This window comes from Taudactylus pleione, unplaced genomic scaffold, assembly GCF_031769625.1.
Source record: "Taudactylus pleione unplaced genomic scaffold, aTauple2 ptg001029l, whole genome shotgun sequence".
Taxonomy (NCBI): domain Eukaryota; kingdom Metazoa; phylum Chordata; class Amphibia; order Anura; family Myobatrachidae; genus Taudactylus; species Taudactylus pleione.
Genome location: NW_028285430.1, coordinates 585,903 through 657,991, shown reverse-complemented (window position 1 = coordinate 657,991; position 72,089 = coordinate 585,903). Strand labels below are relative to the sequence as shown.

Below are 72,089 nucleotides of genomic sequence, written 5' to 3'. Positions count from 1 at the left end.
CAACATGGTGCATAAATACAGCTTAAATATTGTTTTCATGTTGTAAGTCATGCTACTCTAACCATTATGAAAATTTGAAGTAATCTAACAATGCTTCCTGACCACAATTTGTTAAAACTTTTACTTAAATGTATAATTAAGGGTTATACAGTATAAAACACATATTTTCTTTTCATTTCATGCAATCATGATGACAGAAAAATATTGATACTAAACCTTGTGTAAGCATGCAAACAAAGCTCAGTTGAGGTCTTAGTGACTTTTGCCATACACAGACTTTGCTGAAATAGCTCAGTTGGGAGAGCATTGGACTGAAGCTCTAAAGGACCCGGGTCTCAGCATGTTTGAGTACATTTTTTCTTTTTTCCTTGAGTAGTTATCAGTATTTAACTATTTCAAATGTAAACAACATCATTTCTTAACATAGTTGAGTATTCAGTAGTATCTTCTAAATGATGAGAATGTTTATTTAATAACACGGTGCATAAATACAGCTTAAATATTGTTTTCATGTTGTCCGTCATGCTACTCTATTATGAAAATTTGAAGTAAACTAACTGCTTCCTGACCACAATTTGTTAAAACTTTTACTTAAATGTACGATTAAGGGTTTGTAATTTATATATTTACATTATAAAACACATCTTTTCTCTTCATTTCATGCAATCATGATGACAGAAAAATATTGATACTTAACCTTGTGTAACCATGCAAACATAGCTCAGTTGAGGTCTTAGTGACTTTTGCCATACACTGACCTTGCCAAAATAGCTCAGTTGGGAGAGCATTAGACTGAAGATCTAAAGGTCACTGCTTCGATCCCGGGTTTCGGCATGTCTGAGTTCATTTTTCTTTTTTCCTTGAGTAGTGATTAGAATTTAATTATTTCAAATTTTAAAAAAGTAATTTCTTAACATATTTGAGTATTCAGTAGTAACTTCTAAATTATGAGAATGTTTATTTAACAACATGGTGCATAAATACAGCTTAAATATTGTTTTCATGTTGTAAGTCATGCTACTCTAACCATTATGAAAATTTGAAGTAATCTAACAATGCTTCCTGACCACAATTTGTTAAAACTTTTACTTAAATGTATGATTAATTGTTTGTAATGGATATATTTACAGTATAAAACACATATTTTCTTTTCATTTCATGCAATCATGATGACAGAAAAATATTGATACTAAACCTTGTGTAAGCATGCAAACATAGCTCAGTTGAGGTCTTAGTGACTTTTGCCATACACAGACTTTGCCGAAATAGCGGAGTTGGGAGAGTGTTAGACTGAAGATCTAAAGGTCCCGGGTTTCAGCATGTTTGAGTACCTTTTTTCTTATTTCCTTGAGTAGTTATCAGTATTTAAGTATTTCAAATGTAAACAACATTGTTTCTTAACATAGTTGAGTATTCAGTAGAAACTTCTAAATTATGAGAATGTTTATTTAACAGCACGGTGCATAAATACAGCTTAAATATTGTTTTCATGTTGTCCGTCATGCTACTCTATTATGAAAATTTGAAGTAAACAAACTGCTTCCTGACCACAATTTGTTAAAACTTTTACTTAAATGTACGATAAATGGTTTGTAATTTATATATTTACAGTATAAAACACATCTTTTCTCTTCATTTCATGCAATGATGATGACAGAAAAATATTGATACTTAACCTTGTGTATCCATGCAAACATAGCTCAGTTGAGGTCTTAGTGACTTTTGCCATACACCGACCTTGCCGAAATAGCTCATTTGGGAGAGCGTTAGACTGAAGTTCTAAAGGTCCCTGGTTCGATCCCGAGTTTCGGCATTTTTGATTGCTTTTTTCCGTTTTTCCTTGAGTAATGATCAGAATTTAATTATTTCAAATTTAAACAACATCATTTCTTAACATAGTTGAGTATTCAGTAGTAACTTCTAAATGATGAGAATGTTTATTTAACAACACGGTGCATAAATACTGCTTAAATATTGTTTTCATGTTGTCCGTCATGCTACTCTATTATGAAAATTTGAAGTAATCTAACAATGCTTCCTGACCCCAATTTGATAAAACTTTTACTTAAATGTACGATTAAGGGTTTGTAATTTATATATTTACAGTATAAAACACATCTTTTCTCTTCATTTCATGCAATCATGATGACAGAAAAATATTGATACTTAACCTTGTGTAACCATGCAAACATAGCTCAGTTGAGGTCTTATGGACTTTTGCCATACACAGACCATGCCGAAATAGCTCAGTTGGGAGAGTGTTAGACTGAAGATCTAAAGGTTCTGGGTTTCGGCATGTTTGAGTACGTTTTTTCTTTTTTTCCTTGAGAAGTTATCAGTATTTAATTATTTCAAATTTAAAAAACATAATTTCTGAACAGAGTTGAGTATTCAGTAGTAACTTCTAAATGATGAGAATGTTTATTTAACAACATGGTGCATAAATACAGCTTAAATATTGTTTTCATGTTGTAAGTCATGCTACTCTAACCATTATGAAAATTTGAAGTAATCTAACAATGCTTCCTGACCACAATTTGATAAAACTTTTACTTAAATGTACGATTAAGGGTTTGTAATTTATATATTTACAGTATAAAACACATCTTTTCCCTTCATTTCATGCAATCATGATGACAGAAAAATATTGATACTTAACCTTGTGTAACCATGCAAACATAGCTCAGTTGAGGTCTTAGTGACTTTTGCCATACACAGACCTTGCCGAAATAGCTCAGTTGGGAGAGTGTTAGACTGAAGATCTAAAGGTTCTGGGTTTCGGCATGTTTGAGTACGTTTTTTCTTTTTTCCTTGAGAAGTTATCAGTATTTAATTATTTCAAATTTAAAAAACGTAATTTCTTAACAGAGTTGAGTATTCAGTAGTAACTTCTAAATGATGAGAATGTTTATTTAACAACATGGTGCATAAATACAGCTTAAATATTGTTTTCATGTTGTAAGTCATGCTACTCTAACCATTATGAAAATTTGAAGTAATCTAACAATGCTTCCTGACCACAATTTGTTAAAACTTTTACTTAAATGTATAATTAAGGGTTATACAGTATAAAACACATATTTTCTTTTCATTTCATGCAATCATGATGACAGAAAAATATTGATACTAAACCTTGTGTAAGCATGCAAACAAAGCTCAGTTGAGGTCTTAGTGACTTTTGCCATACACAGACTTTGCTGAAATAGCTCAGTTTTGAGAGCATTGGACTGAAGCTCTAAAGGACCCGGGTCTCAGCATGTTTGAGTACATTTTTTCTTTTTTCCTTGAGTAGTTATCAGTATTTAACTATTTCAAATGTAAACAACATCATTTCTTAACATAGTTGAGTATTCAGTAGTATCTTCTAAATGATGAGAATGTTTATTTAATAACACGGTGCATAAATACAGCTTAAATATTGTTTTCATGTTGTCCGTCATGCTACTCTATTATGAAAATTTGAAGCTTCCTGACCACAATTTGATAAAACTTTTACTTAAATGTACAATTAAGGGTTTGTAATTTATATATTTACAGTATAAAACACATCTTTTCTCTTCATTTCATGGAACCATGATGTCAGAAAAATATTGATACTTAACCTTGTGTAACCATGCAAAAATAGCTCAGTTGAGGTCTTAGTGACTTTTGCCATACACCGACCTTGCCGAAATAGCTCATTTGGGAGAGCGTTAGACTGAAGATCTAAAGGTCCCTGGTTCGATCTCGGGTTTCGGCATGTTAGAGTGCATTTTTTCTTTTTTCCTTGAGTAGTGATCAGAATTTAATTATTTCAAATTTAAACAACATCATTTCTTAACATAGTTGAGTATTCAGTAGTAACTTCTAAATGATGAGAATGTTTAATTAACAACACGGTGCATAAATACAGCTTAAATATTGTTTTCATGTTGTAAGTCATGCTACTCTAACTATTATGAAAGTTTGAAGTAATCTAACAATGCTTCCTGACAACAATTTGCTAAAACTTTTACTTAAATGTATGATTAAGGGTTTGTAATGGATATATTTACAGTATAAAACACATATTTTCTTTTCATTTCATGCAATCAATATGACAGAAAAATATTAATACTAAACCTTGTGTAACCATGCAAACATAGCTCAGTTGAGGTCTTAGTGACTTTTGCCATACACAGACTTTGCTGAAATAGCTCAGTTGGGAGAGTATTAGACTGAAGATCTAAAGGACGCGGGTCTCAGCATGTTTGAGTACATTTTTTCTTTTTTCCTTGAGTACTTATCAGTATTTATTTATTTCAATTGTAAACAACATCATTTCTTAACATAGTTGAGTATTCAGTAGTAACTTCTAAATGATGAGAATGTTTATTTAACAACACGGTGCATAAATACAGCTTAAATATTGTTTTCATGTTGTAAGTCATGCTACTCTAACTATTATGAAAATTTGAAGTAATCTAACAATGCTTCCTGACCTCAGTCTGCTAAAACTTTTACTTAAATGTATGATTAAGGGTTTGTAATGGATATATTTACAGTATAAAACACATATTTTCTTTTCATTTCATGCAATCATGATGACAGAAAAATATTAATACTAAACCTTGTGTAACCATGCAAACATAGCTCAGTTGAGGTCTTAGTGACTTTTGCCATATACAGACTTTGCCAAAATAGCTCAGTTGGCAGAGCGTTAGACTGAAGATCTAAAGGTCACGGGTTTCAACATGTTTGAGTACCTTTTTTCTTATTTACTTGAGTAGTTATCAGTATTTAAGTATTCAAATGTAAACAACATCGTTTCTTAACATTGTTGAGTATTCAGTAGTAACTTCTAAATGATGAGAATGTTTATTTAACAACACGGTGCATAAATACAGCTTAAATATTGTTTTCATGTTGTCCGTCATGCTATTCTATTATAAAAATTTGAAGTAATCTAACAATGCTTCCTGACCACAATTTGTTAAAACTTTTACTTAAATGTATAATTAAGGGTAATACAGTATAAGACACAAATTTTCTTTACATTTCATGCAATCATGATGACAGAAAAATATTGATACTAAACCTTGTGTAACCATGCAAACATAGCTCAGTTGAGGTCTTAGTGACTTTTGCCATACACAGACTTTGCCGAAATAGCTCAGTTGGGAGAGCGTTAGACTGAAGATCTAAAGGTCCCGGGTTTCAGCATGTTTCAGTACCTTTTTTCCTCTTTCCTTGAGCAGTTATCAGCTTTTAAGTATTTCAAATGTAAACAACATAATTTCTTAAAATAGTTGAGTATTCAGTAGTAACTTCTAAATGATGAGAATGTTTATTTAACAACACGGTGCATAAATACAGCTTAAATATTGTTTTCATGTTGTACATCATGCTACTCTATTATGAAAATTTGAAGTAAACTAACTGCTTCCTGACAAAAATTTGTTAAAACTTTTACTTAAATGTACGATTAAGGGTTTGTAATTTATATATTTACATTATAAAACACATCTTTTCTCTTCATTTCATGCAATCATGATGACAGAAAAATATTGATACTTAACCTTGTGTAACCATGCAAACATAGCTCAGTTGAGGTCTTAGTGACTTTTGCCATACACTGACCTTGCCGAAATAGCTCAGTTGGGAGAGCATTAGACTGAAGATCTAAAGGTCACTGGTTCGATCCCGGGTTTCGGCATGTCTGAGTTCATTTTTCTTTTTTCCTTGAGTAGTGATTAGAATTTAATTATTTCAAATTTAAAAAAAGTAATTTCTTAACATATTTGAGTATTCAGTAGTAACTTCTAAATTATGAGAATGTTTATTTAACAACATGGTGCATAAATACAGCTTAAATATTGTTTTCATGTTGTAAGTCATGCTACATTAACCATTATGAAAATTTGAAGTAATCTAACAATGCTTCCTGACCACAATTTGTTAAAACTTTTACTTAAATGTATGATTAATTGTTTGTAATGGATATATTTACAGTATAAAACACAAATTTTCTTTTCATTTCATGCAATCATGATGACAGAAAAATATTGATACTAAACCTTGTGTAAGCATGCAAACATAGCTCAGTTGACGTCTTAGTGACTTTTGCCATACACAGACTTTTCCGAAATAGTTGAGTTGGGAGAGTGTTAGACTGAAGATCTAAAGGTCCCGGGTTTCAGCATGTTTGAGTACCTTTTTTCTTATTTCCTTGAGTAGTTATCAGTATTTAAGTATTTCAAATGTAAACAACATTGTTTCTTAACATAGTTGAGTATTCAGTAGAAACTTCTAAATTATGAGAATGTTTATTTAACAGCACGGTGCATAAATACAGCTTAAATATTGTTTTCATGTTGTCCGTCATGCTACTCTATTATGAAAATTTGAAGTAAACAAACTGCTTCCTGACCACAATTTGTTAAAACTTTTACTTAAATGTACGATAAATGGTTTGTAATTTATATATTTACAGTATAAAACACATCTTTTCTCTTCATTTCATGCAATGATGATGACAGAAAAATATTGATACTTAACCTTGTGTAGCCATGCAAACATAGCTCAGTTGAGGTCTTAGTGACTTTTGCCATACACCGACCTTGCCGAAATAGCTCATTTGGGAGAGCGTTAGACTGAAGTTCTAAAGGTCCCTGGTTCGATCCCGAGTTTCGGCAGTTTTGATTGCTTTTTTCCGTTTTTCCTTGAGTAGTGATCAGAATTTAATTATTTCAAATTTAAAAAAAGTAATTTCTTAACATATTTGAGTATTCAGTAGTAACTTCTAAATTATGAGAATGTTTATTTAACAACATGGTGCATAAATACAGCTTAAATATTGTTTTCATGTTGTAAGTCATGCTACTCTAACCATTATGAAAATTTGAAGTAATCTAACAATGCTTCCTGACACACAATTTGTTAAAACTTTTACTTAAATGTACGATAAATGGTTTGTAATTTATATATTTACAGTATAAAACACATCTTTTCTCTTCATTTCATGCAATGATGATGACAGAAAAATATTGATACTTAACCTTGTGTATCCATGCAAACATAGCTCAGTTGAGGTCTTAGTGACTTTTGCCATACACCGACCTTGCTGAAATAGCTCATTTGGGAGAGCGTTAGACTGAAGTTCTAAAGGTCCCTGGTTCGATCCCGAGTTTCGGCATTTTTGATTGCTTTTTTCCGTTTTTCCTTGAGTAGTAATCAGAATTTAATTATTTCAAATTTAAACAACATCATTTCTTAACATAGTTGAGTATTCAGTAGTAACTTCTAAATGATGAGAATGTTTATTTAACAACACGGTGCATAAATACAGCTTAAATATTGTTTTCATGTTGTCCGTCATGCTACTCTATTATGAAAATTTGAAGTAATCTAACAATGCTTCCTGACCCCAATTTGATAAAACTTTTACTTAAATGTACGATTAAGGGTTTGTAATTTATATATTTACAGTATAAAACACATCTTTTCTCTTCATTTCATGCAATCATGATGACAGAAAAATATTGATACTTAACCTTGTGTAACCATGCAAACATAGCTCAGTTGAGGTCTTAGTGACTTTTGCCATACACAGACCATGCCGAAATAGCTCAGTTGGGAGAGTGTTAGACTGAAGATCTAAAGGTTCTGGGTTTCGGCATGTTTGAGTACGTTTTTTCTTTTTTCCTTGAGAAGTTATCAGTATTTAATTATTTCAAATTTAAAAAACATAATTTCTTAACAGAGTTGAGTATTCAGTAGTAACTTCTAAATGATGAGAATGTTTATTTAACAACATGGTGCATAAATACAGCTTAAATATTGTTTTCATGTTGTAAGTCATGCTACTCTAACCATTATGAAAATTTGAAGTAATCTAACAATGCTTCCTGACCACAATTTGATAAAACTTTTACTTAAATGTACGATTAAGGGTTTGTAATTTATATATTTACAGTATAAAACACATCTTTTCCCTTCATTTCATGCAATCATGATGACAGAAAAATATTGATACTTAACCTTGTGTAACCATGCAAACATAGCTCAGTTGAGGTCTTAGTGACTTTTGCCATACACAGACCTTGCCGAAATAGCTCAGTTGGGAGAGTGTTAGACTGAAGATCTAAAGGTTCTGGGTTTCGGCATGTTTGAGTACGTTTTTTCTTTTTTCCTTGAGAAGTTATCAGTATTTAATTCTTTCAAATTTAAAAAACGTAATTTCTTAACAGAGTTGAGTATTCAGTAGTAACTTCTAAATGATGAGAATGTTTATTTAACAACATGGTGCATAAATACAGCTTAAATATTGTTTTCATGTTGTAAGTCATGCTACTCTAACCATTATGAAAATTTGAAGTAATCTAACAATGCTTCCTGACCACAATTTGTTAAAACTTTTACTTAAATGTATAATTAAGGGTTATACAGTATAAAACACATATTTTCTTTTCATTTCATGCAATCATGATGACAGAAAAATATTGATACTAAACCTTTTGTAAGCATGCAAACAAAGCTCAGTTGAGGTTTTAGTGACTTTTGCCAAACACAGACTTTGCTGAAATAGCTCAGTTGGGAGAGCATTGGACTGAAGCTCTAAAGGACCCGGGTCTCAGCATGTTTGAGTACATTTTTTCTTTTTTCCTTGAGTAGTTATCAGTATTTAACTATTTCAAATGTAAACAACATCATTTCTTAACATAGTTGAGTATTCAGTAGTATCTTCTAAATGATGAGAATGTTTATTTAATAACACAGTGCATAAATACAGCTTAAATATTGTTTTCATGTTGTCCGTCATGCTACTCTATTATGAAAATTTGAAGCTTCCTGACCACAATTTGATAAAACTTTTACTTAAATGTACGATTAAGGGTTTGTAATTTATATATTTACAGTATAAAACACATCTTTTCTCTTCATTTCATGGAACCATGATGTCAGAAAAATATTGATACTTAACCTTGTGTAACTATGCAAAAATAGCTCAGTTGAGGTCTTAGTGACTTTTGCCATACACCGACATTGCCAAAATAGCTCATTTGGGAGAGCGTTAGACTGAAGATCTAAAAGTCCCTGGTTCGATCTCGGGTTTCGGCATGTTAGAGTGCATTTTTTCTTTTTTCCTTGAGTAGTGATCAGAATTTAATTATTTCAAATTTAAACAACATCATTTCTTAACATAGTTGAGTATTCAGTAGTAACTTCTAAATGATGAGAATGTTTAATTAACAACACGGTGCATAAATACAGCTTAAATATTGTTTTCATGTTGTAAGTCATGCTACTCTAACTATTATGAAAGTTTCAAGTAATCTAACAATGCTTCCTGACCACAATTTGCTAAAACTTTTACTTAAATGTATGATTAAGGGTTTGTAATGGATATATTTACAGTATAAAACACATATTTTCTTTTCATTTCATGCAATCAATATGACAGAAAAATATTAATACTAAACCTTGTGTAACCATGCAAACATAGCTCAGTTGAGGTCTTAGTGACTTTTGCCATACACAGACTTTGCCGAAATAGCTCAGTTGGGAGAGCATTAGACTGAAGATCTAAAGGTCCCGGGTCTCAGCATGTTTGAGTACATTTTTTCTTTTTTCCTTGAGTACTTATCAGTATTTATTTATTTCAAATGTAAACAACATCATTTCTTAACATAGTTGAGTATTCAGTAGTAACTTCGAAATGATGAGAATGTTTAATTAACAACACGTTGTATAAATACAGCTTAAATATTGTTTTCATGTTGTAAGTCATGCTACTCTAACTATTATGAAAATTTGAAGTAATCTAACAATGCTTCCTGACCTCAGTTTGCTAAAACTTTTACTTAAATGTATGATTAAGGGTTTGTAATGGATATATTTACAGTATAAAACACATATTTTCTTTTCATTTCATGCAATCATGATGACAGAAAAATATTAATACTAAACCTTGTGTAACCATGCAAACATAGCTCAGTTGAGGTCTTAGTGACTTTTGCCATACACAGACTTTGCCGAAATAGCTCAGTTGGGAGAGCGTTAGACTGAAGATCTAAAGGTCCTGGGTTTCAACATGTTTGAGTACCTTTTTTCTTATTTCCTTGAGTAGTTATCAGTATTTAAGTATTCAAATGTAAACAACATCGTTTCTTAACATTGTTGAGTATTCAGTAGTAACTTCTAAATGATGAGAATGTTTATTTAACAACACAGTGCATAAATACAGCTTAAATATTGTTTTCATGTTGTCCGTCATGCTACTCTATTATGAAAATTTGAAGTAATCTAACAATGCATCCTGACAACAATTTGTTAAAACTTTTACTTAAATGTATAATTAAGGGTTATACAGTATAATACACAAATTTTCTATTCATTTCATGCAATCATGATGACAGAAAAATATTGATACTAAACCTTGTGTAACCATGCAAACATAGCTCAGTTGAGGTCTTAGTGACTTTTGCCATACACAGACTTTGCCGAAATATCTCAGTTGGGAGAGCGTTAGACTGAAGATCTAAAGGTCCCGGGTTTCAGCATGTTTCAGTACCTTTTTTCTTCTTTCCTTGAGCAGTTATCAGCTTTTAAGTATTTCAAATGTAAACAACATAATTTCTTAAAATAGTTGAGTATTCAGTAGTAACTTCTAAATGATGAGAATGTTTATTTAACAACACGGTGCATAAATACAGCTTAAATATTGTTTTCATGTTGTCCATCATGCTACTCTATTATGAAAATTTGAAGTAAACTAACTGCTTCCTGACAACAATTTGTTAAAACTTTTACTTAAATGTACGATTAAGGGTTTGTAATTTATATATTTACATTATAAAACACATCTTTTCTCTTCATTTCATGCAATCATGATGACAGAAAAATATTGATACTTAACCTTGTGTAACCATGCAAACATAGCTCAGTTGAGGTCTTAGTGACTTTTGCCATACACTGACCTTGCCGAAATAGCTCAGTTGGGAGAGCATTAGACTGAAGATCTAAAGGTCACTGGTTTGATCCCGAGTTTCGGCATTTTTGATTGCTTTTTTCCGTTTTTCCTTGAGTAGTGATCAGAATTTAATTATTTCAAATTTAAACAACATCATTTCTTAACATAGTTGAGTATTCAGTAGTAACTTCTAAATGATGAGAATGTTTATTTAACAACACGGTGCATAAATACAGCTTAAATATTGTTTTCATGTTGTAAGTCATGCTACTCTAACCATTATGAAAATTTGAAGTAATCTAACAATGCTTCCTGACCACAATTTGATAAAACTTTTACTTAAATGTACGATTAAGGGTTTGTAATTTATATATTTACAGTATAAAACACATCTTTTCCCTTCATTTCATGCAATCATGATGACAGAAAAATATTGATACTTAACCTTGTGTAACCATGCAAACATAGCTCAGTTGAGGTCTTAGTGACTTTTGCCATACACAGACCTTGCCGAAATAGCTCAGTTGGGAGAGTGTTAGACTGAAGATCTAAAGGTTCTGGGTTTCGGCATGTTTGAGTACGTTTTTTCTTTTTTCCTTGAGAAGTTATCAGTATTTAATTATTTCAAATTTAAAAAACGTAATTTCTTAACAGAGTTGAGTATTCAGTAGTAACTTCTAAATGATGAGAATGTTTATTTAACGACATGGTGCATAAATACAGCTTAAATATTGTTTTCATGTTGTAAGTCATGCTACTCTAACCATTATGAAAATTTGAAGTAATCTAACAATGCTTCCTGACCACAATTTGTTAAAACTTTTACTTAAATGTATAATTAAGGGTTATACAGTATAAAACACATATTTTTTTCATGGAATCATGATGACAGAAAAATATTGATACTAAACCTTGTGTAAGCATGCAAACAAAGCTCAGTTGAGGTCTTAGTGACTTTTGCCATACACAGACTTTGCTGAAATAGCTCAGTTGGGAGAGCATTGGACTGAAGCTCTAAAGGACCCGGGTCTCAGCATGTTTGAGTACATTTTTTCTTTTTTCCTTGAGTAGTTATCAGTATTTAACTATTTCAAATGTAAACAACATCATTTCTTAACATAGTTGAGTATTCAGTAGTATCTTCTAAATGATGAGAATGTTTATTTAATAACACGGTGCATAAATACAGCTTAAATATTGTTTTCATGTTGTCCGTCATGCTACTCTATTATGAAAATTTGAAGTAAACTAACTGCTTCCTGACCACAATTTGTTAAAACTTTTACTTAAATGTACGATTAAGGGTTTGTAATTTATATATTTACATTATAAAACACATCTTTTCTCTTCATTTCATGCAATCATGATGACAGAAAAATATTGATACTTAACCTTGTGTAACCATGCAAACATAGCTCAGTTGAGGTCTTAGTGACTTTTGTCATACACTGATCTTGCCGAAATAGCTCAGTTGGGAGAGCATTAGACTGAAGATCTAAAGGTCACTGGTTCGATCCCGGGTTTCGGCATGTCTGAGTTCATTTTTCTTTTTTCCTTGAGTAGTGATTAGAATTTAATTATTTCAAATTTAAAAAAAGTAATTTCTTAACATATTTGAGTATTCAGTAGTAACTTCTAAATTATGAGAATGTTTATTTAACAACATGGTGCATAAATACAGCTTAAATATTGTTTTCATGTTGTAAGTCATGCTACTCTAACCATTATGAAAATTTGAAGTAATCTAACAATGCTTCCTGACCACAATTTGTTAAAACTTTTACTTAAATGTATGATTAATTGTTTGTAATGGATATATTTACAGTATAAAACACATATTTTCTTTTCATTTCATGCAATCATGATGACAGAAAAATATTGATACTAAACCTTGTGTAAGCATGCAAACATAGCTCAGTTGAGGTCTTAGTGACTTTTGCCATACACAGACTTTGCCGAAATAGCGGAGTTGGGAGAGTGTTAGACTGAAGATCTAAAGGTCCCGGGTTTCAGCATGTTTGAGTACCTTTTTTCTTATTTCCTTGAGTAGTTATCAGTATTTAAGTATTTCAAATGTAAACAACATTGTTTCTTAACATAGTTGAGTATTCAGTAGAAACTTCTAAATTATGAGAATGTTTATTTAACAGCACGGTGCATAAATACAGCTTAAATATTGTTTTCATGTTGTCCGTCATGCTACTCTATTATGAAAATTTGAAGTAAACAAACTGCTTCCTGACCACAATTTGTTAAAACTTTTACTTAAATGTACGATAAATGGTTTGTAATTTATATATTTACAGTATAAAACACATCTTTTCTCTTCATTTCATGCAATGATGATGACAGAAAAATATTGATACTTAACCTTGTGTATCCATGCAAACATAGCTCAGTTGAGGTCTTAGTGACTTTTGCCATAAACCGACCTTGCCGAAATAGCTCATTTGGGAGAGCGTTAGACTGAAGTTCTAAAGGTCCCTGGTTCGATCCCGAGTTTCAGCATTTTTGATTGCTTTTTTCCGTTTTTCCTTGAGTAATGATCAGAATTTAATTATTTCAAATTTAAACAACATCATTTCTTAACATAGTTGAGTATTCAGTAGTAACTTCAAAATGATGAGAATGTTTATTTAACAACACGGTGCATAAATACAGCTTAAATATTGTTTTCATGTTGTCCGTCATGCTACTCTATTATGAAAATTTGAAGTAATCTAACAATGCTTCCTGACCCCAATTTGATAAAACTTTTACTTAAATGTACGATTAAGGGTTTGTAATTTATATATTTACAGTATAAAACACATCTTTTCTCTTCATTTCATGCAATCATGATGACAGAAAAATATTGATACTTAACCTTGTGTAACCATGCAAACATAGCTCAGTTGAGGTCTTATGGACTTTTGCCATACACAGACCATGCCGAAATAGCTCAGTTGGGAGAGTGTTAGACTGAAGATCTAAAGGTTCTGGGTTTCGGCATGTTTGAGTACGTTTTTTCTTTTTTTCCTTGAGAAGTTATCAGTATTTAATTATTTCAAATTAAAAAAACGTAATTTCTTAACAGAGTTGAGTATTCAGTAGTAACTTCTAAATGATGAGAATGTTTATTTAACAACATGGTGCATAAATACAGCTTAAATATTGTTTTCATGTTGTAAGTCATGCTACTCTAACCATTATGAAAATTTGAAGTAATCTAACAATGCTTCCTGACCACAATTTGTTAAAACTTTTACTTAAATGTATAATTAAGGGTTATACAGTATAAAACACATATTTTCTTTTCATTTCATGCAATCATGATGACAGAAAAATATTGATACTAAACCTTGTGTAAGCATGCAAACAAAGCTCAGTTGAGGTCTTAGTGACTTTTGCCATACACAGACTTTGCTGAAATAGCTCAGTTGGGAGAGCATTGGACTGAAGCTCTAAAGGACCCGGGTCTCAGCATGTTTGAGTAAATTTTTTCTTTTTTCCTTGAGTAGTTATCAGTATTTAACTATTTCAAATGTAAACAACATCATTTCTTAACATAGTTGAGTATTCAGTAGTATCTTCTAAATGATGAGAATGTTTATTTAATAACACGGTGCATAAATACAGCTTAAATATTGTTTTCATGTTGTCCGTTATGCTACTCTATTATGAAAATTTGAAGCTTCCTGACCACAATTTGATAAAACTTTTACTTAAATGTACAATTAAGGGTTTGTAATTTATATATTTACAGTATAAAACACATCTTTTCTCTTCATTTCATGGAACCATGATGTCAGAAAAATATTGATACTTAACCTTGTGTAACCATGCAAAAATAGCTCAGTTGAGGTCTTAGTGACTTTTGCCATACACCGACCTTGCCGAAATAGCTCATTTGGGAGAGCGTTAGACTGAAGATCTAAAGGTCCCTGGTTCGATCTCGGGTTTCGGCATGTTAGAGTGCATTTTTTCTTTTTTCCTTGAGTAGTGATCAGAATTTAATTATTTCAAATTTAAACAACATCATTTCTTAACATAGTTGAGTATTCAGTAGTAACTTCTAAATGATGAGAATGTTTAATTAACAACACGGTGCATAAATACAGCTTAAATATTGTTTTCATGTTGTAAGTCATGCTACTCTAACTATTATGAAAGTTTGAAGTAATCTAACAATGCTTCCTGACAACAATTTGCTAAAACTTTTACTTAAATGTATGATTAAGGGTTTGTAATGGATATATTTACAGTATAAAACACATATTTTCTTTTCATTTCATGCAATCAATATGACAGAAAAATATTAATACTAAACCTTGTGTAACCATGCAAACATAGCTCAGTTGAGGTCTTAGTGACTTTTGCCATACACAGACTTTGCTGAAATAGCTCAGTTGGGAGAGTATTAGACTGAAGATCTAAAGGACCCGGGTCTCAGCATGTTTGAGTACATTTTTTCTTTTTTCCTTGAGTACTTATCAGTATTTATTTATTTCAATTGTAAACAACATCATTTCTTAACATAGTTGAGTATTCAGTAGTAACTTCTAAATGATGAGAATGTTTATTTAACAACACGGTGCATAAATACAGCCTAAATATTGTTTTCATGTTGTAAGTCATGCTACTCTAACTATTATGAAAATTTGAAGTAATCTAACAATGCTTCCTGACCTCAGTCTGCTAAAACTTTTACTTAAATGTATGATTAAGGGTTTGTAATGGATATATTTACAGTATAAAACACATATTTTCTTTTCATTTCAAGCAATCATGATGACAGGAAAATATTAATACTAAACCTTGTGTAACCATGCAAACATAGCTCAGTTGAGGTCTTAGTGACTTTTGCCATACACAGACTTTGCCAAAATAGCTCAGTTGGCAGAGCGTTAGACTGAAGATCTAAAGGTCCCGGGTTTCAACATGTTTGAGTACCTTTTTTCTTATTTCCTTGAGTAGTTATCAGTATTTAAGTATTCAAATGTAAACAACATCGTTTCTTAACATTGTTGAGTATTCAGTAGTAACTTCTAAATGATGAGAATGTTTATTTAACAACACGGTGCATAAATACAGCTTAAATATTGTTTTCATGTTGTCCGTCATGCTATTCTATTATAAAAATTTGAAGTAATCTAACAATGCTTCCTGACCACAATTTGTTAAAACTTTTACTTAAATGTATAATTAAGGGTAATACAGTATAAGACACAAATTTTCTTTTCATTTCATGCAATCATGATGACAGAAAAATATTGATACTAAACCTTGTGTAACCATGCAAACATAGCTCAGTTGAGGTCTTAGTGACTTTTGCCATACACAGACTTTGCCGAAATAGCTCAGTTGGGAGAGCGTTAGACTGAAGATCTAAAGGTCCCGGGTTTCAGCATGTTTCAGTACCTTTTTTCCTCTTTCCTTGAGCAGTTATCAGCTTTTAAGTATTTCAAATGTAAACAACATAATTTCTTAAAATAGTTGAGTATTCAGTAGTAACTTCTAAATTATGAGAATGTTTATTTAACAACATGGTGCATAAATACAGCTTAAATATTGTTTTCATGTTGTAAGTCATGCTACATTAACCATTATGAAAATTTGAAGTAATCTAACAATGCTTCCTGACCACAATTTGTTAAAACTTTTACTTAAATGTATGATTAATTGTTTGTAATGGATATATTTACAGCATAAAACACAAATTTTCTTTTCATTTCATGCAATCATGATGACAGAAAAATATTGATACTAAACCTTGTGTAAGCATGCAAACATAGCTCATTTGAGGTCTTAGTGACTTTTGCCATACACAGACTTTGCCGAAATAGTTGAGTTGGGAGAGTGTTAGACTGAAGATCTAAAGGTCCCGGGTTTCAGCATGTTTGAGTACCTTTTTTCTTATTTCCTTGAGTAGTTATCAGTATTTAAGTATTTCAAATGTAAACAACATTGTTTCTTAACATAGTTGAGTATTCAGTAGAAACTTCTAAATTATGAGAATGTTTATTTAACAGCACGGTGCATAAATACAGCTTAAATATTGTTTTCATGTTGTCCGTCATGCTACTCTATTATGAAAATTTGAAGTAAACAAACTGCTTCCTGACCACAATTTGTTAAAACTTTTACTTAAATGTACGATAAATGGTTTGTAATTTATATATTTACAGTATAAAACACATCTTTTCTCTTCATTTCATGCAATGATGATGACAGAAAAATATTGATACTTAACCTTGTGTAGCCATGCAAACATAGCTCAGTTGAGGTCTTAGTGACTTTTGCCATGCACCGACCTTGCCGAAATAGCTCATTTGGGAGAGCGTTAGACTGAAGTTCTAAAGGTCCCTGGTTCGATCCCGAGTTTCGGCATTTTTGATTGCTTTTTTCCGTTTTTCCTTGAGTAGTGATCAGAATTTAATTATTTCAAATTTAAAAAAAGTAATTTCTTAACATATTTGAGTATTCAGTAGTAACTTCTAAATTATGAGAATGTTTATTTAACAACATGGTGCATAAATACAGCTTAAATATTGTTTTCATGTTGTAAGTCATGCTACTCTAACCATTATGAAAATTTGAAGTAATCTAACAATGCTTCCTGACCACAATTTGTTAAAACTTTTACTTAAATGTACGATAAATGGTTTGTAATTTATATATTTACAGTATAAAACACATCTTTTCTCTTCATTTCATGCAATGATGATGACAGAAAAATATTGATACTTAACCTTGTGTATCCATGCAAACATAGCTCAGTTGAGGTCTTAGTGACTTTTGCCATACACCGACCTTGCCGAAATAGCTCATTTGGGAGAGCGCTAGACTGAAGTTCTAAAGGTCCCTGGTTCGATCCCGAGTTCCGGCATTTTTGATTGCTTTTTTCCGTTTTTCCTTGAGTAGTAATCAGAATTTAATTATTTCAAATTTAAACAACATCATTTCTTAACATAGTTGAGTATTCAGTAGTAACTTCTAAATGATGAGAATGTTTATTTAACAACACGGTGCATAAATACAGCTTAAATATTGTTTTCATGTTGTCCGTCATGCTACTCTATTATGAAAATTTGAAGTAATCTAACAATGCTTCCTGACCCCAATTTGATAAAACTTTTACTTAAATGTACGATTAAGGGTTTGTAATTTATATATTTACAGTATAAAACACATCTTTTCTCTTCATTTCATGCAATCATGATGACAGAAAAATATTGATACTTAACCTTGTGTAACCATGCAAACATAGCTCAGTTGAGGTCTTAGTGACTTTTGCCATACACAGACCATGCCGAAATAGCTCAGTTGGGAGAGTGTTAGACTGAAGATCTAAAGGTTCTGGGTTTCGGCATGTTTGAGTACGTTTTTTCTTTTTTCCTTGAGAAGTTATCAGTATTTAATTATTTCAAATTTAAAAAACATAATTTCTTAACAGAGTTGAGTATTCAGTAGTAACTTCTAAATGATGAGAATGTTTATTTAACAACATGGTGCATAAATACAGCTTAAATATTGTTTTCATGTTGTAAGTCATGCTACTCTAACCATTATGAAAATTTGAAGTAATCTAACAATGCTTCCTGACCACAATTTGTTAAAACTTTTACTTAAATGTATAATTAAGGGTTATACAGTATAAAACAAATATTTTCTTTTCATTTCATGCAAACATGATGACAGAAAAATATTGATACTAAACCTTGTGTAAGCATGCAAACAAAGCTCAGTTGAGGTCTTAGTGACTTTTGCCATACACAGACTTTGCTGAAATAGCTCAGTTGGGAGAGCATTGGACTGAAGCTCTAAAGGACCCGGGTCTCAGCATGTTTGAGTACATTTTTTCTTTTTTCCTTGAGTAGTTATCAGTATTTAACTATTTCAAATGTAAACAACATCATTTCTTAACATAGTTGAGTATTCAGTAGTATCTTCTAAATGATGAGAATGTTTATTTAATAACACGGTGCATAAATACAGCTTAAATATTGTTTTCATGTTGTCCGTCATGCTACTCTATTATGAAAATTTGAAGCTTCCTGACCACAATTTGATAAAACTTTTACTTAAATGTACAATTAAGGGTTTGTAATTTATATATTTACAGTATAAAACACATCTTTTCTCTTCATTTCATGGAACCATGATGTCAGAAAAATATTGATACTTAACCTTGTGTAACCATGCAAAAATAGCTTAGTTGAGGTCTTAGTGACTTTTGCCATACACCGACCTTGCCGAAATAGCTCATTTGGGAGAGCGTTAGACTGAAGATCTAAAGGTCCCTGGTTCGATCTCGGGTTTCGGCATGTTAGAGTGCATTTTTTCTTTTTTCCTTGAGTAGTGATCAGAATTTAATTATTTCAAATTTAAACAACATCATTTCTTAACATAGTTGAGTATTCAGTAGTAACTTCTAAATGATGAGAATGTTTAATTAACAACACGGTGCATAAATACAGCTTAAATATTGTTTTCATGTTGTAAGTCATGCTACTCTAACTATTATGAAAGTTTGAAGTAATCTAACAATGCTTCCTGACAACAATTTGCTAAAACTTTTACTTAAATGTATGATTAAGGGTTTGTAATGGATATATTTACAGTATAAAACACATATTTTCTTTTCATTTCATGCAATCAATATGACAGAAAAATATTAATACTAAACCTTGTGTAACCATGCAAACATAGCTCAGTTGAGGTCTTAGTGACTTTTGCCATACACAGACTTTGCTGAAATAGCTCAGTTGGGAGAGTATTAGACTGAAGATCTAAAGGACCCGGGTCTCAGCATGTTTGAGTACATTTTTTCTTTTTTCCTTGAGTACTTATCAGTATTCATTTATTTCAATTGTAAACAACATCATTTCTTAACATAGTTGAGTATTCAGTAGTAACTTCTAAATGATGAGAATGTTTATTTAACAACATGGTGCATAAATACAGCTTAAATATTGTTTTCATGTTGTAAGTCATGCTACTCTAACTATTATGAAAATTTTAAGTAATCTGACAATGCTTCCTGACCTCAGTCTGCTAAAACTTTTACTTAAATGTATGATTAAGGGTTTGTAATGGATATATTTATAGTATAAAACACATATTTTCTTTCATTTCATGCAATCATGATGACAGAAAAATATTAATACTAAACCTTGTGTAAGCATGCAAACATAGCTCAGTTGAGGTCTTAGTGACTTTTGCCATACACAGACTTTGCCGAAATAGCTCAGTTGGCAGAGCGTTAGACTGAAGATCTAAAGGTCCCGGGTTTCAACATGTTTGAGTACCTTTTTTCTTATTTCCTTGAGTAGTTATCAGTATTTAAGTATTCAAATGTAAACAACATCGTTTCTTAACATTGTTGAGTATTCAGTAGTAACTTCTAAATGATGAGAATGTTTATTTAACAACACAGTGCATAAATTCAGCTTAAATATTGTTTTCATGTTGTAAGTCATGCTACTCTATTATGAAAATTTGAAGTAATCTAACAATGCTTCCTGACCACAATTTGTTAAAACTTTTACTTAAATGTATAATTAAGGGTTATACAGTATAATACACAAATTTTCTTTTCATTTCATGCAATCATGATGACAGAAAAATATTGATACTAAACCTTGTGTAACCATGCAAACATAGCTCAGTTGAGGTCTTAGTGACTTTTGCCATACACAGACTTTGCCGAAATAGCTCAGTTGGGAGAGCGTTAGATTGAAGATCTAAAGGTCCCGGGTTTCAGCATGTTTCAGTACCTTTTTTCTTCTTTCCTTGAGCAGTTATCAGCTTTTAAGTATTTCAAATGTAAACAACATAATTTCTTAAAATAGTTGAGTATTCAGTAGTAACTTCTAAATGATGAGAATGTTTATTTAACAACACGGTGCATAAATACAGCTTAAATATTGTTTTCATGTTGTCCATCATGCTACTCTATTATGAAAATTTGAAGTAAACTAACTGCTTCCTGACAAAAATTTGTTAAAACTTTTACTTAAATGTACGATTAAGGGTTTGTAATTTATATATTTACATTATAAAACACATCTTTTCTCTTCATTTCATGCAATCATGATGACAGAAAAATATTGATACTTAACCTTGTGTAACCATGCAAACATAGCTCAGTTGAGGTCTTAGTGACTTTTGCCATACACTTACCTTGCCGAAATAGCTCAGTTGGGAGAGCATTAGACTGAAGATCTAAAGGTCACTGGTTCGATCCTGGGTTTCGGCATGTCTGAGTTCATTTTTCTTTTTTCCTTGAGTAGTGATTAGAATTTAATTATTTCAAATTTAAAAAAAGTAATTTCTTAACATATTTGAGTATTCAGTAGTAACTTCTAAATTATGAGAATGTTTATTTAACAACATGGTGCATAAATACAGCTTAAATATTGTTTTCATGTTGTAAGTCATGCTACTCTAACCATTATGTAAATTTGAAGTAATCTAACAATGCTTCCTGACCACAATTTGTTAAAACTTTTACTTAAATGTATGATTAATTGTTTGTAATGGATATATTTACAGTATAAAACACAAATTTTCTTTTCATTTCATGCAATCATGATGACAGAAAAATATTGATACTAAACCTTGTGTAAGCATGCAAACATAGCTCAGTTGAGGTCTTAGTGACTTTTGCCATACACAGACTTTGCCGAAATAGCGGAGTTGGGAGAGTGTTAGACTGAAGATCTAAAGGTCCCGGGTTTCAGCATGTTTGAGTACCTTTTTTCTTATTTCCTTGAGTAGTTATCAGTATTTAAGTATTTCAAATGTAAACAACATTGTTTCTTAACATAGTTGAGTATTCAGTAGAAACTTCTAAATTATGAGAATGTTTATTTAACAGCACGGTGCATAAATACAGCTTAAATATTGTTTTCATGTTGTCCGTCATGCTACTCTATTATGAAAATTTGAAGTAAACAAACTGCTTCCTGACCACAATTTGTTAAAACTTTTACTTAAATGTACGATAAATGGTTTGTAATTTATATATTTACTGTATAAAACACATCTTTTCTCTTCATTTCATGCAATGATGATGACAGAAAAATATTGATACTTAACCTTGTGTATCCATGCAAACATAGCTCAGTTGAGGTCTTAGTGACTTTTGCCATACACCGACCTTGCCGAAATAGCTCATTTGGGAGAGCGTTAGACTGAAGTTCTAAAGGTCCCTGGTTCGATCCCGAGTTTCGGCATTTTTGATTGCTTTTTTCCGTTTTTCCTTGAGTAGTGATCAGAATTTAATTATTTCAAATTTAAATAACATCATTTCTTAACATAGTTGAGTATTCAGTAGTAACTTCTAAATGATGAGAATGTTTATTTAACAACACGGTGCATAAATACAGCTTAAATATTGTTTTCATGTTGTCCATCATGCTACTCTATTATGAAAATTTGAAGTAATCTAACAATGCTTCCTGACCCCAATTTGATAAAACTTTTACTTAAATGTACGATTAAGGGTTTGTAATTTATATATTTACAGTATAAAACACATCTTTTCTCTTCATTTCATGCAATCATGATGACAGAAAAATATTGATACTTAACCTTGTGTAACCATGCAAACTTAGCTCAGTTGAGGTCTTAGTGACTTTTGCCATACACAGACCATGCCAAAATAGCTCAGTTGGGAGAGTGTTAGACTGAAGATCTAAAGGTTCTGGGTTTCGGCATGTTTGAGTACGTTTTTTCTTTTTTCCTTGAGAAGTTATCAGTATTTAATTATTTCAAATTTAAAAAACATAATTTCTTAACAGAGTTGAGTATTCAGTAGTAACTTCTAAATGATGAGAATGTTTATTTAACAACATGGTGCATAAATACAGCTTAAATATTGTTTTCATGTTGTAAGTCATGCTACTCTAACCATTATGAAAATTTGAAGTAATCTAACAATGCTTCCTGACCACAATTTGATAAAACTTTTACTTAAATGTACGATTAAGGGTTTGTAATTTATATATTTACAGTATAAAACACATCTTTTCCCTTCATTTCATGCAATCATGATGACAGAAAAATATTGATACTTAACCTTGTGTAACCATGCAAACATAGCTCAGTTGAGGTCTTAGTGACTTTTGCCATACACAGACCTTGCCGAAATAGCTCAGTTGGGAGAGTGTTAGACTGAAGATCTAAAGGTTCTGGGTTTCGGCATGTTTGAGTACGTTTTTTCTTTTTTCCTTGAGAAGTTATCAGTATTTAATTATTTCAAATTTAAAAAACATAATTTCTTAACAGAGTTGAGTATTCAGTAGTAACTTCTAAATGATGAGAATGTTTTACTTAACAACATGGTGCATAAATACAGCTTAAATATTGTTTTCATGTTGTAAGTCATGCTACTCTAACCATTATGAAAATTTGAAGTAATCTAACAATGCTTCCTGACCACAATTTGTTAAAACTTTTACTTAAATGTATAATTAAGGGTTATACAGTATAAAACACATATTTTCTTTTCATTTCATGCAATCATGATGACAGAAAAATATTGATACTAAACCTTGTGTAAGCATGCAAACAAAGCTCAGTTGAGGTCTTAGTGACTTTTGCCATACACAGACTTTGCTGAAATAGCTCAGTTGGGAGAGCATTGGAATGAAGCTCTAAAGGACCCGGGTCTCAGCATGTTTGAGTACATTTTTTCTTTTTTCCTTGAGTAGTTATCAGTATTTAACTATTTCAAATGTAAACAACATCATTTCTTAACATAGTTGAGTATTCAGTAGTATCTTCTAAATGATGAAAATGTTTATTTAATAACACGGTGCATAAATACAGCTTAAATATTGTTTTCATGTTGTCCATCATGCTACTCTATTATGAAAATTTGAAGTAAACTAACTGCTTCCTGACCACAATTTGTTAAAACTTTTACTTAAATGTACGATTAAGGGTTTGTAATTTATATATTTACATTATAAAACACATCTTTTCTCTTCATTTCATGCAATCATGATGACAGAAAAATATTGATACTTAACCTTGTGTAACCATGCAAACATAGCTCAGTTGAGGTCTTAGTGACTTTTGTCATACACTGACCTTGCCGAAATAGCTCAGTTGGGAGAGCATTAGACTGAAGATCTAAAGGTCACTGGTTCGATCCTGGGTTTCGGCATGTCTGAGTTCATTTTTCTTTTTTCCTTGAGTAGTTATTAGAATTTAATTATTTCAAATTTTAAAAAAGTAATTTCTTAACATATTTGAGTATTCAGTAGTAACTTCTAAATTATGAGAATGTTTATTTAACAACATGGTGCATAAATACAGCTTAAATATTGTTTTCATGTTGTAAGTCATGCTACTCTAACCATTATGAAAATTTGAAGTAATCTAACAATGCTTCCTGACCACAATTTGTTAAAACTTTTACTTAAATGTACGATAAATGGTTTGTAATTTATATATTTACAGTATAAAACACATCTTTTCTCTTCATTTCATGCAATGATGATGACAGAAAAATATTGATACTTAACCTTGTGTATCCATGCAAACATAGCTCAGTTGAGGTATTAGTGACTTTTCCCATACACCGACCTTGCCGAAATAGCTCATTTGGGAGAGCGTTAGACTGAAGTTCTAAAGGTCACTGGTTCGATCCCGAGTTTCGGCATTTTGGATTGCTTTTTTCCGTTTTTCCTTGAGTAGTAATCAGAATTTAATTATTTCAAATTTAAACAACATCATTTCTTAACATAGTTGAGTATTCAGTAGTAACTTCTAAATGATGAGAATGTTTATTTAACAACACGGTGCATAAATACAGCTTAAATATTGTTTTCATGTTGTCCATCATGCTACTCTATTATGAAAATTTGAAGTAATCTAACAATGCTTCCTGACCCCAATTTGATAAAACTTTTACTTAAATGTATGATTAAGGGTTTGTAATTTATATATTTACAGTATAAAATACATCTTTTCTCTTCATTTCATGCAATCATGATGACAGAAAAATATTGATACTTAACCTTGTGTAACCATGCAAACATAGCTCAGTTGAGGTCTTAGTGACTTTTGCCATACACAGACCATGCCGAAATAGCTCAGTTGGGAGAGTGTTAGACTGAAGATCTAAAGGTTCTGGGTTTCGGCATGTTTGAGTACGTTTTTTCTTTTTTCCTTGAGAAGTTATCAGTATTTAATTATTTCAAATTTAAAAAAAGTAATTTCTTAACAGAGTTGAGTATTCAGTAGTAACTTCTAAATGATGAGAATGTTTATTTAACAACATGGTGCATAAATACAGCTTAAATATTGTTTTCATGTTGTAAGTCATGCTACTCTAACCATTATGAAAATTTGAAGTAATCTAACAATGCTTCCTGACCACAATTTGATAAAACTTTTACTTAAATGTACGATTAAGGGTTTGTAATTTATATATTTACAGTATAAAACACATATTTTCCCTTCATTTCATGCAATCATGATGACAGAAAAATATTGATACTTAACCTTGTGTAACCATGCAAACATAGCTCAGTTGAGGTCTTAGTGACTTTTGCCATACACAGACCTTGCCGAAATTGCTCAGTTGGGAGAGTGTTAGACTGAAGATCTAAAGGTTCTGGTTTTCGGCATGTTTGAGTACGTTTTTTCTTTTTTCCTTATGAAGTTATCAGTATTTAATTATTTCAAATTTAAAAAACGTAATTTCTTAACAGAGTTGAGTATTCAGTAGTAACTTCTAAATGATGAGAATGTTTATTTAACAACATGGTGCATAAATACAGCTTAAATATTGTTTTCATGTTGTAAGTCATGCTACTCTAACCATTATGAAAATTTGAAGTAATCTAACAATGCTTCCTGACCACAATTTGTTAAAACTTTTACTTAAATGTATAATTAAGGGTTATACAGTATAAAACACATATTTTCTTTTCATTTCATGCAATCATGATGACAGAAAAATATTGATACTAAACCTTGTGTAAGCATGCAAACAAATCTCAGTTGAGGTCTTAGTGACTTTTGCCATACACAGACTTTGCTGAAATAGCTCAGTTGGGAGAGCATTGGATTGAAGCTCTAAAGGACCCGGGTCTCAGCATGTTTGAGTACATTTTTTCTTTTTTCCTTGAGTAGTTATCAGTATTTAACTATTTCAAATGTAAACAACATCATTTCTTAACATAGTTGAGTATTCAGTAGTATCTTCTAAATGATGAGAATGTTTATTTAATAACACTGTGCATAAATACAGCTTAAATATTGTTTTCATGTTGTCCGTCATGCTACTCTATTATGAAAATTTGAAGCTTCCTTACCACAATTTGATAAAACTTTTACTTAAATGTACAATTAAGGGTTTGTAATTTATATATTTACAGTATAAAACACATCTTTTCTCTTCATTTCATGGAACCATGATGTCAGAAAAATATTGATACTTAACCTTGTGTAACCATGCAAAAATAGCTCAGTTGAGGTCTTAGTGACTTTTGCCATACACCGACCTTGCCGAAATAGCTCATTTGGGAGAGGGTTAGACTGAAGATCTAAAGGTCCCTTGTTCGATCTCGGGTTTCGGCATGTTAGAGTGCATTTTTTCTTTTTTCCTTGAGTACTTATCAGTATTTATTTATTTCAATTGTAAACAACATCATTTCTTAACATAGTTGAGTATTCAGTAGTAACTTCTAAATGATGAGAATGTTTATTTAACAACACGGTGCATAAATACAGCTTAAATATTGTTTTCATGTTGTAAGTCATGCTACTCTAACTATTATGAAAATTTGAAGTAATCTAACAATGCTTCCTGACCTCAGTCTGCTAAAACTTTTACTTAAATGTATGATTAAGGGTTTGTAATGGATATATTTACAGTATAAAACACATATTTTCTTTTCATTTCATGCAATCATGATGACAGAAAAATATTAATATTAAACCTTGTGTAACCATGCAAACATAGCTCAGTTGAGGTCTTAGTGACTTTTGCCATACACAGACTTTGCCGAAATAGCTCAGTTGGCAGAGCGTTAGACTGAAGATCTAAAGGTCCCGGGTTTCAACATGTTTGAGTACCTTTTTTCTTATTTCCTTGAGTAGTTATCAGTATTTAAGTATTCAAATGTAAACAACATCGTTTCTTAACATTGTTGAGTATTCAGTAGTAACTTCTAAATGATGAGAATGTTTATTTAACAACACAGTGCATAAATACAGCTTAAATATTGTTTTCATGTTGTAAGTCATGCTACTCTATTATGAAAATTTGAAGTAATCTAACAATGCTTCCTGACCACAATTTGTTAAAACTTTTACTTAAATGTATAATTAAGGGTTATACAGTATAATACACAAATTTTCTTTTCATTTCATGCAATCATGATGACAGAAAAATATTGATACTAAACCTTGTGTAACCATGCAAACATAGCTCAGTTGAGGTCTTAGTAACTTTTGCCATACACAGACTTTGCCGAAATAGCTCAGTTGGGAGAGCGTTAGACTGAAGATCTAAAGGTCCCGGGTTTCAGCATGTTTCAGTACCTTTTTTCTTCTTTCCTTGAGCAGTTATCAGCTTTTAAGTATTTCAAATGTAAATAACATAATTTCTTAAAATAGTTGAGTATTCAGTAGTAACTTCTAAATGATGAGAATGTTTATTTAACAACACGGTGCATAAATACAGCTTAAATATTGTTTTCATGTTGTCCATCATGCTACTCTATTATGAAAATTTGAAGTAAACTAACTGCTTCCTGACAAAAATTTGTTAAAACTTTTACTTAAATGTACGATTAAGGGTTTGTAATTTATATATTTACATTATAAAACACATCTTTTCTCTTCATTTCATGCAATCATGATGACAGAAAAATATTGATACTTAACCTTGTGTAACCATGCAAACATAGCTCAGTTGAGGTCTTAGTGACTTTTGCCATACACTGACCTTGCCGAAATAGCTCAGTTGGGAGAGCATTAGACTGAAGATCTAAAGGTCACTGGTTCGATCCTGGGTTTCGGCATGTCTGAGTTCATTTTTCTTTTTTCCTTGAGTAGTGATTAGAATTTAATTATTTCAAATTTAAAAAAAGTAATTTCTTAACATATTTGAGTATTCAGTAGTAACTTCTAAATTATGAGAATGTTTATTTAACAACATGGTGCATAAATACAGCTTAAATATTGTTTTCATGTTGTCCGTCATGCTACTCTATTATGAAAATTTGAAGTAATCTAACAATGCTTCCTGACCACAATTTGTTAAACCTTTTACTTAAATGTATGATTAATTGTTTGTAATGGATATATTTACAGTATAAAACACAAATTTTCTTTTCATTTCATGCAATCATGATGACAGAAAAATATTGATACTAAACCTTGTGTAAGCATGCAAGCATAGCTCAGTTGAGGTCTTAGTGACTTTTGCCATACACAGACTTTGCCGAAATAGCGGAGTTGGGAGAGTGTTAGACTGAAGATCTAAAGGTCCCGGGTTTCAGCATGTTTGAGTACCTTTTTTCTTATTTCCTTGAGTAGTTATCAGTATTTAAGTATTTCAAATGTAAACAACATCGTTTCTTAACATAGTTGAGTATTCAGTAGAAACTTCTAAATTATGAGAATGTTTATTTAACAGCACGGTGCATAAATACAGCTTAAATATTGTTTTCATGTTGTCCGTCATGCTACTCTATTATGAAAATTTGAAGTAATCTAACAATGCTTCCTGACCCCAATTTGATAAAACTTTTACTTAAATGTACGATTAAGGGTTTGTAATTTATATATTTACAGTGTAAAACACATCTTTTCTCTTCATTTCATGCAATGATGATGACAGAAAAATATTGATACTTAACCTTGTGTAACCATGCAAACATAGCTCAGTTGAGGTCTTAGTGACTTTTGCCATACACCGACCTTGCCGAAATAGCTCATTTGGGAGAGCGTTAGACTGAAGTTCTAAAGGTCCCTGGTTCGATCCCGGGTTTCGGCATTTTTCAGTGCTTTTTTCCGTTTTTCCTTGAGTAGTGATCAGAATTTAATTATTTCAAATTTAAACAACATAATTTCTTAACATAGTTGAGTATTCAGTAGTAACTTCTAAATGATGAGAATGTTTATTTAACAACACGGTGCATAAATACAGCTTAAATATTGTTTTCATGTTGTCCGTCATGCTACTCTATTATGAAAATTTGAAGTAATCTAACAATGCTTCCTGACCCCAATTTGATAAAACTTTTACTTAAATGTACGATTAAGGGTTTGTAATTTATATATTTACAGTATAAAACACATCTTTTCTCTTCATTTCATGCAATCATGATGACAGAAAAATATTGATACTTAACCTTGTGTAACCATGCAAACATAGCTCAGTTGAGGTCTTAGTGACTTTTGCCATACACAGACCATGCCGAAATAGCTCAGTTGGGAGAGTGTTAGACTGAAGATCTAAAGGTTCTGGGTTTCGGCATGTTTGAGTACGTTTTTTCTTTTTTCCTTGAGAAGTTATCAGTATTTAATTATTTCAAATTTAAAAAACGTAATTTCTTAACAGAGTTGAGTATTCAGTAGTAACTTCTAAATGATGAGAATGTTTATTTAACAACATGGTGCATAAATACAGCTTAAATATTGTTATCATGTTGTAAGTCATGCTACTCTAACCATTATGAAAATTTGAAGTAATCTAACAATGCTTCCTGACCACAATTTGATAAAACTTTTACTTAAATGTACGATTAAGGGTTTGTAATTTATATATTTACAGTATAAAACACATCTTTTCTCTTCATTTCATGCAATCATGACGACAGAAAAATATTGATACTTAACCTTGTGTAACCATGCAAACATAGCTCAGTTGAGGTCTTAGTGACTTTTGCCATACACAGACCTTGCCGAAATAGCTCAGTTGGGAGAGTGTTAGACTGAAGATCTAAAGGTTCTGGGTTTCGGCATGTTTGAGTACGTTTTTTCTTTTTTCCTTGAGAAGTTATCAGTATTTAATTATTTCAAATTTAAAAAACGTAATTTCTTAACAGAGTTGAGTATTCAGTAGTAACTTCTAAATGATGAGAATGTTTATTTAACAACATGGTGCATAAATACAGCTTAAATATTGTTTTCATGTTGTAAGTCATGCTACTCTAACCATTATGAAAATTTGAAGTAATCTAACAATGCTTCCTGACCACAATTTGTTAAAACTTTTACTTAAATGTATAATTAAGGGTTATACAGTATAAAACACATATTTTCTTTTCATTTCATGCAATCATGATGACAGAAAAATATTGATACTAAACCTTGTGTAAGCATGCAAACAAAGCTCAGTTGAGGTCTTAGTGACTTTTGCCATACACAGACTTTGCTGAAATAGCTCAGTTGGGAGAGCATTGGACTGAAGCTCTAAAGGACCCGGGTCTCAGCATGTTTGAGTACATTTTTTCTTTTTTCCTTGAGTAGTTATCGGTATTTAATTATTTCAAATGTAAACAACATCATTTCTTAACATAGTTGAGTATTCAGTAGTATCTTCTAAATGATGAGAATGTTTATTTAATAACACAGTGCATAAATATAGCTTAAATATTGTTTTCATGTTGTCCGTCATGCTACTCTATTATGAAAATTTGAAGCTTCCTGACCACACTTTGATAAAACTTTTACTTAAATGTACGATTAAGGGTTTGTAATTTATATATTTACAGTATAAAACGCATCTTTTCAATTCATTTCATGCAACCATGATGTCAGAAAAATATTGATACTTAACCTTGTGTAACCATGCAAAAATAGCTCAGTTGAGGTCTTAGTGACTTTTGCCATACACCGACCGTGCCGAAATAGCTCATTTGGGAGAGCGTTAGACTGAAGATCTAAAGGTCCCTGGTTCGATCTCGGGTTTCGGCATGTTAGAGTGCATTTTTTCTTTTTTCCTTGAGTAGTGATCAGAATTTAATTATTTCAAATTTAAAAAACATCATTTCTTAACATAGTTGAGTATTCAGTAGTAACTTCTAAATGATGAGAATGTTTAATTAACAACACGGTGCATAAATACAGCTTAAATATTGTTTTCATGTTGTAAGTCATGCTACTCTAACTATTATGAAAGTTTGAAGTAATCTAACAATGCTTCCTGATCACAATTTGCTAAAACTTTTACTTAAATGTATGATTAAGGGTTTGTAATGGATATATTTACAGTATAAAACACATATTTTCTTTTCATTTCATGCAATCAATATGACAGAAAAATATTAATACAAAACCTTGTGTAACCATGCAAACATAGCTCAGTTGAGGTCTTAGTGACTTTTGCCATACACAGACTTTGCCGAAATAGCTCAGTTGGGAGAGCATTGGACTGAAGATCTAAAGGTCCCAGGTCTCAGCATGTTTGAGTACATTTTTTCTTTTTTCCTTGAGTACTTATCAGTATTTATTTATTTCAAATGTAAACAACATCATTTCTTAACATAGTTGAGTATTCAGTAGTAACTTCTAAATGATGAGAATGTTTAATTAACAACACGGTGCATAAATACAGCTTAAATATTGTTTTCATGTTGTAAGTCATGCTACTCTAACTATTATGAAAATTTGAAGTAATCTAACAATGCTTCCTGACCTCAGTTTGCTAAAACTTTTACTTAAATGTATGATTAAGGGTTTGTAATGGATATATTTACAGTATAAAATACATATTTTCTTTTCATTTCATGCAATCATGATGAAAGAAAAATATTAATACTAAACCTTGTGTAACCATGCAAACATAGCTCAGTTGAGGTCTTAGTGACTTTTGCCATACACAGACTTTGCCGAAATAGCTCAGTTGGGAGAGCGTTAGACTGAAGATCTAAAGGTCCCGGGTTTCAGCATGTTTGAGAACCTTTTTTCTTATTTCCTTGAGTAGTTATCAGTATTTAAGTATTTCAAATGTAAACAACATCGTTTCTTAACATAGTTGAGTATTCAGTAGAAACTTCTAAATTATGAGAATGTTTATTTAACAGCACGGTGCATAAATACAGCTTAAATATTGTTTTCATGTTGTCCGTCATGCTACTCTATTATGAAAATTTGAAGTAAACAAACTGCTTCCTGACCACAATTTGTTAAAACTTTTACTTAAATGTACGATTAAGGGTTTGTAATTTATATATTTACAGTATAAAACACATTTTTTCTCTTCATTTCATGCAATCATGATGACAGAAAAATATTGATACTTAACCTTGTGTAACCATGCAAACATAGTTCAGTTGAGGTCTTAGTGACTTTTGCCATACACCGACCTTGCCGAAATAGCTCATTTGGGAGAACGTTAGACTGAAGATCTAAAGGTCCCAGGTTTCGGCATTTTTGAGTGCTTTTTTCCGTTTTTCCTTGAGTAGTGATCAGAATTTAATTATTTCAAATTTAAGCAACATCATTTCTTAACATAGTTGAGTATTCAGTAGTAACTTCTAAATGAGAATGTTTATTTAACAACACGGTGCATAAATACAGCTTAAATATTGTTTTCATGTTGTCCGTCATGCTACTCTATTATGAAAATTTGAAGTAATCTAACAATGCTTCCTGACCACAATTTGATAAAACTTTTACTTAAATGTACAATTAAGGGTTTGTAATTTATATATTTACAGTATAAAACACATCTTTTCTCTTCATTTCATGCAATCATGATGACAGAAAAATATTGATACTTAACCTTGTGTAACCATGCAAACATAGCTCAGGTGAGGTCTTAGTGACTTTTGCCATACACAGACCTTGCCGAAATAGCTCAGTTGGGAGAGCTTTAGACTGAACATCTAAAGGTTCTGGGTTTCGGCATGTTTGAGTACGTTTTTTCTTTTTTCCTTGAGCAGTTATCAGTATTTAATTATTTCAAATTTAAAAAACTTAATTTCTTAACAGAGTTGAGTATTCAGTAGTAACTTCTAAATGATGAGAATGTTTATTTAACAACATGGTGCATAAATACAGCTTAAATATTGTTTTCATGTTGTAAGTCATGCTACTCTAACCATTATGAAAATTTGAAGTAATCTAACATTGCTTCCTGACCACAATTTGTTAAAACTTTTACTTAAATGTATAATTAAGGGTTATACAGTATAAAACACATATTTTCTTTTCATTTCATGCAATCATGATGACAGAAAAATATTGATACTAAACCTTGTGTAAGCATGCAAACATAGCTCAGTTGAGGTCTTAGTGACTTTTGCCATACACAGACTTTGCTGAAATAGCTCAGTTGGGAGAGCATTAGACTGAAGCTCTAAAGGACCCGGGTCTCAGCATGTTTGAGTACATTTTTTCTTTTTTCCTTGAGTAGTTATCAGTATTTAATTATTTCAAATGTAAACAATATCATTTCTTAACATAGTTGAGTATTCAGTAGCATCTTCTAAATGATGAGAATGTTTATTTAATAACACGGTGCATAAATACAGCTTAAATATTGTTTTCATGTTGTCCGTCTTGCTACTCTATTATGAAAATTTGAGCTTCCTGACCACAATTTGATAAAACTTTTACTTAAATGTACGATTAAGGGTTTGTAATTTATATATTTACAGTATAAAACACATCTTTTCTCTTCATTTCATGGAACCATGATGTCAGAAAAATATTGATTCTTAACCTTGTGTAACCATGCAAAAATAGCTCAGTTGAGGTCTTAGTGACTTTTGCCATACACCGACCTTGCCGAAATAGCTCAGTTGGGAGAGTGTTAGACTGAAGCTTTAAAGGTCCCTGGTTCGATCCCGGGTTTCGGCATGTTAGAGTGCATTTTTTCTTTTTTCCTTGAGTAGTGATCAGAATTTAATTATTTCATATTTAAACAACATCATTTCTTAACATAGTTGAGTATTCAGTAGTAACTTTTAAATGATGCGAATGTTTAATTAACAACACGGTGCATAAATACAGCTTAAATATTGTTTTCATGTTATAAGTCATGCTACTCTAACTATTATGAAAATTTGAAGTAATCTAACAATGATTCCTGACCACAATTTGCTAAAATTTTTACTTAAATGTATGATTAAGGGTTTGTAATGGATATATTTACAGTATAAAACACATATTTTCTTTTCATTTCATGCAATCATGATGACAGAAAAATATTAATACTAAACCTTGTGTAACCATGCAAACATAGCTCAGTTGAGGTCTTAGTGACTTTTGCCATACACAGACTTTGCTGAAATAGCTCAGTTGGGAGAGCATTAGACTGAAGCTCTAAAGGACCCAGGTCTCAGCATGTTTGAGTACATTTTTTCTTTTTTCCTTGAGTAGTTATCAGCTTTTAAGTATTTCAAATGTAAACAACATAATTTCTTAAAATAGTTGAGTATTCAGAAGTAACTTCTAAATGATGAGAATGTTTATTTAACAACACGGTGCATAAATACAGCTTAAATATTGTTTTCATGTAGTCCGTCATGCTACTCTATTATGAAAATTTGAAGTAATCTAACAATGCTTCCTGACCACAATTTGTTAAAACTTTTACTTAAATGTATAATTAAGGGTTATACAGTATAATACACAAATTTTCTTTTCATTTCATGCAATCATGATGACAGAAAAATATTGATACTAAACCTTGTGTAACCATGCAAACATAGCTCAGTTGAGGTCTTAGTGACTTTTGCCATACACAGACTTTGCCGAAATAGCTCAGTTGGGAGAGCGTTAGTCTGAAGATCTAAAGGTCCCGGGTTTCAGCATGTTTCAGTACCTTTTTTCTTCTTTCCTTGAGCAGTTATCAGCTTTTAAGTATTTCAAATGTAAACAACATAATTTCTTAAAATAGTTGAGTATTAAGAAGTAACTTCTAAATGATGAGAATGTTTATTTAACAACACGGTGCATAAATACAGCTTAAATATTGTTTTCATGTTGTCCATCATGCTACTCTATTATGAAAATTTGAAGTAAACTAACTGCTTCCTGACCACAATTTGTTAAAACTTTTACTTAAATGTATGATTAAGGGTTTGTAATTTATATATTTACATTATAAAACACATCTTTTCTCTTCATTTCATGCAATCATGATGACAGAAAAATATTGATACTTAACCTTGTGTAACCATGCAAACATAGCTCAGTTGAGGTCTTAGTGACTTTTGCCATACACTGACCTTGCCGAAATAGCTCAGTTGGGAGAGCATTAGACTGAAGATCTAAAGGTCACTGGTTTGATCCTGGGTTTCGGCATGTCTGAGTTCATTTTTCTTTTTTCCTTGAGTAGTGATTAGAATTTAATTATTTCAAATTTAAAAAAAGTAATTTCTTAACATAGTTGAGTATTCAGTAGTAACTTCTAAATTATGAGAATGTTTATTTAACAACATGGTGCATAAATACAGCTTAAATATTGTTTTCATGTTGTAAGTCATGCTACTCTAACCATTATGAAAATTTGAAGTAATCTAACAATGCTTCCTGACCACAATTTGTTAAAACTTTTACTTAAATGTATAATTAAGGGTTATACAGTATAATACACATATTTTCTTTTCATTTCATGCAATCATGATGACAGAAAAATATTGATACTAAACCTTGTGTAAGCATGCAAACATAGCTCAGATGAGGTCTTAGTGACTTTTGCCATACACAGACTTTGCCGAAATAGCTCAGTTGGGAGAGCGTTAGTCTGAAGATCTAAAGGTCCCGAATTTCAGCATGTTTGAGTACCTTTTTTCTTATTTCCTTGAGTGGTTATCAGTATTTAAGTATTTCAAATGTAAACAACATCGTTTCTGAACATAGTTGAGTATTCAGTAGAAACTTCTAAATTATGAGAATGTTTATTTAACAGCACGGTGCATAAATACAGCTTAAATATTGTTTTCATGTTGTCCGTCATGCTACTCTATTATGAAAATTTGAAGTAAACAAACTGCTTCCTGACCACAATTTGTTAAAACTTTTACTTAAATGTACGATAAATGGTTTGTAATTTATATATTTACAGTATAAAACACATCTTTTCTCTTCATTTCATGCAATGATGATGACAGAAAAATATTGATACTTAACCTTGTGTAACCATGCAAACATAGCTCAGTTGAGGTCTTAGTGACTTTTGCCATACACCGACCTTGCCAAAATAGCTCATTTGGGAGAGCGTTAGACTGAAGTTCTAAAGGTCCCTTGTTCGATCCCGGGTTTTGGCATTTTTGAGTGCTTTTTTCCGTTTTTCCTTGAGTAGTGATCAGAATTTAATTATTTCAAATTTAAACAACATCATTTCTTAACATAGTTGAGTATTCAGTAGTAACTTCTAAATGATGAGAATGTTTATTTAGCAACACGGTGCATAAATACAGCTTAAATATTGTTTTCATGTTGTCCGTCATGCTACTCTATTATGAAAATTTGAAGTAATCTAACAATGCTTCCTGACCCCAATTTGATAAAACTTTTACTTAAATGTACGATTAAGGGTTTGTAATTTATATATTTACAGTATAAAACACATCTTTTCTATTCATTTCATGCAATCATGATGACAGAAAAATATTGATACTTAACCTTGTGTAACCATGCAAACATAGCTCAGTTGAGGTCTTAGTGACTTTTGCCATACACAGACCATGCCTAAATAGCTCAGTTGGGAGAGTGTTAGACTGAAGATCTAAAGGTTCTGGGTTTCGGCAAGTTTGAGTACGTTTTTTCTTTTTTCCCTGAGAAGTTATCAGTATTTAATTATTTCAAATTTAAAAAACGTAATTTCTTAACAGAGTTGAGTATTCAGTAGTAACTTCTAAATGATGAGAATGTTTATTTAACAACATGGTGCATAAATACAGCTTAAATATTGTTTTCATGTTGTAAGTCATGCTACTCTAACCATTATGAAAATTTGAAGTAATCTAACAATGCTTCCTGACCACAATTTGATAAAACTTTTACTTAAATGTACGATTAAGGGTTTGTAATTTATATATTTACAGTATAAAACACATCTTTTCTCTTCATTTCATGCAATCATGATGACAGAAAAATATTGATACTTAACCTTGTTTAACCATGCAAACATAGCTCAGTTGAGGTCTTAGTGACTTTTGCCATACACAGACCTTGCCGAAATAGCTCATTTGGGAGAGTGTTAGACTGAAGATCTAAAGGTTCTGGGTTTCGGCATGTTTGAGTACGTTTTTTCTTTTTTCCTTGAGAAGTTATCAGTATTTAATTATTTCAAATTTAAAAAACGTAATTTCTTAACAGAGTTGAGTATTCAGTAGTAACTTCTAACTGATGAGAATGTTTATTTAACAACATGGTGCATAAATACAGCTTAAATATTGTTTTCATGTTGTAAGTCATGCTACTCTAACCATTATGAAAATTTGAAGTAATCTAACAATGCTTCCTGACCACAATTTGTTAAAACTTTTACTTAAATGTATAATTAAGGGTTATACAGTATAAAACACATATTTTCTTTTCATTTCATGCAATCATGATGACAGAAAAATATTGATACTAAACCTTGTGTAAGCATGCAAACAAAGCTCAGTTGAGGTCTTAGTGACTTTTGCCATACACAGACTTTGCTGAAATAGCTCAGTTGGGAGAGCATTGGACTGAAGCTCTAAAGGACCCGGGTCTCAGCATGTTTGAGTACATTTTTTCTTTTTTCCTTGAGTAGTTATCAGTATTTAATTATTTCAAATGTAAACAACATCATTTCTTAACATAGTTGAGTATTCAGTAGTATCTTCTAAATGATGAGAATGTTTATTTAATAACACGGTGCATAAATACAACTTAAATATTGTTTTCATGTTGTCCGTCATGCTACTCTATTATGAAAATTTGAAGCTTCCTGACCACAATTTGATAAAACTTTTACTTAAATGTACGATTAAGGGTTTGTAATTTATATATTTACAGTATAAAACACATCTTTTCTCTTCATTTCATGGAACCATGATGTCAGAAAAATATTGATTCTTAACCTTGTGTAACCATGCAAAAATAGCTCAGTTGAGGTCTTAGTGACTTTTGCCATTCACCGACCTTGCCGAAATAGCTCAGTTTGGAGAGCGTTAGACTGAAGCTTTAAAGGTCCCTGGTTCGATCCCGGGTTTCGGCATGTTAGAGTGCATTTTTTCTTTTTTCCTTGAGTAGTGATCAGAATTTAATTATTTCATATTTAAACAACATCATTTCTTAACATAGTTGAGTATTCAGTAGTAACTTTTAAATGATGAGAATGTTTAATTAACAACACGGTGCATAAATACAGCTTAAATATTGTTTTCATGTTGTAAGTCATGCTACTCTAACTATTATGAAAATTTGAAGTAATCTAACAATGCTTCCTGACCACAATTTGCTAAAACTTTTACTTAAATGTATGATTAAGGGCTTGTAATGGATATATTTACAGTATAAAACACATATTTTCTTTTCATTTCATGCAATCATGATGACAGAAAAATATTAATACTAAACCTTGTGTAACCATGCAAACATAGCTCAGTTGAGGTCTTAGTGACTTTTGCCATACACAGACTTTGCCGAAATAGCTCAGTTGGGAGAGCGTTAGACTGAAGATCTAAAGGTCCCGGGTTTCAACATGTTTGAGTACCTTTTTTCTTATTTCCTTGAGTAGTTATCAGTATTTAAGTATTTCAAATGTAAACAACATCATTTCTTAACATTGTTGAGTATTCAGTAGTAACTTCTAAATGATGAGAATGTTTATTTAACAACACAGTGCATAAATACAGCTTAAAAATTGTTTTCATGTTGTCCATCATGCTACTCTATCATGAAAATTTGAAGTAATCTAACAATGCTTCCTGACCACAAATTGTTAAAACTTTTACTTAAACGTATAATTAAGGGTTATACAGTATAATACACATATTTTCTTTTCATTTCATGCAATCACGATGACAGAAAAATATTGATACTAAACCTTGTGTAACCATGCAAACATAGCTCAGTTGAGGTCTTAGAGACTTTTGCCATACACAGACTTTGCCGAAATAGCTCAGTTGGGAGAGCGTTAGACTGAAGATCTAAAGGTCCTGGGTTTCAGCATGTTTCAGTACCTGTTTTCTTCTTTCCTTGAGCAGTTATCTGTTTTTAAGTATTTCAAATGTAAACAACATAATTTCTTAAAATAGTTGAGCATTCAGTAGTAACTTCTAAATGATGAGAATGTTTATTTAACAACACGGTGCATAAATACAGCTTAAATATTGTTTTCATGTTGTCCATCATGCAACTCTATTATGAAAATTTGAAGTAAACTAACTGCTTCCTGACCACAATTTGTTAAAACTTTTACTTAAATGTACGATTAAGGGTTTGTAATTTATATATTTACATTATAAAACACATCTTTTCTCTTCATTTCATGCCATCACGATGACAGAAAAATATTGATACTTAACCTTGTGTAACCATGCAAACATAGCTCAGTTGAGGTCTTAGTGACTTTTGCCATACACCAACCTTGCCGAAATAGCTCAGTTGGGAGAGCGTTAGACTGAAGATCTAAAGGTCCCTGGTTCGATCCCGGGTTTCGGCATGTTTGAGTTCATTTTTCTTTTTTCCTTGAGTAGTGATCAGAATTTAATTATTTCAAATTTAAACAACATCATTTCTTAACATAGTTGAGTATTCAGTAGTAACTTCTAAATGATGAGAATGTTTATTTAACAACACGGTGCATAAATACAGCTTAAATATTGTTTTCATGTAGTCCGTCATGCTACTCTATTATGAAAATTTGAAGTAATCTAACAATGCTTCCTGACCACAATTTGTTAAAACTTTTACTTAAATGTATAATTAAGGGTTATACAGTATAATACACAAATTTTCTTTTCATTTCATGCAATCATGATGACAGAAAAATATTGATACTAAACCTTGTGTAACCATGCAAACATAGCTCAGTTGAGGTCTTAGTGACTTTTGCCATACACAGACTTTGCCGAAATAGCTCAGTTGGGAGAGCGTTAGTCTGAAGATCTAAAGGTCCCGGGTTTCAGCATGTTTCAGTACCTTTTTTCTTCTTTCCTTGAGCAGTTATCAGCTTTTAAGTATTTCAAATGTAAACAACATAATTTCTTAAAATAGTTGAGTATTCAGAAGTAACTTCTAAATGATGAGAATGTTTATTTAACAACACGGTGCATAAATACAGCTTAAATATTGTTTTCATGTTGTCCATCATGCTACTCTATTATGAAAATTTGAAGTAAACTAACTGCTTCCTGACCACAATTTGTTAAAACTTTTACTTAAATGTACGATTAAGGGTTTGTAATTTATATATTTACATTATAAAACACATCTTTTCTCTTCATTTCATGCAATCATGACAGAAAAATATTGATACTTAACCTTGTGTAACCATGCAAACATAGCTCAGTTGAGGTCTTAGTGACTTTTGCCATACGCTGACCTTGCCGAAATAGCTCAGTTGGGAGAGCATTAGACTGAAGATCTAAAGGTCACTGGTTTGATCCCGGGTTTCGGCATGTCTGAGTTCATTTTTCTTTTTTCCTTGAGTAGTGATTAGAATTTAATTATTTCAAATTTAAAAAAAGTAATTTCTTAACATAGTTGAGTATTCAGTAGTAACTTCTAAATTATGAGAATGTTTATTTAACAACATGGTGCATAAATACAGCTTAAATATTGTTTTCATGTTGTAAGTCATGCTACTCTAACCATTATGAAAATTTGAAGTAATCTAACAATGCTTCCTGACCACAATTTGTTAAAACTTTTACTTAAATGTATAATTAAGGGTTATACAGTATAATACACATATTTTCTTTTCATTTCATGCAATCATGATGACAGAAAAATATTGATACTAAACCTTGTGTAAGCATGCAAACATAGCTCAGATGAGGTCTTAGTGACTTTTGCCATACACAGACTTTGCCGAAATAGCTGAGTTGGGAGAGTGTTAGACTGAAGATCTAAAGGTCCCGAATTTCAGCATGTTTGAGTACCTTTTTTCTTATTTCCTTGAGTAGTTATCAGTATTTAAGTATTTCAAATGTAAACAACATCGTTTCTTAACATAGTTGAGTATTCAGTAGAAACTTCTAAATTATGAGAATGTTTATTTAACAGCACGGTGCATAACTACAGCTTAAATATTGTTTTCATGTTGTCCGTCATGCTACTCTATTATGAAAATTTGAAGTAAACAAACTGCTTCCTGACCACAATTTGTTAAAACTTTTACTTAAATGTACGATAAATGGTTTGTAATTTATATATTTACAGTATAAAACACATCTTTTCTCTTCATTTCATGCAATGATGATGACAGAAAAATATTGATACTTAACCTTGTGTAACCATGCAAACATAGCTCAGTTGAGGTCTTAGTGACTTTTGCCATACACCAACCTTGCCGAAATAGCTCAGTTGGGAGAGCGTTAGACTGAAGATCTAAAGGTCCCTGGTTCGATCCCGGGTTTCGGCATGTTTGAGTTCATTTTTCTTTTTTCCTTGAGTAGTGATCAGAATTTAATTTTTTCAAATTTAAACAACATCATTTCTTAACATAGTTGAGTATTCAGTAGTAACTTCTAAATGAGAATGTTTATTTAACAACACGGTGCATAAATACAGCTTAAATATTGTTTTCATGTTGTCCGTCATGCTACTCTATTATGAAAATTTGAAGTAATCTAACAATGCTTCCTGACCACAATTTGATAAAACTTTTACTTAAATGTACGATTAAGGGTTTGTAGTGGATATATTTATAGTTTAAAACACATATTTTCTTTTCATTTCATGCAATCATGATGACAGAAAAATATTGATACTGAACCTTGTGTAACCATGCAAATATAGCTCAGTTGAGGTCTTAGTGACTTTTACCATACAGAGACCTTGCTGAAATAGCTCAGTTGGGAGAGCGTTAGACTGAAGATCTAAAGGTCCCTGGTTCGATCCCGGGTTTCGGCATTTTTGAGCACATTTTTTCTTCTTTCCTTGTGTAGTGATCAGAATTTAATTATTTCAAATTTAAACAACATCATTTCTTAACATAGTTGAGTATTCAGTAGTAACTTCTAAATGATGAGAATGTTTAATTAACAACACGGTGCATAAATACAGCTTAAATATTGCTTTCATGTTGTAAGTCATGCTACTCTAACTATTATGAAAGTTTGAAGTAATCTAACAATGCTTCCTTACCACAATTTGCTAAAACTTTTACCTAAATGTATGATTAAGGGTTTGTAATGGATATATTTACAGTATAAAACACATATTTTCTTTTCATTTCATGCAATCAATATGACAGAAAAATATTAATACTAAACCTTGTGTAACCATGCAAACATAGCTCAGTTGAGGTCTTAGTGACTTTTGCCATACACAGACTTTGCCGAAATAGCTCAGTTGGGAGAGCATTAGACTGAAGATCTAAAGGTCCCGGGTCTCAGCATGTTTGAGTACATTTTTTCTTTTTTCCTTGAGTGCTTATCAGTATTTATTTATTTCAAATGTAAACAACATCATTTCTTAACATAGTTGAGTATTCAGTAGTATCTTCTAAATGATGAGAATGTTTATTTAATAACAAGGTGCATAAATACAGCTTAAATATTGTTTTCATGTTGTCCATCATGCTACTCTATTATGAAAATTTGAAGTAATCTAACAATGCTTCCTGACCACAGTTTGATAAAACTTTTACTTAAATGTATAATTAAGTGTTATACAGTATAATACACATATTTTCTTTTCATTTCATGCAATCATGATGACAGAAAAATCTTGATACTAAACCTTGTGTAACCATGCAAACATAGCTCAGTTGAGGTCTTAGAGACTTTTGCCATACACAGACTTTGCCGAAATAGCTCAGTTGGGAGAGCGTTAGACTGAAGATCTAAAGGTCCTGGGTTTCAGCATGTTTCAGTACCTTTTTTCTTCTTTCCTTGAGCAGTTATCAGTTTTTAAGTATTTCAAATGTAAACAACATAATTTCTTAAAATAGTTGAGTATTCAGTAGTAACTTCTAAATGATGAGAATGTTTATTTAACAACACGTTGCATAAATACAGCTTAAATATTGTTTTCATGTTGTCCGTCATGCAACTCTATTATGAAAATTTGAAGTAAACTAACTGCTTCCTGACCACAATTTGATAAAACTTTTACTTAAATGTACGATTAAGGGTTTGTAATTTATATATTTACAGTATAAAACACATCTTTTCTCTTCATTTTATGCCATCATGATGACAGAAAAATATTGATACTTAACCTTGTGTAACCAAGCAAACATAGCTCAGTTGAGGTCTTAGTGACTTTTGCCATACACCGACCTTGCCGAAATAGCTCAGTTGGGAGAGCGTTAGACTGAAGATCTAAAGGTCCCTGGTTCTATCCCGGGGTTCGGCATGTTTGAGTTCATTTTTCTTTTTTCCTTGAGTAGTGATCAGAATTTAATTATTTCAAATTTAAAAAAAGTAATTTCTTAACATAGTTGAGTATTCAGTAGTAACTTCTAAATGATGAGAATGTTTATTTAACAACATGGTGCATAAATACAGCTTAAATATTGTTTTCATGTTGTCCATCATGCTACTCTAACTATTATGAAAATTTGAAGTAATCTAACAATGCTTCCTGACCACAATTTGTTAAAACTTTTACTTAAATGTATGATTAAGGGTTTGTAGTGGATATATTTATAGTTTAAAACACATATTTTCTTTTCATTTCATGCAATCATGATGACAGAAAAATATTGATACTGAACCTTGTGTAACCATGCAAATATAGCTCAGTTGAGGTCTTAGTGACTTTTACCATACAGAGACCTTGCTGAAATAGCTCAGTTGGGAGAGCGTTAGACTGAAGATCTAAAGGTCCCTGGTTCGATCCCGGGTTTCGGCATTTTTGAGCACATTTTTTCTTCTTTCCTTGAGTAGTGATCAGAATTTAATTATTTCAAATTTAAAAAACATAATTTCTTAACATAGTTGAGTATTCAGTAGTAAGTTCTCAATGATGAGAATGTTTATTTAACAACATGGTGCATAAATACAGCTTAAATATTGTTTTCATGTTGTAAGTCATGCTACTCTAACCATTATGAAAATTTGAAGTAATCTAACAATGCTTCCTGACCACAATTTGTTAAAACTTTTACTTAAATGTATGATTAAGGGTTTGTAATGGATATATTTACAGTATAAAACACATATTTTCTTTTCATTTCATGCAATCATGATGACAGAAAAATATTAATACTAAACCTTGTGTAACCATGCAAACATAGCTCAGTTGAGGTCTTAGTGACTTTTGCCATACACAGACTTTGCCGAAATAGCTCAGTTGGGAGAGCAATAGACTGGAGATCTAAAGGTCCCGGGTTTCAACATGTTTGAGAACCTTTTTTCTTATTTCCTTGAGTAGTTATCAGTATTTAAGTATTTCAAATGTAAACAACATCATTTCTTAACATTGTTGAGTATTCAGTTGTAACTTCTAAAAGATGAGAATGTTTATTTAACAACACAGTGCATAAATACAGCTTAAAAATTGTTTTCATGTTGTCCGTCATGCTACTCTATCATGAAAATTTGAAGTAATCTAACAATGCTTCCTGACCACAAATTGTTAAAACTTTTACTTAAATGTATAATTAAGGGTTAAACAGTATAATACACATATTTTCTTTTAATTTCATGCAATCATGATGACAGAAAAATATTGATACTAAACCTTGTGTAACCATGCAAACATAGCTCAGTTGAGGTCTTAGAGACTTTTGCCATACACAGACTTTGCCAAAATAGCTCAGTTGGGAGAGCGTTAGACTGAAGATCTAAAGGTCCTGGGTTTCAGCATGTTTCAGTACCTTTTTTCTTCTTTCCTTGAGCAGTTATCAGTTTTTAAGTATTTCAAATGTAAACAACATAATTTCTTAAAATAGGTGAGTATTCTGTAGTAACTTCTAAATGATGAGAATGTTTATTTAACAACACGGTGCATAAATACAGCTTAAATATTGTTTTCATGTTGTCCGTCATGCAACTCTATTATGAAAATTTGAAGTAAACTAACTGCTTCCTGACCACAATTTGTTAAAACTTTTACTTAAATGTACGATTAAGGGTTTGTAATTTATATATTTACATTATAAAACACATCTTTTCTCTTCATTTCATGCCATCATGATGACAGAAAAATATTGATACTTAACCTTGTGTAACCATGCAAACATAGCTCAGTTGAGGTCTTAGTGACTTTTGCCATACACCGACCTTGCCAAAATAGCTCAGTTGGGAGAGCGTTAGACTGAAGATCTAAAGATCCCTGGTTCGATCCCGGGTTTCGGCATGTTTGAGTTCATTTTTCTTTTTTCCTTGAGTAGTGATCAGAATTTAATTATTTCAAATTTAAACAACATCATTTCTTAACATAGTTGAGTATTCAGTAGTAACTTCTAAATGAGAATGTTTATTTAACAACACGGTGCATAAATGCAGCTTAAATATTGTTTTCATGTTGTCCGTCATGCTACTCTATTATGAAAATTTGAAGTAATCTAACAATGCTTCCTGACCACAATTTGATAAAACTTTTACTTAAATGTACGATTAAGGGTTTGTAATTTATATATTTACAGTATAAAACACACCATTTCTCTTCATTTCATGCAATCATGATGACTGAAAAATATTGATACTTAACCTTGTGTAACCATGCAAACATAGCTCAGTTGAGGTCTTAGTGACTTTTGCCATACACAGACCTTGCCGAAATAGCTCAGTTGGGAGAGCGTTAGACTGAACATCTAAAGGTTCTGGGTTTCGGCATGTTTGAGTACGTTTTTTCTTTTTTCCTTGAGCAGTTATCAGTATTTAATTATTTCAAATATAAAAAAACTTAATTTCTTAACAGAGTTGAGTATTCAGTAGTAACTTCTAAATGATGAGAATGTTTATTTAACAACATGGTGCATAAATACAGCTGAAATATTGTTTTCATGTTGTAAGTCATGCTACTCTAACCATTATGAAAATTTGAAGTAATCTAACAATGCTTCCTGACCACAATTTGTTAAAACTTTTACTTAAATGTATAATTAAGGGTTATACAGTATAAAACACATATTTTCTTTTCATTTCATGCAATCATGATGACAGAAAAATATTGATACTAAACCTTGTGTAAGCAGGCAAACATAGCTCAGTTGAGGTCTTAGTGACTTTTGTCATACACAGACTTTGCTGAAATAGCTCAGTTGGGAGAGCATTAGACTGAAGCTCTAAAGGACCCGGGTCTCAGCATATTTGAGTACATTTTTTCTTTTTTCCTTGAGTAGTTATCAGTATTTAATTATTTCAAATGTAAACAACATCATTTCTTAACATAGTTGAGTATTCAGTAGTATCTTCTAAATGATGAGAATGTTTATTTAATAACACGGTGCATAAATACAGCTTAAATATTGTTTTCATGTTGTCCGTCTTGCTACTCTATTATGAAAATTTGAAGCTTCCTGACCACAATTTGATAAAACTTTTACTTAAATGTACGATTAAGGGTTTGTAATTTATATATTTACAGTATAAAACACATCTTTTCTCTTCATTTCATGGAACCATGATGTCAGAAAAATATTGATACTTAACCTTGTGTAACCATGCAAAAATAGCTCAGTTGAGGTCTTAGTGACTTTTGCCATACACCGATCTTGCCGAAATAGCTCATTTGGAAGAGCGTTAGACTGAAGATCTAAAGGTCCCTGGTTCGATCTCGGGTTTCGGCATGTTAGAGTGCATTTTTTCTTTTTTCCTTGTGTAGTGATCAGAATTTAATTATTTCAAATTTAAACAACATCATTTCTTAACATAGTTGAGTATTCAGTAGTAACTTCTAAATGATGAGAATGTTTAATTAACAACACGGTGCATAAATACAGCTTAAATATTGCTTTCATGTTGTAAGTCATGCTACTCTAACTATTATGAAAGTTTGAAGTAATCTAACAATGCTTCCTTACCACAATTTGCTAAAACTTTTACCTAAATGTATGATTAAGGGTTTGTAATGGATATATTTACAGTATAAAACACATATTTTCTTTTCATTTCATGCAATCAATATGACAGAAAAATATTAATACTAAACCTTGTGTAACCATGCAAACATAGCTCAGTTGAGGTCTTAGTGACTTTTGCCATACACAGACTTTGCCGAAATAGCTCAGTTGGGAGAGCATTAGACTGAAGATCTAAAGGTCCCGGGTCTCAGCATGTTTGAGTACATTTTTTCTTTTTTCCTTGAGTGCTTATCAGTATTTATTTATTTCAAATGTAAACAACATCATTTCTTAACATAGTTGAGTATTCAGTAGTATCTTCTAAATGATGAGAATGTTTATTTAATAACAAGGTGCATAAATACAGCTTAAATATTGTTTTCATGTTGTCCGTCATGCTACTCTATTATGAAAATTTGAAGTAATCTAACAATGCTTCCTGACCACAGTTTGATAAAACTTTTACTTAAATGTATAATTAAGTGTTATACAGTATAATACACATATTTTCTTTTCATTTCATGCAATCATGATGACAGAAAAATATTGATACTAAACCTTGTGTAACCATGCAAACATAGCTCAGTTGAGGTCTTAGAGACTTTTGCCATACACAGACTTTGCCGAAATAGCTCAGTTGGGAGAGCGTTAGACTGAAGATCTAAAGGTCCTGGGTTTCAGCATGTTTCAGTACCTTTTTTCTTCTTTCCTTGAGCAGTTATCAGTTTTTAAGTATTTCAAATGTAAACAACATAATTTCTTAAAATAGTTGAGTATTCAGTAGTAACTTCTAAATGATGATAATGTTTACTTAACAACACGTTGCATAAATACAGCTTAAATATTGTTTTCATGTTGTCCGTCATGCAACTCTATTATGAAAATTTGAAGTAAGCTAACTGCTTCCTGACCACAATTTGTTAAAACTTTTACTTAAATGTATGATTAAGGGTTTGTAATTTATATATTTACAGTATAAAACACATCTTTTCTCTTCATTTTATGCCATCATGATGACAGAAAAATATTGATACTTAACCTTGTGTAACCTAGCAAACATAGCTCAGTTGAGGTCTTAGTGACTTTTGCCATACACCGACCTTGCCGAAATAGCTCAGTTGGGAGAGCGTTAGACTGAAGATCTAAAGGTCCCTGGTTCTATCCCGGGGTTCGGCATGTTTGAGTTCATTTTTCTTTTTTCCTTGAGTAGTGATCAGAATTTAATTATTTCAAATTTAAAAAAAGTAATTTCTTAACATAGTTGAGTATTCAGTAGTAACTTCTAAATGATGAGAATGTTTATTTAACAACATGGTGCATAAATACAGCTTAAATATTGTTTTCATGTTGTCCATCATGCTACTCTAACTATTATGAAAATTTGAAGTAATCTAACAATGCTTCCTGACCACAATTTGTTAAAACTTTTACTTAAATGTATGATTAAGGGTTTGTAGTGGATATATTTATAGTTTAAAACACATATTTTCTTTTCATTTCATGCAATCATGATGACAGAAAAATATTGATACTGAACCTTGTGTAACCATGCAAATATAGCTCAGTTGAGGTCTTAGTGACTTTTTCCATACAGAGACCTTGCCGAAATAGCTCAGTTGGGAGAGCGTTAGACTGAAGATCTAAAGGTCCCTGGTTCGATCCCGGGTTTCGGCATTTTTGAGCACATTTTTTCTTCTTTCCTTGAGTAGTGATCAGAATTTAATTATTTCAAATTTAAAAAACATAATTTCTTAACATAGTTGAGTATTCAGTAGTAAGTTCTCAATGATGAGAATGTTTATTTAACAACATGGTGCATAAATACAGCTTAAATATTGTTTTCATGTTGTAAGTCATGCTACTCTAACCATTATGAAAATTTGAAGTAATCTAACAATGCTTCCTGACCACAATTTGTTAAAACTTTTACTTAAATGTATGATTAATTGTTTGCAATGGATATATTTACAGTATAAAACACAAATTTTCTTTTCATTTCATACAATCATGATGACAGAAAAATATTGATACTAAACCTTGTGTAAGCATGCAAACATAGCTCAGTTGAGGTCTTAGTGACTTTTGCCATACACAGACTTTGCCGAAATAGCTGACTTGGGAGAGTGTTAGACTGAAGATCTAAAGGTCTTGGGTTTCAGCATGTTTGAGAACCTTTTTTCTTATTTCCTTGAGTAGTTATCAGTATTTAAGTATTTCAAATGTAAACAACATCGTTTCTTAACATAGTTGAGTATTCAGTAGAAACTTCTAAATTATGAGAATGTTTATTTAACAGCACAGTGCATAAATACAGCTTAAATATTGTCTTCATGTTGTCCGTCATGCTACTCTATTATGAAAATTTGAAGTAATCTAACAATGCTTCCTGACCACAATTTGATAAATCTTTTACTTAAATGTACGATTAAGGGTTTGTAATTTATATATTTACAGTATAAAACACATCTTTTCTCTTCATTTCATGGAACCATGATGACAGAAAAATATTGATACTTAACCTTGTGTAACCATGCAAACATAGCTCAGTTGAGGTCTTAGTGACTTTTGCCATACACAGACCTTGCCGAAATAGCTCAGTTGGGAGAGCGTTAGACTGAAGATCTAAAGGTCCCTGGCTCGATCTCGGGTTTCGGCATGTTTGAGTGCATTTTTCTTTTTTCCTTGAGTAGTGATCAGAATTTAATTATTTCAAATTTAAACAACATCATTTCTTAACATAGTTGAGTATTCAGTAGTAACTTCTAAATGATGAGAATGTTTATTTAACAACATGGTGCATAAATACAGCTTAAATATTGTTTTCATGTTGTAAGTCATGCTACTCTAACCATTATGAAAATTTGAAGTAATCTAACAATGCTTCCTGACCACAATTTGTTAAAACTTTTACTTAAATGTATAATTAAGGGTTATACAGTATAAAACACATATTTTCTTTTCATTTCATGCAATCATGATGACAGAAAAATATTGATACTAAACATTGTGTAAGCATGAAAACAAAGCTCAGTTGAGATCTTTGTGACTTTTGCCAAACACAGACTTTGCTGAAATAGCTCAGTTGGGAGAGCATTGGACTGAAGCTCTAAAGGACCCGGGTCTCAGCATGTTTGAGTACATTTTTTCTTTTTTCCTTGAGTAGTTATCAGTATTTAATTATTTCAAATGTAAACAACATCATTTCTTAACATAGTTGAGTATTCAGTAGTATCTTCTAAATGATGAGAATGTTTATTTAATAACACGGTGCATAAATACAGCTTAAATATTGTTTTCATGTTGTCCGTCATGCTACTCTATTATGAAAATTTGAAGCTTCCTGACCACAATTTGATAAAACTTTTACTTAAATGTATGATTAAGGGTTTGTAATGGATATATTTACAGTATAAAACACATATTTTCTTTTCATTTCATGCAATCATGATGACAGAAAAATATTAATACTAAACCATGTGTAACCATGCAAACATAGCTCAGTTGAGGTCTTAGTGACTTTTGCCATACACAGACTTTGCCAAAATAGCTCAGTTGGGAGAGCGTTAGACTGAAGATCTAAAGGTCCCGGGTTTCAACATGTTTGAGTACCTTTTTTCTTATTTCCTTGAGTAGTTATCAGTATTTAAGTATTTCAAATGTAAACAACATCATTTCTTAACATTGTTGAGTATTCAGTAGTAACTTCTAAATGATGAGAATGTTTATTTAACAACACAGTGCATAAATACAGCTTAAAAATTGTTTTCATGTTGTCCATCATGCTACTCTATTATGAAAATTTGAAGTAATCTAACAATGCTTCCTGACGACAAATTGTTTAAACTTTTACTTAAATGTATAATTAAGGGTTATACAGTATAATACACATATTTTCTTTTCATTTCATGCAATCATGATGACAGAAAAATATTGATACTAAACCTTGTGTAACCATGCAAACATAGCTCAGTTGAGGTCTTAGAGACTTTTGCCATACACAGACTTTGCCGAAATAGCTCAGTTGGGAGAGCGTTAGACTGAAGATCTAAAGGTCCTGGGTTTCAGCATGTTTCAGTACTTTTTTTCTTCTTTCCTTTAGCAGTTATCAGTTTTTAAGTATATTTCAAATGTAAACAACATAATTTCTTAAAATAGGTGAGTATTCAGTAGTAACTTCTAAATGATGAGAATGTTTATTTAACAACACGGTGCATAAATACAGCTTAAATATTGTTTTCATGTTGTCCGTCATGCAACTCTATTATGAAAATTTGAAGTAAACTAACTGCTTCCTGACCACAATTTGTTAAAACTTTTACTTAAATGTACGATTAAGGGTTTGTAATTTATATATTTACAGTATAAAACACATCTTTTCTCTTCATTTTATGCCATCATGATGACAGAAAAATATTGATACTTAACCTTGTGTAACCATGCAAACATAGCTCAGTTGAGGTCTTAGTGACTTTTGCCATACACCGACCTTGCTGAAATAGCTCAGTTGGGAGAGCGTTAGACTGAAGATCTAAAGGTCCCTGGTTCTATCCCGGGTTTCGGCATGTTTGAGTTCATTTTTCTTTTTTCCTTGAGTAGTGATCAGAATTTAATTATTTCAAATTTAAAAAAAGTAATTTCTTAACATAGTTGAGTATTCAGTAGTAACTTCTAAATGATGAGAATGCTTATTTAACAACACGGTGCATAAATACAGCTTAAAAATTGTTTTCATGTTGTAAGTCATGCTACTCTAACTATTATGAAAGTTTGAAGTAATCTAACAATTTTTCCTGACCACAATTTGTTAAAACTTTTACTTAAATGTATGATTAAGGGTTTGTAATGGATATATTTACAGTATAAAACACATATTTTCTTTTCATTTCATGCAATCATGATGACAGAAAAATATTGATACTTAACCTTGTGTAACCATGCAAACATAGCTCAGTTGAGGTCTTAGTGACTTTTGCTATTCACAGACTTTGCCGTAATAGCTCAGTTGGGAGAGCGTTAGACTAAAGATCTAAAGGTCCCTGGTTCAATACCGGGTTTTGGCATGTTTGAGTGCGTTTCTTCTTTTTTCCTTGAGTAGTGATCAGAATTTAATTATTTCAAATTTAAACAACATAATTTCTTAACATATTTGAGTATTCAGTAGTAACTTCTAAATGATGAGAATGTTTATTTTACAACACGGTGCATAAATACAGCTTAAATATTGTTTTCATGTTGTAAGTCATGCTGCTCTAAATATTATGAAAATTTGAAGTAATCTAACAATGCTTCCTGACCACAATTTGTTAAAACTTTTACTTAAATGTATGATTAAGGATTTGTAATGGATATATTTACAGTATAAAACACATATTTTCTTTTCATTTCATGCAATCATGATGACAGAAAAATATTAATACTAAACCTTGTGTAACCATGCAAACATAGCTCAGCTGATGTCTTAGTGACTTTTGCCATACACAGACCTTGCCAAAATAGCTCAGTTGGGAGAGCGTTAGACTGAAGATCTAAAGGTCCCGGGTTTCGGCATGTTTGAGTACGTTTTTCCTTTTTTCCTTGAGTACTTATCAGTATTTAATTATTTCAAATGTAAACAATATCATTTGTTAACAAAGTTGAGTATTCAGTAGTATCTTCTAAATGATGATAATGTTTATTTAACAACACGGTGCATAAATACAGCTTAAATATTGTTTTCATGGTGTCCGTCATGCTACTCTATTATGAAAATTTGAAGTAAACTAACTGCTTCCTGACCACAATTTGTTAAAACTTTTACTTAATTGTACAATTAAGTGTTTGTAATTTATATATTTACATTATAAAACACATCTTTTCTCTTCATTTCATGCAATCATGATGACAGAAAAATATTAATACTAAACCTTGTGTAACCATGCAAACATAGCTCAGCTGATGTCTTAGTGACTTTTGCCATACACAGACTTTGCCGAAATAGCTGAGTTGGGAGAGTGTTAGACTGAAGATCTAAAGGTCCCGGGTTTCAGCATGTTTGAGTACCTTTTTTCTTATTTCCTTGAGTAGTTATCAGTATTTAAGTATTTCAAATGTAAACAACATCATTTCTTAACATAGTTGAGTATTCAATAGAAACTTCTAAATTATGAGAATGTTTATTTAACATCACGGTGCATAAATACAGCTTAAATATTGTTTTCATGTTGTCCGTCATGCTACTCTATTATGAAAATTTGAAGTAAACAAACTGCTTCCTGACCACAATTTGTTAAAACTTTTACTTAAATGTACGATTAATGGATTTAAATTTATATATTTACAGTATAAAACACATCTTTTCTCTTCATTTCATGCAATCATGATGACAGAAAAATATTGATACTTAACCTTGTGTAACCATGCAAACATAGCTCAGTTGAGGTTTAGTGACTTTTGCCTTACACTGACCTTGCCGAAATAGCTCATTTTAGAGAGCGTTGGACTGAAGATCTAAAGGTCCCTGGTTCGATCTCGGGTTTCGGCATTTTTTAGTGCTTTTTTCCTTTTTTCCTTGAGTAGTGATCAGAGTTTAATTATTTCAAATTTAAACAACATCATTTCTTAACATAGTTGAGTATTCAGTAGTAACTTCTAAATGAGAAAGTTTATTTAACAACACGGTGCATAAATACAGCTTATATATTGTTTTCATGTTGTCCGTCATGCTACTCTATTATGAAAATTTGAAGTAATCTAACAATGCTTCCTGACCACAATTTGATAAAACTTTTACTTAAATGTACGATTAAGGGTTTGTAATTTATATATTTACAGTATAAAACACATCTTTTCTCTTCATTTCATGCAATCATGATGACAGAAAAATATTGATACTTAACCTTGTGTAACCATGCAAACATAGCTGAGTTGAGGTCTTAGTGACTTTTGCCATACACAGACCTGGCCGAAATAGCTCAGTTGGGAGAGTGTTAGACTGAAGATCTAAAGGTTCTGGGTTTCGGCATGTTTGAGAACGTTTTTTCTTTTTTCCTTGAGAAGTTATCTGTATTTAATTATTTCAAATTTAAAAAACGTAATTTCTAAACAGAGTTGAGTATTCAGTAGTAACTTCTAAATGATGAGAATGTTTATTTAACAACACGGTGCATAAATACAGCTTAAATATTGTTTTCATGTTGTCCGTCATGCAACTCTATTATGAAAATTTGAAGTAAACTAACTGCTTCCTGACCACAATTTGTTAAAACTTTTACTTAAATGTACGATTAAGGGTTTGTAATTTATATGTTTACAGTATAAAACACATCTTTTCTCTTCATTTTATGCCATCATGATGACAGAAAAATATTGATACTTAACCTTGTGTAACCATGCAAACATAGCTCAGTTGAGGTCTTAGTGACTTTTGCCATACACTGACCTTGCCGAAATAGCTCAGTTGGGAGAGCGTTAGACTGAAGATCTAAAGGTCCCTGGTTCTATCCCGGGTTTCGGCATGTTTGAGTTCATTTTTCTTTTTTCCTTGAGTAGTGATCAGAATTTAATTATTTCAAATTTAAAAAAAGTAATTTCTTAACATAGTTGAGTATTCAGTAGTAACTTCTAAATGATGAGAATGCTTATTTAACAACACGGTGCATAAATACAGCTTAAAAATTGTTTTCATGTTGTAAGTCATGCTACTCTAACTATTATGAAAGTTTGAAGTAATCTAACAATGCTTCCTGACCACAATTTGTTAAAACTTTTACTTAAATGTATGATTAAGGGTTTGTAATGGATATATTTACAGTATAAAACACATATTTTCTTTTCATTTCATGCAATCATGATGACAGAAAAATATTGATACTTAACCTTGTGTAACCATGCAAACATAGCTCAGTTGAGGTCTTAGTGACTTTTGCTATTCACAGACTTTGCCGAAATAGCTCAGTTGGGAGAGCGTTAGACTAAAGATCTAAAGGTCCCTGGTTCAATACCGGGTTTTGGCATTTTTGAGTGCGTTTCTTCTTTTTTCCTTGAGTAGTGATCAGAATTTAATTATTTCAAATTTAAACAACATCATTTCTTAACATATTTGAGTATTCAGTAGTAACTTCTAAATGATGAGAATGTTTATTTTACAACACGGTGCATAAATACAGCTTAAATATTGTTTTCATGTTGTAAGTCATGCTGCTCTAAATATTATGAAAATTTGAAGTAATCTAACAATGCTTCCTGACCACAATTTGTTAAAACTTTTACTTAAATGTATGATTAAGGATTTGTAATGGATATATTTACAGTATAAAACACATATTTTCTTTTCATTTCATGCAATCATGATGACAGAAAAATATTAATACTAAACCTTGTGTAACCATGCAAACATAGCTCAGCTGATGTCTTAGTGACTTTTGCCATACACAGACCTTGCCAAAATAGCTCAGTTGGGAGAGCGTTAGACTGAAGATCTAAAGGTCCCGGGTTTCGGCATGTTTGAGTACGTTTTTCCTTTTTTCCTTGAGTACTTATCAGTATTTAATTATTTCAAATGTAAACAATATCATTTGTTAACAAAGTTGAGTATTCAGTAGTATCTTCTAAATGATGATAATGTTTATTTAACAACATGGTGCATAAATACAGCTTAAATATTGTTTTCATGGTGTCCGTCATGCTACTCTATTATGAAAATTTGAAGTAAACTAACTGCTTCCTGACCACAATTTGTTAAAACTTTTACTTAAATGTACAATTAAGTGTTTGTAATTTATATATTTACATTATAAAACACATCTTTTCTCTTCATTTCATGCAATCATGATGACAGAAAAATATTAATACTAAACCTTGTGTAACCATGCAAACATAGCTCAGCTGATGTCTTAGTGACTTTTGCCATACACAGACTTTGCCGAAATAGCTGAGTTGGGAGAGTGTTAGACTGAAGATCTAAAGGTCCCGGGTTTCAGCATGTTTGAGTACCTTTTTTCTTATTTCCTTGAGTAGTTATCAGTATTTAAGTATTTCAAATGTAAACAACATCATTTCTTAACATAGTTGAGTATTCAATAGAAACTTCTAAATTATGAGAATGTTTATTTAACATCACGGTGCATAAATACAGCTTAAATATTGTTTTCATGTTGTCCGTCATGCTACTCTATTATGAAAATTTGAAGTAAACAAACTGCTTCCTGACCACAATTTGTTAAAACTTTTACTTAAATGTACGATTAATGGATTTAAATTTATATATTTACAGTATAAAACACATCTTTTCTCTTCATTTCATGCAATCATGATGACAGAAAAATATTGATACTTAACCTTGTGTAACCATGCAAACATAGCTCAGTTGAGGTTTAGTGACTTTTGCCTTACACTGACCTTGCCGAAATAGCTCATTTTAGAGAGCGTTGGACTGAAGATCTAAAGGTCCCTGGTTCGATCTCGGGTTTCGGCATTTTTTAGTGCTTTTTTCCTTTTTTCCTTGAGTAGTGATCAGAGTTTAATTATTTCAAATTTAAACAACATCATTTCTTAACATAGTTGAGTATTCAGTAGTAACTTCTAAATGAGAAAGTTTATTTAACAACACGGTGCATAAATACAGCTTATATATTGTTTTCATGTTGTCCGTCATGCTACTCTATTATGAAAATTTGAAGTAATCTAACAATGCTTCCTGACCACAATTTGATAAAACTTTTACTTAAATGTACGATTAAGGGTTTGTAATTTATATATTTACAGTATAAAACACATCTTTTCTCTTCATTTCATGCAATCATGATGACAGAAAAATATTGATACTTAACCTTGTGTAACCATGCAAACATAGCTGAGTTGAGGTCTTAGTGACTTTTGCCATACACAGACCTGGCCGAAATAGCTCAGTTGGGAGAGTGTTAGACTGAAGATCTAAAGGTTCTGGGTTTCGGCATGTTTGAGAACGTTTTTTCTTTTTTCCTTGAGAAGTTATCTGTATTTAATTATTTCAAATTTAAAAAACGTAATTTCTAAACAGAGTTGAGTATTCAGTAGTAACTTCTAAATGATGAGAATGTTTATTTAACAACACGGTGCATAAATACAGCTTAAATATTGTTTTCATGTTGTCCGTCATGCAACTCTATTATGAAAATTTGAAGTAAACTAACTGCTTCCTGACCACAATTTGTTAAAACTTTTACTTAAATGTACGATTAAGGGTTTGTAATTTATATGTTTACAGTATAAAACACATCTTTTCTCTTCATTTTATGCCATCATGATGACAGAAAAATATTGATACTTAACCTTGTGTAACCATGCAAACATAGCTCAGTTGAGGTCTTAGTGACTTTTGCCATACACTGACCTTGCCGAAATAGCTCAGTTGGGAGAGCGTTAGACTGAAGATCTAAAGGTCCCTGGTTCTATCCCGGGTTTCGGCATGTTTGAGTTCATTTTTCTTTTTTCCTTGAGTAGTGATCAGAATTTAATTATTTCAAATTTAAAAAAAGTAATTTCTTAACATAGTTGAGTATTCAGTAGTAACTTCTAAATGATGAGAATGCTTATTTAACAACACGGTGCATAAATACAGCTTAAAAATTGTTTTCATGTTGTAAGTCATGCTACTCTAACTATTATGAAAGTTTGAAGTAATCTAACAATGCTTCCTGACCACAATTTGTTAAAACTTTTACTTAAATGTATGATTAAGGGTTTGTAATGGATATATTTACAGTATAAAACACATATTTTCTTTTCATTTCATGCAATCATGATGACAGAAAAATATTGATACTTAACCTTGTGTAACCATGCAAACATAGCTCAGTTGAGGTCTTAGTGACTTTTGCTATTCACAGACTTTGCCGAAATAGCTCAGTTGGGAGAGCGTTAGACTAAAGATCTAAAGGTCCCTGGTTCAATACCGGGTTTTGGCATGTTTGAGTGCGTTTCTTCTTTTTTCCTTGAGTAGTGATCAGAATTTAATTATTTCAAATTTAAACAACATCATTTCTTAACATATTTGAGTATTCAGTAGTAACTTCTAAATGATGAGAATGTTTATTTTACAACACGGTGCATAAATACAGCTTAAATATTGTTTTCATGTTGTAAGTCATGCTGCTCTAAATATTATGAAAATTTGAAGTAATCTAACAATGCTTCCTGACCACAATTTGTTAAAACTTTTACTTAAATGTATGATTAAGGATTTGTAATGGATATATTTACAGTATAAAACACATATTTTCTTTTCATTTCATGCAATCATGATGACAGAAAAATATTAATACTAAACCTTGTGTAACCATGCAAACATAGCTCAGCTGATGTCTTAGTGACTTTTGCCATACACAGACCTTGCCAAAATAGCTCAGTTGGGAGAGCGTTAGACTGAAGATCTAAAGGTCCCGGGTTTCGGCATGTTTGAGTACGTTTTTCCTTTTTTCCTTGAGTACTTATCAGTATTTAATTATTTCAAATGTAAACAATATCATTTGTTAACAAAGTTGAGTATTCAGTAGTATCTTCTAAATGATGATAATGTTTATTTAACAACATGGTGCATAAATACAGCTTAAATATTGTTTTCATGGTGTCCGTCATGCTACTCTATTATGAAAATTTGAAGTAAACTAACTGCTTCCTGACCACAATTTGTTAAAACTTTTACTTAAATGTACAATTAAGTGTTTGTAATTTATATATTTACATTATAAAACACATCTTTTCTCTTCATTTCATGCAATCATGATGACAGAAAAATATTAATACTAAACCTTGTGTAACCATGCAAACATAGCTCAGCTGATGTCTTAGTGACTTTTGCCATACACAGACTTTGCCGAAATAGCTGAGTTGGGAGAGTGTTAGACTGAAGATCTAAAGGTCCCGGGTTTCAGCATGTTTGAGTACCTTTTTTCTTATTTCCTTGAGTAGTTATCAGTATTTAAGTATTTCAAATGTAAACAACATCATTTCTTAACATAGTTGAGTATTCAATAGAAACTTCTAAATTATGAGAATGTTTATTTAACATCACGGTGCATAAATACAGCTTAAATATTGTTTTCATGTTGTCCGTCATGCTACTCTATTATGAAAATTTGAAGTAAACAAACTGCTTCCTGACCACAATTTGTTAAAACTTTTACTTAAATGTACGATTAATGGATTTAAATTTATATATTTACAGTATAAAACACATCTTTTCTCTTCATTTCATGCAATCATGATGACAGAAAAATATTGATACTTAACCTTGTGTAACCATGCAAACATAGCTCAGTTGAGGTTTAGTGACTTTTGCCTTACACTGACCTTCCCGAAATAGCTCATTTTAGAGACCGTTAGACTGAAGATCTAAAGGTCCCTGGTTCGATCTCGGGTTTCGGCATTTTTTAGTGCTTTTTTCCTTTTTTCCTTGAGTAGTGATCAGAGTTTAATTATTTCAAATTTAAACAACATCATTTCTTAACATAGTTGAGTATTCAGTAGTAACTTCTAAATGAGAAAGTTTATTTAACAACACGGTGCATAAATACAGCTTATATATTGTTTTCATGTTGTCCGTCATGCTACTCTATTATGAAAATTTGAAGTAATCTAACAATGCTTCCTGACCACAATTTGATAAAACTTTTACTTAAATGTACAATTAAGGGTTTGTAATTTATATATTTACAGTATAAAACACATCTTTTCTCTTCATTTCATGCAATCATGATGACAGAAAAATATTGATACTTAACCTTGTGTAACCATGCAAACATAGCTGAGTTGAGGTCTTAGTGACTTTTGCCATACACAGACCTGGCCGAAATAGCTCAGTTGGGAGAGTGTTAGACTGAAGATCTAAAGGTTCTGGGTTTCGGCATGTTTGAGAACGTTTTTTCTTTTTTCCTTGAGAAGTTATCAGTATTTAATTATTTCAAATTTAAAAAACGTAATTTCTAAACAGAGTTGAGTATTCAGTAGTAACTTCTAAATGATGAGAATGTTTATTTAACAACATGGTGCATAAATACAGCTTAAATATTGTTTTCATGCTGTAAGTCATGCTACTCTAACCATTATGAAAATTTGAAGTAATCGAACAATGCTTCCTGACCACAATTTGTTAAAACTTTTACTTAAATGTATAATTAAGGGTTATACAGTATAAAACACATATTTTCTTTTCATTTCATGCAATCATGATGACAGAAAAATATTGATACTAAACCTTGTGTAAGCATGCAAACATAGCTCAGTAGAGGTCTTAGTGACTTTTGCCATACACAGACTTTGCCGAAATAGCTCAGTTGGGAGAGCATTAGACTGAAGATCTAAAGGTCCCGGGTCTCAGCATGTTTGAGTACATTTTTTCTTTTTTCCTTGAGTACTTATCGGTATTTAATTATTTCAAATGTAAACAACATCATTTCTTAACATAGTTGAGTATTCAGTAGTATCTTCTAAATGATGAGAATGTTTATTTAATAACAAGGTGCATAAATACAGCTTAAATATTGTTTTCATGTTGTCCGTCATGCTACTCTATTATGAAAATTTGAAGTAATCTAACAATGCATCCTGACCAGAATTTGATAAAACTTTTACTTAAATGTACGATTAAGGGTTTGTAATTTATATATTTACAGTATAAAACACATCTTTTCTTTTCATTTCATGCAATCATGATGACTGAAAAATATTGATACTTAACCTTGTGTAACCATGCAAACATAGCTCAGTTGAGGTCTTAGTGACTTTTACCCTACACCAACCTTGCCGAAATAGCTCAGTTGGGAGAGCGTTAGACTGAAGTTCTAAAGTTCCCTAGTTCGATCCCTGGTTTCAGCATGTTTGAGTGCTTTTTTCTTTTTTCCTTGAGTACTTATCAGTATTTAGGTATTTCAAATGTAAACAACATCATTTCTTAACATATTTGAGTATTCAGTAGTATCTTCTAAATGATGAGAATGCTTATTTAACAACACGGTGCATAAATACAGCTTAAAAATTGTTTTCATGTTGTAAGTCATGCTACTCTAACTATTATGAAAGTTTGAAGTAATATAACAATGCTTCCTGACCACAATTTGTTAAAACTTTTACTTAAATGTATGATTAAGGGTTTGTAATGGATATATTTACAGTATAAAACACATATTTTCTTTTCATTTCATGCAATCATGATGACAGAAAAATATTGATACTTAACCTTGTGTAACCATGCAAACATAGCTCAGTTGAGGTCTTAGTGACTTTTAACACTCACAGACTTTGCCGAAATAGCTCAGTTGGGAGAGCGTTAGACTGAATATCTAAAGGTCCCGGGTTTCGGCATGTTTGAGTACGTTTTTCCTTTTTTCCTTGAGTACTTATCAGTATTTAATTATTTCAAATGTAAACAACATCATTTCTTAACATAGTTGAGTATTCAGTAGTATCTTCTAAATGATGAGAATGTTTATTTAACAACACAGTGCATAAATCCAGCTTAAATATTGTTTTCAAGGTGTCTGTCAAGCTACTCTATTATGAAAATTTGAAGTAATCTAACAATGCTTCCTGACCACAATTTGATAAAACTTTTACTTAAATGTACGATTAAGGGTTTGGAATTTATATATTTACAGTGTAAAACACATCTTTTCTCTTCATTTCATGCAACCATGAAGACAGAAAAATATTGATACTTAACCTTGTGTAACCATGCAAACATAGCTCAGTTGAGGTCTTAGTGACTTTTGCCGTACACCGACGTTGCCGAAATAGCTGAGTTGGGAGAGTGTTAGACTGAAGATCTAAAGGTTCCGGGTTTCGGCATGTTTGAGTACGTTTTTCCTTTTTTCCTTGAGTACTTATCAGTATTTAATTATTTCAAATGTAAAGAACATCATTTCTTAACATAGTTGAGTATTCAGTAGTAACTTCTAAATGATGAGAATGTTTATTTAACAACACAGTGCATAAATACAGCTTAAATATTGTTTTCATGTTGACCGTCATGCTACTCTATTATGAAAATTTGAAGTAAACTAACTGCTTCCTGACCACAATTTGTTAAATCTTTTACTTAAATGTACGATTAAAGGTTTGTAATTTATATATTTACAGTATAAAACACATCTTTTCTCTTCATTTCCTGCAATCATGATGACAGAAAAATATTGATACTAAACCTTGTGAAAACATGCAAACATAGCTCAGTTGAGGTCTTAGTGACTTTTGCCATACACCGACCTTGCCGAAATAGCTCACTTTGGAGAACGTTAAACTGAAGATCTAAAGATCCCTGGTTCGATCCCGGGTTTCGGCATGTTTGAGTACATTTTTTCTTTTTTCCTTGAGTAGTTATCAGTATTTAATTATTTCAAATGTAAACAACATCATTTCTTAACATAGTTGAGTATTCAGTAGTATCTTCTAAATGATGAGAATGTTTATTTAACAACACGGTGCATTAATACAGCTTAAATATTGTTTTCATGTTGTCCGTCATGCTACTCTATTATGAAAATTTGAAGTAATCTAACAATGCTTCCTGACCACAATTTGATAAAACTTTTACTTAAATGTACGATTAAGGGTTTGTAATTTATATATTTACAGTATAAAACACATCTTTTCTCTTCATTTCATGCAACCATGATGACAGAAAAATATTGATACTTAACCTTGTGTAACCATGCAAACATAGCTCAGTTGAGGTCTTAGTGACTTTATCCATACAGAAACCTTGCCGAAATAGATCAGTTGGGAGAGCGTTAGACTGAAGATCTAAAGGTCCCGGGTTTCAGCATGTTTGAGTACCTTTTTTCTTATTTCCATGAGTAGTTATCAGTATTTATGTATTTCAAATGTAAACAACATCGTTTCTTAACAAAGTTGAGTATTCAGTAGTAACTTCTAAATGATGAGAATGTTTATTTAATAACACGGTGCATAAATACAGCTTAAATATTGTTTTCATGTTGTCAGTCATGCTACTCTATTATGAAAATTTGAAGTAAACTAACTGCTTCCTGACCACAATTTGTTAAAACTTTTACTTAAATGTACAATTAAGGGTTTGTAATTTATATATTTAAAGTATAAAACACATATTTTCTCTTCATTTCATGCAATCATGATGACAGAAAAATATTGATACTTAACCTTGTGTAACCAAGCAAACATAGCTCAGTTGAGGTCTTAGTGACTTTTACCATACACCGACCTTGCCGAAATAGCTCAGTTCGGAGATCGTTAAACTGAAGATCTAAAGGTCCCTGGTTCCAACCAGGGTTTCGGCATTTTTGAGTGGATTTTTCTTTTTTCCTGGAGTAGTGATCAGAATTTAATTATTTCAAATTTAAACAACATAATTTCTTAACATAGTTGAGTATTCAGTAGTAACTTCTAAATGATGAGAATGTTTATTTAACAACACGGTGCATAAATACAGCTTAAATATTGTTTTCATGTTGTAAGTTATGCTACTCTAACTATTATGAAAATTTGAAGTAATCTAACAATGCTTCCTGACCACAATTTGTTAAAACTTTTACTTAAATGTATGATTAAGGGTTTGTAATGGATATATTTACAGTATAATACACATATTTTCCTTTCATTTCATTCAATCATGATGACAGAAAAATATTGATACTAAACCTTGTGTAACCATGCAAACATAGCTCAGGTGAGGTCTTAGTGATTTTTGCCATACACAGACTTTGCCGAAATAGCTCAGTTGGGAGAGCATAAGACTGAAGATTTAAAGGTCCCGGGTTTCAGCATGTTTGAGTAAATTTTTTCTTTTTTCCTTGAGTAGTTATCAGTATTTAATTATTTCAAATGTAAACAACATCATTTCTTAACATAGTTGAGTATTCAGTAGTATCTTCTAAATGATGAGAATGTTTATTTAATAACTCGGTGCATAAATACAGCTTAAATATTGTTTTCATGTTGTAAGTCATGCTACTCTATTATGAAAATTTGAAGTAATCTAACAATGCTTCCTGACCACAATTTGATAAAACTTTTACTAAAATTTATGATTAAGGGTTTGTAATTTATATGTTTACAGTGTAAAACACATCTTTTCTCTTCATTTCATGCAACCATGATGACAGAAAAATATTGATACTAAACCTTGTGTAACCATGCAAACATAGCTCAGGTGAGGTCTTAGTGACTTTTTCCATACACAGACTTTGCCGAAATAGCTCAGTTGGCAGAGCATTAGTCTGAAGATCTAAAGGTCCCGGGTTTCAGCATGTTTGAGTACATTTTTTATTTTCTCCTTGAGTAGTTATCAGTATTTAATTATTTCAAAAGTAAACAACATCATTTCTTAACATAGTTGAGTATTCAGTAGTATCTTCTAAATGATGAGAATGTTTATTTAATAACACGGTGCATAAATACAGCTTAAATATTGTTTTCATGTTGTCTGTCATGCTACTCTATTATGAAAATTTGAAGTAATCTAACAATGCTTCCTGACCACAATTTGATAAAACTTTTACTGAAATGTACGATTAAGGGTTTGTAATTTATATATTTACAGTATAAAACACATCTTTTCTTTTCATTTCATGCAATCATGATGACAGAAAAATATTAATACTATACCTTGTGTAACCATGAAAACATAGCTCAGTTGATGTCTTAGTGACTTTTGCCATACACAGACCTTGCCGAAATAGCTCAGTTGGGAGAGCGTTAGACAGAAGATCTAAAGGTCCCGGGTTTCGGCATGTTTGAGTACGTTTTTCCTTTTTTCCTTGAGCAGTTATCTGTATTTAATTATTTCAAATGTAAACAACATCATTTCTTAACATAGTTGAGTATTCAGTAGTATCTTCTAAATGATGAGAATGTTAATTTAAAAACACGGTGCATAAATACAGCTTAAATATTGTTTTCATGTTGTCCGTGAAGCTACTCTATTATGAAAATTTGAAGTAATCTAACAATGCTTCTTGACCACAATTTGATAAAACTTTTACTTAAATGTGCGATTAAGGGTTTGTAATTTATATATTTACAGTATAAAACACATCTTTTCTCTTCATTTCATGCAACCATGATGACAGAAAAAAATTGATACTTAAATTTGTGTAACCATGCAAACATAGCTCAGTTGAGGTCTTAGTGACTTTTGCCATACACTGACCTTGCCGAAATAGCTCAGTTGGGAGAGCGTTAGACTGAAGATCTAAAGGTCCGTGGATCGATCCCGGGTTTCGGCATGTTTGAGTGCATTTTTTCTTTTTTCCTTGAGTAGTGATCAGAATTTAATTATTTCAAATTTAAACAACATCATTTCTTAACATAGTTGAGTATTCAGTAGTAACTTCTAAATGATGAGAATGTTTATTTATCAACACAGTGCATAAATACAGCTTAAATATTGTTTTCATGTTGTAAGTAATGCTACTCTAACTATTATGAAAATTTGAAGTAATCTAACAATGCTTCCTGACCACAATTTGTTAAAACTATTACTTAAATGTATGATTAAGGGTTTGTAATGGATATATTTACAGTACAAAACACATATTTTCTTTTCATTTCATGCAATCATGATGACAGAAAAATAATAATACTAAACCTTGTGTAACCATGCAAACATAGCTCAGTTGATGTCTTAGTGACTTTTGCCATACACAGACCTTGCCAAAATAGCTTAGTTGGGAGAGCGTTAGACTGAAGATCTAAAGGTCCCGTGTTTCGGCATGTTTGAGTACGTTTTTCCTTTTTTCCTTGAGTACTTATCAGTATTTAATTATTTCAAATGTAAACAACATCATTTCTTAACATAGTTCAGTATTCTGTAGTATCTTCTAAATGATGAGAATGTTTATTTAACAACACGGTGCATAAATACAGCTTAAATATTGTTTTCATGTTGTCCGTCATGCTACTCTAACTATTATGAAAATTTGAAGTAATCTAACAATGCTTCCTGACCACAATTTGTTAAAACTTTTACTTAAATGTATTATTAAGGGTTTGCAATGGATATATTTACAGTATAAAACACATATTTTCTTTTCATTTCATGCAATCATGATGACAGAAAAATATTGATACTTAACCTTGTGTAACCATGCAAACATAGCTCAGTTGAGGTCTTAATGACTTTTGCCATACACCGACCTTGCCGAAATAGCTCAGTTTGGAGAACGTTAATCTGAAGATCTAAAGGTCCCTGGTTCGAACCCAGGTTTCGGCATGTTTGAGTGCATTTTTCTTTTTCCCTTTTTTAGTGATCAGAATTTAATTATTTCAAATTTAAACAACATAATTTCTTAACATAGTTGAGTATTCAGTAGTAACTTCTAAATGATGAGAATGTTTATTTAACAACACGGTGCATAAATACAGCTTAAATATTGTTTTCATGTTGTAAATTATGCTACTCTAATTATAATGAAAATTTGAAGTAATCTAACAATGCTTCCTGACCACAATTTGTTAAAACTTTTACTTAAATGTATGATTAAGGGTTTGTAATGGATATATTTACAGTATAATACACATATTTTCCTTTCATTTCATTCAATCAGGATGACAGAAAAATATTGATACTAAACCTTGTGTAACCATGCAAACATAGCTCAGGTGAGGTCTTAGTGATTTTTGCCATACACAGACTTTGCCGAAATAGCTCAGTTGGGAGAGCATAAGACTGAAGATTTAAAGGTCCCGGGTTTCAGCATGTTTGAGTACATTTTTTCTTTTTTCCTTGTGTAGTTATCAGTATTTAATTATTTCAAATGTAAAGAACATCATTTCTTAACATAGTTGAGTTTTATGTAGTATCTTCTAAATTATGAGAATGTTTATTTAATAACTCGGTGCATAAATACAGCTTAAATATTGTTTTCATGTTGTAAGTTATGCTACTCTAACTATTATGAAAATTTGAAGTAATCTAACAATGCTTCCTGACCACAATTTGTTAAAACTTTTACTTAAATGTATGATTAAGGGTTTGTAATGGATATATTTACAGTATAATACACATATTTTCCTTTCATTTCATTCAATCATGATGACAGAAAAATATTGATACTAAACCTTGTGTAACCATGCAAACATAGCTCAGGTGAGGTCTTAGTGATTTTTGCCATACACAGACTTTGCCGAAATAGCTCAGTTGGGAGAGCATAAGACTGAAGATTTAAAGGTCCCGGGTTTCAGCATGTTTGAGTACATTTTTTCTTTTTTCCTTGAGTAGTTATCAGTATTTAATTATTTCAAATGTAAACAACATCATTTCTTAACATAGTTGAGTATTCAGTAGTATCTTCTAAATGATGAGAATGTTTATTTAATAACTCGGTGCATAAATACAGCTTAAATATTGTTTTCATGTTGTAAGTCATGCTACTCTATTATGAAAATTTGAAGTAATCTAACAATGCTTCCTGACCACAATTTGTTAAAACTTTTACTTAAATGTATGATTAAGGGTTTGTAATGGATATATTTACAGTATAATACACATATATTCCTTTCATTTCATGCAATCATGATGACAGAAAAATATTGATACTAAACCTTGTGTAACCATGCAAACATAGCTCAGGTGAGGTCTTAGTGATTTTTGCCATACACAGACTTTGCCGAAATAGCTCAGTTGGGAGAGCATAAGACAGAAGATTTAAAGGTCCCGGGTTTCAGCATGTTTGAGTAAATTTTTTCTTTTTTCCTTGAGTAGTTATCAGTTTTTAATTATTTCAAATGTAAACAACATCATTTCTTTACATAGTTGAGTATTCAGTAGTATCTTCTAAATGATGAGAATGTTTATTTAATAACTGGGTGCATAAATACAGCTTAAATATTGTTTTCATGTTGTAAGTCATGCTACTCTATTATGAAAATTTGAAGTAATCTAACAATGCTTCCTGACCACAATTTGATAAAACTTTTACTAAAATTTATGATTAAGGGTTTGTAATTTATATATTTACAGTGTAAAACACATCTTTTCTCTTCATTTCATGCAACCATGATGACAGAAAAATATTGATACTAAACCTTGTGTAACCATGCAAACATAGCTCAGGTGAGGTCTTAGTGACTTTTGCCATACACAGACTTTGCCGAAATAGCTCAGTTGGCAGAGCATTAGTCTGAAGATCTAAAGGTCCCGGGTTTCAGCATGTTTGAGTACATTTTTTCTTTTCTCCTTGAGTAGTTATCAGTATTTAATTATTTCAAATGTAAACAACATCATTTCTTAACATAGTTGAGTATTCAGTAGTATCTTCTAAATGATGAGAATGTTTATTTAATAACACGGTGCATAAATACAGCTTAAATATTGTTTTCATGTTGTCTGTCATGCTACTCTATTATGAAAATTTGAAGTAATCTAACAATGCTTCCTGACCACAATTTGATAAAACTTTTACTGAAATGTACGATTAAGGGTTTGTAATTTATATATTTACAGTATAAAACACATCTTTTCTTTTCATTTCATGCAATCATGATGACAGAAAAATATTAATACTATACCTTGTGTAACCATGAAAACATAGCTCAGTTGATGTCTTAGTGACTTTTGCCATACACAGACCTTGCCGAAATAGCTCAGTTGGGAGAGCGTTAGACAGAAGATCTAAAGGTCCCGGGTTTCGGCATGTTTGAGTACGTTTTTCCTTTTTTCCTTGAGCAGTTATCTGTATTTAATTATTTCAAATGTAAACAACATCATTTCTTAACATAGTTGAGTATTCAGTAGTATCTTCTAAATGATGAGAATGTTAATTTAAAAACACGGTGCATAAATACAGCTTAAATATTGTTTTCATGTTGTCCGTGAAGCTACTCTATTATGAAAATTTGAAGTAATCTAACAATGCTTCTTGACCACAATTTGATAAAACTTTTACTTAAATGTGCGATTAAGGGTTTGTAATTTATATATTTACAGTATAAAACACATCTTTTCTCTTCATTTCATGCAACCATGATGACAGAAAAATATTGATACTTAAATTTGTGTAACCATGCAAACATAGCTCAGTTGAGGTCTTAGTGACTTTTGCCATACACTGACCTTGCCGAAATAGCTCAGTTGGGAGAGCGTTAGACTGAAGATCTAAAGGTCCGTGGATCGATCCCGGGTTTCGGCATGTTTGAGTGCATTTTTTCTTTTTTCCTTGAGTAGTGATCAGAATTTAATTATTTCAAATTTAAACAACATCATTTCTTAACATAGTTGAGTATTCAGTAGTAACTTCTAAATGATGAGAATGTTTATTTATCAACACAGTGCATAAATACAGCTTAAATATTGTTTTCATGTTGTAAGTAATGCTACTCTAACTATTATGAAAATTTGAAGTAATCTAACAATGCTTCCTGACCACAATTTGTTAAAACTATTACTTAAATGTATGATTAAGGGTTTGTAATGGATATATTTACAGTACAAAACACATATTTTCTTTTCATTTCATGCAATCATGATGACAGAAAAATAATAATACTAAACCTTGTGTAACCATGCAAACATAGCTCAGTTGATGTCTTAGTGACTTTTGCCATACACAGACCTTGCCAAAATAGCTTAGTTGGGAGAGCGTTAGACTGAAGATCTAAAGGTCCCGTGTTTCGGCATGTTTGAGTACGTTTTTCCTTTTTTCCTTGAGTACTTATCAGTATTTAATTATTTCAAATGTAAACAACATCATTTCTTAACATAGTTCAGTATTCAGTAGTATCTTCTAAATGATGAGAATGTTTATTTAACAACACGGTGCATAAATTCAGCTTAAATATTGTTTTCATGTTGTCCGTCATGCTACTCTAACTATTATGAAAATTTGAAGTAATCTAACAATGCTTCCTGACCACAATTTGTTAAAACTTTTACTTAAATGTATTATTAAGGGTTTGCAATGGATATATTTACAGTATAAAACACATATTTTCTTTTCATTTCATGCAATCATGATGACAGAAAAATATTGATACTTAACCTTGTGTAACCATGCAAACATAGCTCAGTTGAGGTCTTAATGACTTTTACCATACACCGACCTTGCCGAAATAGCTCAGTTTGGAGAACGTTAATCTGAAGATCTAAAGGTCCCTGGTTCGAACCCAGGTTTCGGCATGTTTGAGTGCATTTTTCTTTTTCCCTTTTTTAGTGATCAGAATTTAATTATTTCAAATTTAAACAACATAATTTCTTAACATAGTTGAGTATTCAGTAGTAACTTCTAAATGATGAGAATGTTTATTTAACAACACGGTGCATAAATACAGCTTAAATATTGTTTTCATGTTGTAAGTTATGCTACTCTAATTATAATGAAAATTTGAAGTAATCTAACAATGCTTCCTGACCACAATTTGTTAAAACTTTTACTTAAATGTATGATTAAGGGTTTGTAATGGATATATTTACAGTATAATACACATCTTTTCCTTTCATTTCATTCAATCAGGATGACAGAAAAATATTGATACTAAACCTTGTGTAACCATGCAAACATAGCTCAGGTGAGGTCTTAGTGATTTTTGCCATACACAGACTTTGCCAAAATAGCTCAGTTGGGAGAGCATATGACTGAAGATTTAAAGGTCCCGGGTTTCAGCATGTTTGAGTACATTTTTTCTTTTTTCCTTGTGTAGTTATCAGTATTTAATTATTTCAAATGTAAAGAACATCATTTCTTAACATAGTTGAGTTTTATGTAGTATCTTCTAAATGATGAGAATGTTTATTTAATAACTCGGTGCATAAATACAGCTTAAATATTGTTTTCATGTTGTAAGTCATGATACTCTATTATGAAAATTTGAAGTAATCTAACAATGCTTCCTGACCACAATTTGTTTAAACTTTTACTTAAATGTATGATTAAGGGTTTGTAATGGATATATTTACAGTATAATACACATATTTTCCTTTCATTTCATGCAATCATGATGACAGAAAAATATTGATACTAAACCTTGTGTAACCATGCAAACATAGCTCAGGTGAGGTCTTAGTGATTTTTGCCATACACAGACTTTGCCGAAATAGCTCAGTTGGGAGAGCATAAGACTGAAGATTTAAAGGTCCCGGGTTTCAGCATGTTTGAGTAAATTTTTTCTTTTTTCCTTGAGTAGTTATCAGTTTTTAATTATTTCAAATGTAAACAACATCATTTCTTAACATAGTTGAGTATTCAGTAGTATCTTCTAAATGATGAGAATGTTTATTTAATAATTCGGTGCATAAATACAGCTTAAATATTGTTTTCATGTTGTAAGTCATACTACTCTATTATGAAAATTTGAAGTAATCTAACAATGCTTCCTGACCACAATTTGATAAAACTTTTACTTAAATGTATGATTAAGGGTTTGTAATGGATATACTTACAGTATAATACACATATTTTCCTTTCATTTCATTCAATCATGATGACAGAAAAATATTGATACTAAACCTTGTGTAACCATGCAAACATAGCTCAGGTGAGGTCTTAGTGATTTTTGCCATACACAGACTTTGCCGAAATAGCTCAGTTGGGAGAGCATAAGACTGAAGATTTAAAGGTCCCGGGTTTCAGCATGTTTGAGTACATTTTTTCTTTTTTCCTTGTGTAGTTATCAGTATTTAATTATTTCAAATGTAAAGAACATCATTTCTTAACACAGTTGAGTTTTATGTAGTATCTTCTAAATGATGAGAATGTTTATTTAATAACTCGGTGCATAAATACAACTTAAATATTGTTTTCATGTTGTAAGTCATGATACTCTATTATGAAAATTTGAAGTAATCTAACAATGCTTCCTGACCACAATTTGTTAAAACTTTTACTTAAATGTATGATTAAGGGTTTGTAATGGATATATTTACAGTACAAAACACATATTTTCTTTTCATTTCATGCAATCATGATGACAAAAAAATATTAATACTAAACCTTGTGTAACCATGCAAACATAGCTCAGTTGATGTCTTAGTGACTTTTGCCATACACAGACCTTGCCAAAATAGCTTAGTTGGGAGAGCGTTAGACTGAAGATCTAAAGGTCCCGTGTTTC

General features: G+C 31.3%; 15 non-coding genes across 15 annotated transcripts; all 15 read left to right on the top strand.

The window, feature by feature from the left end:
- Positions 1-5,601: 5,601 nt before the first annotated feature.
- Positions 5,602-5,674, top strand: TRNAF-GAA (transfer RNA phenylalanine (anticodon GAA)). Its single transcript has one exon. It is a non-coding gene; the product is annotated as a tRNA-Phe (tRNA).
- A 6,712-nt stretch (positions 5,675-12,386) lies between these two features.
- On the top strand, positions 12,387-12,459 carry TRNAF-GAA (transfer RNA phenylalanine (anticodon GAA)). The gene has a single exon. It is a non-coding gene; the product is annotated as a tRNA-Phe (tRNA).
- A 16,402-nt stretch (positions 12,460-28,861) lies between these two features.
- Positions 28,862-28,934, top strand: TRNAF-GAA (transfer RNA phenylalanine (anticodon GAA)). Its single transcript has one exon. It is a non-coding gene; the product is annotated as a tRNA-Phe (tRNA).
- A 4,741-nt stretch (positions 28,935-33,675) lies between these two features.
- TRNAF-GAA (transfer RNA phenylalanine (anticodon GAA)) lies at positions 33,676-33,748 on the top strand. The gene has a single exon. It is a non-coding gene; the product is annotated as a tRNA-Phe (tRNA).
- A 5,715-nt stretch (positions 33,749-39,463) lies between these two features.
- On the top strand, positions 39,464-39,536 carry TRNAF-GAA (transfer RNA phenylalanine (anticodon GAA)). The gene has a single exon. It is a non-coding gene; the product is annotated as a tRNA-Phe (tRNA).
- Positions 39,537-41,386: 1,850 nt separating this feature from the next.
- On the top strand, positions 41,387-41,459 carry TRNAF-GAA (transfer RNA phenylalanine (anticodon GAA)). Its single transcript has one exon. It is a non-coding gene; the product is annotated as a tRNA-Phe (tRNA).
- A 418-nt stretch (positions 41,460-41,877) lies between these two features.
- Positions 41,878-41,950, top strand: TRNAF-GAA (transfer RNA phenylalanine (anticodon GAA)). Its single transcript has one exon. It is a non-coding gene; the product is annotated as a tRNA-Phe (tRNA).
- Positions 41,951-43,824: 1,874 nt separating this feature from the next.
- On the top strand, positions 43,825-43,897 carry TRNAF-GAA (transfer RNA phenylalanine (anticodon GAA)). Its single transcript has one exon. It is a non-coding gene; the product is annotated as a tRNA-Phe (tRNA).
- Positions 43,898-45,273: 1,376 nt separating this feature from the next.
- TRNAF-GAA (transfer RNA phenylalanine (anticodon GAA)) lies at positions 45,274-45,346 on the top strand. Its single transcript has one exon. It is a non-coding gene; the product is annotated as a tRNA-Phe (tRNA).
- Positions 45,347-48,655: 3,309 nt separating this feature from the next.
- TRNAF-GAA (transfer RNA phenylalanine (anticodon GAA)) lies at positions 48,656-48,728 on the top strand. The gene has a single exon. It is a non-coding gene; the product is annotated as a tRNA-Phe (tRNA).
- Positions 48,729-52,041: 3,313 nt separating this feature from the next.
- On the top strand, positions 52,042-52,114 carry TRNAF-AAA (transfer RNA phenylalanine (anticodon AAA)). The gene has a single exon. It is a non-coding gene; the product is annotated as a tRNA-Phe (tRNA).
- A 2,360-nt stretch (positions 52,115-54,474) lies between these two features.
- Positions 54,475-54,547, top strand: TRNAF-GAA (transfer RNA phenylalanine (anticodon GAA)). Its single transcript has one exon. It is a non-coding gene; the product is annotated as a tRNA-Phe (tRNA).
- A 425-nt stretch (positions 54,548-54,972) lies between these two features.
- TRNAF-AAA (transfer RNA phenylalanine (anticodon AAA)) lies at positions 54,973-55,045 on the top strand. The gene has a single exon. It is a non-coding gene; the product is annotated as a tRNA-Phe (tRNA).
- Positions 55,046-57,405: 2,360 nt separating this feature from the next.
- On the top strand, positions 57,406-57,478 carry TRNAF-GAA (transfer RNA phenylalanine (anticodon GAA)). The gene has a single exon. It is a non-coding gene; the product is annotated as a tRNA-Phe (tRNA).
- Positions 57,479-57,903: 425 nt separating this feature from the next.
- On the top strand, positions 57,904-57,976 carry TRNAF-AAA (transfer RNA phenylalanine (anticodon AAA)). The gene has a single exon. It is a non-coding gene; the product is annotated as a tRNA-Phe (tRNA).
- The last annotated feature ends 14,113 nt before the right edge of the window (positions 57,977-72,089 follow it).